The 72,089-nt window shown below is 46.4% G+C and overlaps 1 protein-coding gene across 1 annotated transcript; it reads right to left on the bottom strand.

Moving 5' to 3' along the window:
- Positions 1–29,292: 29,292 nt before the first annotated feature.
- Positions 29,293–51,448, bottom strand: CXCL12 (C-X-C motif chemokine ligand 12). Its single transcript, XM_035138239.2, has 4 exons — positions 51,292–51,448; positions 45,688–45,805; positions 39,716–39,802; positions 29,293–33,013 (listed from the first exon to the last, which is right to left on the bottom strand). The coding sequence occupies exons 1-4, from the start codon at positions 51,353–51,355 to the stop codon at positions 32,998–33,000; spliced, it is 285 nt and encodes a 94-aa protein (XP_034994130.1). The 5' UTR covers positions 51,356–51,448; the 3' UTR covers positions 29,293–32,997.
- Positions 51,449–72,089: the final 20,641 nt, after the last annotated feature.

The following is a 72,089-nucleotide window of genomic DNA, read 5'->3' as shown; positions in this document are numbered from 1 at the left end:
CTGATTCAATGATTTGATGCTGACTGTTTCTTTGTTATGGTTTTATTGTATGCATTGAATTATCTTTTTTTTTAAAAAAAACCACAGCTAAAGAAACAATTTCATGAGGTGTCTCATAAATATAATAATTAAATAATAAAAAAGCAGACCTAGCATGTAATATTCACAGGCCTCCATATCATATGTGGCAAAGAGGACTGTCTACTTACGTTTAAAAATCAAGGGCTTCTAATAACAGTTATTTGGGGACTGTTTAAACTTTTCTAGTACTGATTCCATTCTTAAGGAAATCAGCCCCGAGTGCTCCCTGGAAGGATAGATCCTGAAGCTGAGGCTCCAATACTTTGGCCACTCATGAGAAGAGAAGACTCCCTGGAAAAGACCCTGATGTTGGGAAAAATGGAGGGCACAAGGAGAAGGGGACGACAGAGGACGAGATGTTGGACAGTGTTCTCGAAGCTACAAACATGAGTTTGACCAAACTGCGGGAGGCAATGGAAGACAGGGGTGCCTGGCGTGCTCTGGTCCATGGGGTCACGAAGAGTCGGACACGACTAAACGACTAAACAACAACAAGTACTGATTGTCATAGGAATTAACTAGCTTCAACGTCACAAAATGAAGAAATAAGAGCAAAAATACAGAACACTATCTCACTGCAGTCCTGGCTTGACTTCTTGCCTTACTGCTCTCTTGGTTTTACTACCTCCCTCAGATTTTCCAGACATTTCTTAGAATAGCCGCAAATGGGAGAAAGTTTTGGCAAGTTAAAGAAAAGAACACTGGACAGCACTTTGGTTTGTGTGACATCGCAGCTGCTGTACACTCTAATTGGGGCGTAGGAGAAATGAAGAGCGGAAACAAAGCAACAAGCTTAAATACTAGAATTCAACAATCATAGAACCATAGAATTGTAGAGTTGGAAGGGACCCTAAGTATCATCTACTCCAACCCCCTGCAATTCAGGAAAATACAGCTCTCCCACACAGGGATCAAACCTGCAACCTTGGCATTACAGTATCAGGACCATGCTCTAACCAGTTCAGTGTTTGGAATCAGGCTTCAAAGGCACCCTCTCAGTTAACAATGCATGCTAGTACTGTAACTGCCCCACAGGGCCCTCCTTCTGCACTTTCAACAGGCCCCTGTGACACTGGAAAAAGGAGAAGGGGCGTGCAAAATTGGGCTTGTCCACACTTCCACTTGTCCCCTGCCTAGAAAGTGGTTTTGCCTTTTCTCTGCCACTTTCGCCCAGAAAAACCTGCTCTTTGGGGCTAAATCGGAACAAACAGAAATCTGCAAAAACCCAAATGCTGTTTGTCCCGATTCGGCGCTAAAGCATAGGTTTTCCCAGGAGAAAACGGTGGGGGAACCCTGGTTCCCATGGCCAGGGTTTAGAAGACTTTTATTGAGAACTGAAATGTGTTGGGGAAAGAAATAGAAGCACGGTAGTGGGCTGGAATTAACAAAGGACTCTATAACACACACAGTTTGGGCCTACCTTCTTCCATCTTAGCTTATGTATTTTAAAAAGGGATGGGAAGATAAGAAGAGTCTCAGGAGCAGAATCTAGTAATCTTTCTTAATATGTCGCCCTGTGCGGGGCCACAATTTGATGCCCCCAAATTGATCTTCTCAGTTGTGGGTCTTCTCAGTTGTGGGTCCCCTCAGCTCAGCACCCAGCATCACCCTAAATCTGGCTCTGAGAGGCTGCTGGATCAGTCCAATGGTTCCAGCATCCTATTTCATGGTGGCCTGTGGGAAACCAGCAAGCAGGATTCAAGCACGAGTTCTGTTTTATATACCACTTTCTTCCCGTGTTTAGATATCTATTTCACAACGATGGTTTTCGTTGCGGCCATTTTCATGTTCAAATATTTAGAAAATCAGCCTGTCTTGTGGTCTTTTGCTGCTCGGTAATCGCCCATCTAAAATTACGCTCATCAAGGGGAAAGGGAGCAAGGAATGGCTTTTTTGATGTAGGTGCCAAGCCCAGCTGAACTCCCAGGGCAAATGGCAATACAAAAAAGACTATCTAAAGAAGCTACTGTCGACTTACGGAGTCTTAGTGGGGAGCCTAGGCTTCTAGAGAGGCTTAATTGGTGGTTCCCCTCAGACCCAGGGAGAGGTCAGGATTTCAGATTGCGCCGTGATTTGAAGCAAACCTCCCAGTTCACGTCTGATAGATGGTGCTGAATGCGAAACTCAGACATGCAGATTAGATCACATGTCTACAAACCTTCCCAGAGCATGAGGTGGCCTGAGGGCTTCCCTGCTGTTCTCTCTCTCTTTCCTCTAAAACAAACATTTTCAGCTGCTTTGAGTGAGGAGCTCTGGGAAGAAGCACTACATTATGATGTGGCACCACTTTCAGGGTTGTTTCCCCCCCCCAGATGGTTTAATAAAGTGCGGCAAGCTTTGCCCTTCCTAGTTCACAGAATTGTAGAGTTGGAAGGGATCTCAAGAGTCATTTAATCCAAAACAAACACACACACACACACACACACACACACACACACACACAGCTCAGACATTCTGGTCTACTCAGCAGATCAATACTGTTTCATCCAACATGTGAGAGTTGTTTGTTTTTTGCTCATAGAAAGGGCAGGAGTTGGAAAGTTTCTTCGGAGAAACCTAATGACTTGGGATCTAGACTTCTCTGGAATTCATCTTGCAGGTGCAATTAGGATTTTAAAACTTTCTCCTGCCACTAGTCAGCCTTTTCATTTCCAAACAGAGAACCTCCTACATGCATGTAAAGGTAAAAAGGTAAAGGACCCCTAGACGGTTAAGTCCAGTCAAAGGCTACTATGGGGTTGCGGCGCTCATCTCGCTTTCAGGGCAAAGGAGGTGGCATTTGTCCACAGACAGCTTTCTGGGTCATGTGGCCAGCATGACTAAACCACTTCTGGCGCAATGGGACACCGTGATGGAAGTCAGAGCGCATGGAAACGCCGTTTACCTTCCCGCCACAGCGGCACCTATTATCTACTTGCACTGACATGGTAGGTTGGCAGGAGCTGGGACAGAGCAACAGGAGCTCACCCCATTTGCGGGGATTCGAACCGCCGACCTTCTGATCAGCAGGCCCAAGAGGCTCAGTGGTTTAGACCACAGCGCCATGCATGTACAGTATGCATGAGCACACATGCAAAGTCTCTGAACCCCTGTCTCCCAGAGATCAACCTTTCAGTTGCAGTAGGATATATCCAGCATTCTCTGTCTGCAAGGGCACTTTTGCTAGTGCCGACTGAGTTTTAATGATGCACGCGACAGTGAATGTTGCACCACATTTGCACTAGCAGAAACTTATCGCAACAACTGGGCAATCTGCGGCGCAACAGAGATACCAGCATTCTCTTGTGCAACAATGTTCCACTGGTGCAAAACATTTAATCAGCAGAGCTGTCCTTTTCTAGCTGAAAAAGAAAATCATTCTGACCTGATTTTGGAGCTACATTTCCAGTTTAACGTTCTTTATCCACACTGCGTGTAACTTTGTCTTCTGAATGAGTTGCCTTTTGCCAGATCACGTGAACGAACTCATAAGTAGCTCAGTTAAAGGACTCAAACAAAATTGCAAGGCAGATGTAAATGTACCTATCATGATTTTAAAAATAATTTATGCCTTATGAAAAGTTTCTTTTTCTTGATTATGGCATACAGCCTGAGTCACGATCCCCTCAGTCAGCCTTCAACCCCCAGAAAATCCAATTCAGTTTTGGGGGGAAACCACGGTTACTAAAATCAAGGAGAATTGTTTTTAAAAATCACATACTTTACAGTTATTGAAACAGTTGTGTCAGAATTGGTTGCAGCTTTTTCAGCTTCTTTGTAAACAAAAACAAAAAGTTTCTGAGGCGGCATTTATTTTTTAAATAAGATTATTTCAGAGAAGGGAGAGGGAATACTTTCTGTGCGCTGCCCAGGCACCAAGTTTAAACCCTAGAACTTGATTACAATTGTCGTGTTGCCAGCCTCAAATATCTATCTACCACTTTGTGTACAAGACATCCATTGTTCTGCAAGGTCAAATTTTGCTTCCAACCCTGCTGTCTCTCCCCAAGGACTCCAAGCCAGGGGAAATGATCACAATTTCTGCTCACCTAAACATTTTCCTAGAAATTAAGCAATCCCTGTGAGGTTCTGGGGTTTGAGACCCTCCATATATGCCAAGAACAATTATGTGGCTATATTCCAGGCCCGAGAGACCTTCAAATGGACACCACATTCTCTCGGGTTTTTATGCAGAACGGTTTGTATTATCTCGTGGCCAAGTCACCGCACAGTGCTGAAACATTTGAAGGCTCCCTCCTTCAACAAACTGCAACAGAGATTTCTGGAGGGAGCTTGTGTGTTGCTAACTGCAATCTCCCCCCAAAAAAGAGCTCTTGACTTTAGTTATTACAAGGAACAATGTTTTGCCAGATTTTAGGATAGTATTTTCGCGCAGATGTAACTGTCAGCAAAATGGCAGAGTTTAGCTGGAAAGGCAGGTCAACTGGTCAAGAAAACTGCTTCGGAGGAAGAGGGGAGTCTTCTGGATCAGGCCAAAGGTCCATCTGCTCCAGGATTCTGTTCTCTCAGTGGCCAACCAGATGTGAGGGACACATCTGTCAGGGACTGGCTGCGAGAGGAAGAGTGGTGGGACCACCTAAACATTAGGAAGAACTTCCTGACAGTAAGAGCTGTTCAGTAGTGGAATTTCCTACCAAGGAGTGTGGTGGAGTCTCCTTCTTTGGAGGTCTTTAAGCAGAGGCTTGACAGGCATATGTCAAGAATGCTTTGAGGGTGTTTCCTGCTTGACAGGGGGTTGGACTGGATGGCCCTTGTGGTCTCTTCCAACTCTATGATTCTATGACCTGCCCACCCAAGATTCCCCAAGGGAGGACACAGAAGGAAATGACTTAGATCCTGGCTCCTCCTGGTGGTGGGACACTGAAGACCAGTCTGCAGAAGGGACAAGCCGTGAGGTGCTAGAATCTGGGTAGGGAAACTAAGGCCCGGGGGCCGGATCTGGCCCAATCGCCTTCTAAATCCGGCCCGCAGACAGTCCAGGAATCAGCGTGTTTTTACATGAGTAGAATGTGTCCTTTTATTTAAAATGCATCTCTGGGTTATTTGTGGGGCCTGCCTGGTGTTTTTACATGAGTAGAATGTGTGCTTTTATTTAAAATGCATCTCTGGGTTATTTGTGGGGCATAGGAATTCGTTCACTTCCCCCCAAAAAAATATAGTCCGCCCCCCACAAGTTCTGAGGGACAGTGGACTGGCCCCCTGCTGAAAAACTTTGCTGTGCTAGAAGCATGTTGAGCATGAGGGAGCGTTGAGTGATCAAGGGAGGGCCAGGAGAAGGAGCATCTTCCAGGACAAGGTTAGAGGCTTGGTAGGGATCCAGAGCTTGGTAGGGTTGTGAGCTTTTTTTTAAAGATTGAAGTTGCCTGGTTACAGCAAATGTCCTGGATTTGGGGTTAACAAATAATAATAATTGTGCGGGCGGCTCTGGTTCAGACCCGGGTTCTGGCTATCGAGCGATTTCTCAACAACATTTTGTGTTTGGATTTTTACCTCTTGCAATATGGCAACCCTATACTGTAAGAGTTGTAGTCCAACAAAAGCTATGGCACACATGCCCCATTGGTTTGTGTTGCGGCCACTTCTGGCTCCCACACCAGCAGTGCCCTAAAGCGATCTATAAATTATGCAAATTAAATAAAGCTGCATATAATTTATTGATTTATTGGTCACACACCTGTGGCATGAAGACAGCAAATCTTGTTCCAACCCGATCCTGGTTTCTGAGCAATTCTGGCTACTTCTGGGGGACCATTGTACATTTCTCAGCCATTTCTCGCCTACCTTCCTAATCATGAGGGCTTCGAGTTCATGGTCATAAACCTGCTGGGTGGGGGGGACGAGGATATTTGAGATTCTCCGAAGGCAGGCCGACTTGTGTGCCTGATGCCAAATTCCACACATGGGTCTGTTTTCCATTAATTGTCACACTAATTTCAGCCTTTTTCCCTAGTATTTGAAAGATTATTCAGTAGAGGGATAAAAAATATATTACCAATAACTGACTGTGATGATGAACTGAATACACTTTCATTTACTTGGACTGCATCGCAACCAAAGAATTTAATAGTTTCTTTCGACTGCATCACAGCAGCAAATAATTCAAAACACATTATCCCCAACAAGAGATTGCAGAAACCAGCTAGGACAATCACATTTACAAGGTGTCGCTTTGTGCAGGAGCTGTAGACGCTTAAAACTATGGCAAAAAAGTTTTGACTCTGATGAATGATTAATCAGGCCACTTAACCAATTAACATTTCTGGCATGGCGGGAGAAATATTCCTGTTTTCTTAAGGAGAAGCAAAACAGAAAGTGCTGTCCTCGGGCCACACAGTTTCTTGAGACTGCTCCGGAGTATAGTTGAGCAGATCTGGGAAAAGCTAGCTTCTGCCCTTAATGATGGTGTGAAATAAATTTTAAAAATTAAAAAAAATTGTCCAGTAGCACCTTAGAGGACAACTAAGTTTGTTCTGGGTACAGTATAAGCCAGGCATCCCCAAACTGCGGCCCTCCAGATGTTTTGTCCTACAACTCCCATGATCCCTAGCTAACAGGACCAGTGGTCAGGGAAGATGGGAATTGTAGTCCAAAACATCTGGAGGGCCGAGGTTTGGGGATGCCTGGTATAAGCTTTTGTGTGCATGGACACTTCTTCAGATACACTGAAACAGAAGTCACCAGACCCTTATATATAGTGGGAGAGTGGGGTGGGGTTTTTCTCAGAAGGGTGGTAGGAGATGGGTGATTGGCTCAATGGGTGTGGTGTGAAAATTATACATAGCTGGTTTGAAAATGGTTTGAAAGAGGGAAAGAAAATACCGTCTTCCTTTGTTCATACCAGGGGTCCCCAGACTAAGGCCCGGGGGCCGGATGCGGCCCAATCGCCTTCTCATTCCGGCCCGCAGACGGTCCAGGAATCAGCATGTTTTTACATGAGTAGAATGTGTCCATTTATTTAAAATGCATCTCTGGGTTATTTGTGGGGCATGGGAATTCATATTTTTTTTCAAAATATAGTATAGTCCGCCCCCCCCCCCCACAAGGTCTGAGGGACAGTGGACCGGCCCCCTGCTGAAAAAGTTTGCTGACCCCTGGTTCATACAGTACGTACATGGTTCCCCCCTCCTCATTTTATCCTCACAGGTTTTATCCTCCTCATTTTATCCTCACAGAGAAAGTGAGTGGCCCAATAATAAACGATTCAAATAGTTTGCCAAAATGTTGTCTCCCCTTTGCTAATTGTTGAGCATAATTTATTTTCTCCTCAACTGACAGAGAACGGACACGGGGCATGGTGGGAGGGGGCAGAATAATTTATTGGCACACCGCTCACTTGTATGTACTTTTCATTCCCGCTGCATTCCTGACACACCAGCTGCCTTGGCGCATTAGCGACCAGGCCACACCGATGAGTTGCCCCACTGCAGCCTCTGGTGCTCCTTTGTGAAGAGTTGGTGTGCAAAAAAAGGAGCGAGAATCCAGCTCTAGTCTTTGCAGGTTGATCCTCTAGGCCAGGCATCCCCAAACTGCAGCCCTCCAGATGTTTTGGCCTACAACTCCCATGATCCCTAGCTGACGGGACCAGTGGTCGGGGAAGATGGGAATTGTAGTCCAAAACATCTGGAGGGCCGAGGTTTGGGGATGCCTGCTCTAGGCCATCTATAATAATCATAATTTGCCTACCCTCCCACATTTCTCCGATGAAAATAGGGACATTGTATTCCATACCCTCCAACGTTTCTCCCGTGAAAATAAGGATGTCCTATTCCATACCCTGCAACTTTCATCAGATGATGTTAGGGAGCATCTCCACTCCCATCGTTCAGCCCGGACACTGAGGTCCAGCTCTGAGGGCCTTCTGGCAGTTCCCTCACTATGAGAAGTGAGGTCACAGGGAACCAGACAGAGGGCCTTCTCGGTAGTGGCACCCGCCCTGTGGAACGCCCTTTCATCAGATGTCAAGGAAATAAACAGCTATCTGACTTTTAGAAGACATCTGAAGGCAGCCCTGTTTAGGGAAGTTTTTAATGTTTGATGTTTTATCGCGTTTTTAATATTCTTGTGGGGATATTATTATTATTATAAATTGTTATTAATAATAATATTATAATACATTTTTATTTATACCCCGCCCCCGCCCCCAGCCAAGGCCGGGCTCAGAACGGCTAACACCAAATATAAAACAACTTGTTAAAATACAATTCAACAACAAGATTAAATACATTAAAATTTAAATTAAAAAATTAAAAATGCAGCCTCATACAAAAGGGGAAAAGAAAGGGAAAATGGGGGAATGGATCAGGTTGTTGTTGTTGTTGTTATCATGGGGTATCGTAAGGGAAAGTGGGACATTCCAGGATCAAATCAGAAACCGGGACACTTGGAGGGTCTGTTGATGCAAAGGTGCCTTTAAAGAGGACCTTGTAGAGCAGGGGTGTAATCTGAGGTGATGGCCACTCTGCCCTGAGAGGGCTGGGCTACAAGTTGCGGAGAAGTCCCGTTTCCAGTGCTTCTGATGGGACTGCTATTAATGGGAAGGAGCGGTCTGGGACAACTGCAGCTGTGTAATTTCAGCTCCAGTCTACTGACAACTTCCAGATTTCCTCTGGCAAAATGCTGTTTTAATTACCGCGTGTGTTTATCATTCATCAGCAAAGTGCCCGGGGGGGGGGGGGGGGTAAAGGCTATTTGGCCCCAATAGACTGGAAAGAAGGCTCCATATTCCAGTAATGCGAGGTTCCCTGAAGTCTGGCAACCCTGGATTTTGGGCTCCACTCCAGTAACCACACGAGAGGGTGCAAATGCAGAGGGGGAAACTGAGGCTCCTCGGTGCTCCTCCTCCCCCCGAGAGATATCTCCATCCCAGCCGCATTCCACCCAGTTATCCAGCATGCAATCTGGAATTTGTTCTGGAATTCAAACCCCCTTCAAGCAAGATTATGTCCCCACATGATGTGACATTGTGAGTTGCCGGCACCTGTGTGGGAGGGTGGGTAGGATGGGAAGGGGGGCAGGACTGGGGAACTTTGTGTAAACTTTTGTAACGCATGAACTCTTCTCTTTATGCTTGCTAAACAAATCGTAGGTAAACAACCAATTATGTAATCCAACACACGAGGATATGGGAAGATCTGTGAGGATCTTTCTTGATTCTAAACGTCTTTAAGAGATGAGGGGGAGACTTGCATATTTAGTCTCCGTCCCCCCGCAGATCACAGAATCATGGAGCAGGAAGGGGCCCAAGGGTCATTCCACCCCCCTACAATGCAGGAATGTGCGGCTGTTCCATATGGGGATCGAACCTGCAACCTTGGCGTGATCAGCATCATGCTCTAACCAACTGAGCTATCATAAAAGGAGGTTATAAAAATGCCTGAACCCTCTCCATCAGTTTTAGAAAATGTATTTTCTCCATCCGTCTCCAGAATAAATCTGTCTGGAACCCACTGCTGTTACACAGTTATCCACACCCTGGTAACCTCTGAGATTGACTACTGTAATGGGCTGTATTTGGGGCTGCCTTTGAAGACTGTTCAGAAATTTCACCTGATTCAGAATACTGCTGCTGGGTTATTCACCAGGGCTGTCATTTTGAACATTTTTAATAATAATAATAAGAAGAATAAGAATCTTTTATTTGTATCCCGCCTTCCCCGGCCGAAACCGGGCTCAGGGTGGCTAACATCAAATATATAACATTTCGCCAGCTACCAGTCCATTTCTGGACACAAGGCGCTTACTCGCTAAAGTCCTATGTGGCCTAGGAAGCAAATCCCTTCAGGAACATATGCTCCCATGTGATCTGTGGCAGCATCTTTGGAACTCCCTGCCTATTGATATCAATCAGGCACTTTTGCGGGGCTCTTTCCGGTGCCTGCTAAAACATGCTTGTTTAGGCAGACGCTCAGAAAGTGGGGATAATTTTAATCTGTTTTAGTGTTTCAACTTTTATGTGTTCAAAAGCAGAATTGCAAATCCTTCTTGATTTCATTGTGGTTTTTGTAAACCGCTTTGGGTTTTGTTATTTTGGTGTTGTTTTAAAAAAAAATCAAGTGGTGTATAAATTTTATGGAATAAATAAAATGAAATGAAATCTGCTGCCAGGTGCCCTTGCCATCTGGTTGGCAACTAAAGATAAGGCACCCTATGATGCCAGTCCTTTACCAAGGAAGCTCATCTGTGCCAACGTCACCCACCTTTTCCAGCAAATGGAAACATGTTTATTTACCAGCTGTTTTAATGTGTTAAAATGCCACATTGCTATATTTTTAGCTTGTTTTTTTCCTGTAAATTGCCTGCAAACAGCATGAAGGTGGCATATAACTTCAACAATTTTCTTTTGAAATAAGTTTTATTTGATTTTGCAAATATAAAATTATAACAGTTATATACGTACATCCACATTTATAGATTCCTCCGAATCTCTTCCCAGCTTCCCCTCGGTGGGTTCTATTATTAAACCTTTTCTACTGCATCCTTTCCAATAGTCCATACTTTATATAACTCCATTATCTCCATAGTTCTTGCTACATTACGAGTGCTGTTGCAATCGTGCTAATGTTTTCATCTGCTTACAGTGGTCTCCGAGATAAATTATAAATTCCCCCCATTCTTTGTTAAGGTTTTGGTCTTCTTGGTTCAACAAATTACCGTATTTTTCTGCGTGTAAGATGCCCCCGTGTATAAATTGGGGACTCCAATTTAAGAAAATGGGGGGAGATATCCCAGAGTTGTTGAGCTTTTTTCGGAGGGGAATGCTCCGAAAATCACCCACCCGACGCTGCCAATCGCACGTGTTGCAGAACAAAACAAGCGTCTACCCGCTCGCCACCAACTGCCGCCAATCACACGTACAATTCCCGTAGCAGCAGCCAATTCTAAGTAGCCACCAATCACCCACCCAATCGCCGTTGACAAGCTCCTGCTCGCAGCTGCAACCAATCGCCTGTCCCGCATATGCACTATCCATGTATGACGCCCCCCAATTTTTAACATTATTTTAAAGTTTTTTAAAAAACAACCCTCGTCTTATACACGGAAAAAGTATGGTAATTAAAATTGCATGTAATGTAAATACTCCGCTACTTTTTGTCTACACTGACCTGCTCTACGTGAAATTTCAGATCCTATTTTACCTTGGATTTTATTTTATTTTTAACCTGCCAAATCACACTGCTGCACGCACAGTGGGAGTTTCCTAGAGCTTGCTATCTACACCCCAATCTTTTTGGTCTGTTCTGTGACAGTCTTGGCACACAGCCAGCTTGTCTGCTTTGGCAGAAATACAGGAGATTACAGGTGCTCAAAATACTCGTGGATAACAATGCTCGCTGATTATTTTTTTCCCCTGTTGGAAATCAGGCATTTCATAAATCTGGCACGTGAACGAAGCAGCCTGCACGTTTTAATTCCAGGATTTTGAAACATAATGATTCTTCCGAGGGGTGGCACTTTTATTTTGCTTAAATTGCACATGTGGGTGGCACTGTGGGTTAAACCACTGAGCCTAGGGCTTGCTGATCAGAAGGTCGGCGGTTCGAATCCCTGTGATGGGGTGAGCTCCCGTTGCTCGGTCCCAGCTCCTGCCAACCTAGCAGTTCGAAAGCACGTCAAAGTGCAAGTAGATAAATAGGAACCGCTACAGCAGGAAGGTAAACAGTGTTTCCGTGTGCTGCTCTGGTTTGCCAGAAGTGGCTTTGTCATGCTGGCCACATGACCTGGAAGCTATACGCCGGCTCCCTCGGCCAATAATGCGAGATGAGCACGCAACCCCAGAGTCGGTCACGACTGGACCTAATGGTCAGGGGTCCCTTTACCTTTAATAGAATCAGCAAGGCTTACAGCAGTGGTAAGAGGCCAATCAGACCAAAAACTGATAGAGGAGTGGACTTGCGTGAAGGAATGCATGAAAAAAAACATTGTTCTGGTATAAATTTATCAATATGCAATGAATGAAATTTATAAAGAATTAAGAAATGGGTATAATATTGATAACACAGTGAAAAGAAGGAAATAAATAAAGGAAGCCACACATAGGTGGAGGGAAGTCAAGATTTATGTTTGTATGTTTAGTTTTCGGGTTTTTTTGTAATTTAAGTTGATATTTCTTTTGGTTAAAGGTAAAGGTAAAGGGACCCCTGACCAAACCTGCATTTTGAAAACAAAGTTAAGCAGCCATCATGTTAAACAGCCAAAAGTTAAGCAGCATTGCAAGGCGAAATTGTGCATTCTGCTGCTCATTTCAGCAGCAGAATGGGAGGGGTAGCAATCTCTCAAGTATGCCCAGCTCCACCACAGTTAATTAATAAATGGGCTCTGGCTGCACATGGAAACAGAGATCATTTCTTTGCAAACCCCCACATTATCAAAGCCTTCGGGCAGTGAGCATCACTCAGGCATCCGAACTATGAATCATAATCTTTTAATGAGAGAGGGGGCTGCTCATTTTTAGCCATATATCTAAGCGGTTTTCTCTTGGTTCTCTTGTGGACGTCATCAATGACACCCGTAGCTGTGAAGCCACAGCATCTGGTGAAATGAATGGCTGGAGTTCATTGACAAACTAAAAAGTCCTTTATCAATAAATCAAGCATCCCAGAGAAAAGGTTTTAAGAGAGGAGACAGCAGAGAGTTTGGCGTGCATTGCCAGCTTGAAACGCCGTTAAAACACCAATAGATATAGGACATGATATAGATTTTAATCTTTGGGGGAAACGTTGGAAGAGCGATCTGAAGTTTATGGCTTGTTATTCCTTAAAGGAGAAGTACCTGAAAATGATTTACAGATGGTATCTAACTCCTAGTAGACTTGCTAAGGCTGAATCAGATAAGTGCTGGAGATGCAATGAGGCTGAGGAAACATTCTTTCATATGTGGTGGACCTGTAAAAGGGTAAAGGAGTATTAGGAAATAATTCATAATGAATTGGGGGTGGGGATTTAAGTACTTTAAAAAAAACACACCAGAGTCCTAATTGTTGGGGATAATTCAGATGGAAATTCCCAGGTGTCAAAAAAAGGTTATTTACTACTACTGCGGCCTTTTTGTTGGCCCAAAAATGGAAAACGAGCAAAGTCCCAACTAAAGAAGAATGGCAACTTAAACTGATGGAATATGCGCAGCTTGTGGACTTAACCTATAGAATAAGAGTACAAGTGGAACATACGGTATGTTTAAAGAAGACTGGGAAATGTTTATTGAATATATGGGGGGGGATTGTGTATATTTGAAAACATTGGCAGCATTAAGATGAATTCAATGGTGTAAATAAGTTTTGATGGATGAAATAATGGAATACTGAATGGTTTAGTTTATATAAAATATACTATGTTGTGCAAAATGAACCATGGAAAGAAAAGAAGGGAAGTCGTTGATATTTTAAGGTGGCTTAAAATAATATTCTAAAACGTAAAACAGAAAATTTAATAAAAACTATAGGGGGGGGAGAAACACCATTAAAACACCAAAGGTGATGTGTGTGGTTTTTTGGGGGGGGGGGGAATCCACACAAATGCTGTATTTCCTAAGAAACAACAGGATAGATGTGGCTAATATTGTGTGCACACAGCTTCCAAAAGCAGAGCAGATGGGAATGTGTACGCAGCCTGAAATTCCTACCCCCCCCCCTTTAAATCCTCAGGGTGTGCTCACAATCTCAGCGGCAGTCAGAACGCTTCATCTCCTTCTTTGTCCTTTTCACCTGCCATACATTTCCAAGGTGAGGCTGTTCCCAGGGGGAGCATCAGTCTGTGGGCAGGATGATGGACAAAGCAAACCTGAAGCAGTTCAAATGGTGTGCGGAGGGCAATGCGGGAACAGATGTTTCTCAAAGAGATTCATCTCCCAGGTTACATATTATTCTAGCAGACTGCCCACATGGTATGCTGTGCAAGGCAAGAGGTAAACAGGATAGGACCCCTGCGCTAGCAAAACACCACAAATAGCACTGTGGTGTTCGTTGGTGAAGCATCTCAGAAATATGGCTGTGAGCCAATCGAGATGTCGCATCTCCAAATGTTTGTTTGTTTGTTTGTTTGTTGTTAAGCGGTGGGCTCATTCAACCTAGAGAAGCAATCTATTTTCCACCTTCCCATTCCGACTCTCTGGCACCCTATCTGCCATAACCTAGCAATTCTAAAATATAGACACGCTTTTACTCTCGCAAGATTGAATGTATTGCCCTCGGCTGTCCTTGAGGGATGATTCCAACAGATTCCACACGAAAAAAGCTTATGTCCCTGTGGAGATGGCAGCACCAAATCAGTGGTGCATGCCCTTCTGGCTTGCCCTCTTTATAAAGACCTGAGGAACGAGATTATCACCCCTCTTTTATTGTCTGATGTTTTTAATGTTTGATGGATTTCTGTATTTTAATATTTTGTTGGAAGCCGCCCAGAGTGGCTGGGGGAACCCGGCCAGATGGGCGGGGTATAAATAATATATTATTATTATTATTATTATTATTATTATTATTATTATTATTATTATGTCCATTCCGGGTCGCCAAGCCACTGCCACAGTGTCCTTTCTCTTGGCAGATCAAGATGAGCAGGTGACAGTCGCAAAGGTTGCAAGGTTTTTAGCTGGGGCAATCAGAATACGGTCCACTATTTGACTATTGATTCAAAACCCTACAAGATATTTTATATAATTGCCTTTTTTTATTTCTGTTCTTTGTATATCGTATTGTCGTTTTATTGCTACGGCTGATGCAAATAAAGATTCATTCATTCATTCAACCTGGAGTTGAATGTGGGGCGTAAATAGCTCGATGTAAGTGCCTTTCTATGCAGAATTCTGTTTGGGTTCCTGGGGCTGTTTGGCAGCTTTCTTCCTTGCTGGCAAATGAAGATACTGAATATTTTCAGGGGGCACGGGGGATTCCTGTAGAGAAGTACTTCCTTGTTGGGAAAGGGGACCAAAGTTGGGGCTGGAATGAGAGGTTTCTGTCTTTATCTTCTTCTTCCCACATAAGACGCCTGGTATGTCCCCTCCCCCTGAACATGCAAAGGGGTCTTTGTCCCCTCAGGCCAAATGTAAACTAAGAAGTGTAGGCAGGTGCCATCAGCAGCTTGTGGAGTCTCAGCTTTCAGTAGATTTCCCCCCCTGGATTTTGCAAGTTTGTAATTCTAGATTCAATCAGTTCTAAAACAGTTCAAATAAATCCTTTCCAGCACTAACTGATTCGAAGCCAACACACACAATTAATATGAGACCATCAGATCTGTGGGAGAATCTCAAGAATCATCCACATTCCTCACAAACTGGCTCAGGCCTCAGAACACCAGGACCCATGGCACATATTTCCTGTGGTTTGTGTTTTTGTTTTTTAAAATAATTTTTTTTATAAAGCATTTTATTGAATTTTCCAAATAAACACATTTAAAACAATAAACAAAACAAACATACATTCAGAAACAAATACAACACACACAACTATCTTTTTAGCAATTCTTTCCAAATTTCTCCTTCTCAATGCTCTGCTGAGCTTGACTTCCCTCCCTCCCCTCATTTGGTTTTCTATTTATTCAGTTCTTATCTCGCAGTTCCTTTATTCCATCCATTTAAAATCAATTCGTAGGATTTATTTCAGTCCTGCAAGTGTCTTTAAACTTCTACAGTTCTTTTCCATATAGTCCACAAATTTACTCCAGTCTTTTTGGAACCTTGTTTCCCCCTGGTTCCGGATCCTGCTAGTCAGTCTCACTAGTTCCGCATAGTCTATCATTTTTGTCTGCCACTCCTCAATCGTCGGTAAATCCTGAGTTTTCCATTTTTGGGCTAACAAAGTCCTAGCCGCGGTTGTCGCATACAAAAATATTATATAGTCCTCCTTTGCAATCTCTTGTCCAATAATTCCTAATAAGAATGCCTCTGGTTTTTTGGGGAAAGTATATTTAAAAATCTTTTTCAGTTCATTATATATCATTTTCCAAAATCTTTAAACTTTTTCGCATTTCCACCACATATGATAAAAATCTCCTTCCTTCTTATTACATTTCCAGCACATTTTATTACTCATCCTATACATTTTAGCTAATTTTGCTGGTGTTAAATACCATCTATACATCATCTTCCAGACATTCTCTTTCAGGGCGGTACATGCAGTAAACTTCAATGTTTGATTCCATAGTTTCAACCACGCATCTTTTTTGAAAATAATTTTTATTGATTTTATATATAAACATGTAGATACATATAACATTGGCCAACCCATTTAAAATATCATAGCAAAGCATATACACACACATACACAAAAAAGAAAAATGAAAATGAAAAATTATACTAAAAAATCATTTCTAAACTATAATTTTCATATCATTTTCATAGAAAAAAGGGACTTCCTCGGAGTCCCCCCTTCTGCGGTTCATCATTGAGTCTCTTTAGCAAATTCTAAATCTTAAATCTAAATCATTCACATTTAAAACAAATTTCCCACATATCACACATTATCTAACCTATTCAAAAATCTGCAGATTCTATACACTTGTAAATCTATTTCCTAATTCAATTCTGCTATATATTTTTATATACGTTCTAGATTTTTGCCAGTCTTCTTCCACCGATTCTTCTCCCTGGTATGGCACATATTTCGGGAGCTTCCAGTGTACACATTTTCCTCAGGAAACACACATCGTTGTGGTCAACAAAATGCTAATTGGGACTTATTTCTTCCCAGAGGTGCCACCTTCTGAAGAAGAATGGCGGGACTGGAAGAGGTGTCATTTGAAAAAAAAAACACATGATGGCAATATTATAATGATGGGAGATGACAACGGAGTGATCTCATGTGAACAGGAGAAGACAACTTCTAGGACAAATTACCAGAAGGTAAACTTCCTAAGACCCTTTTTCTTATGGTAAGAAACATGGACTTGCGTGATGCATGGAGGTTTAAATAAAAATGATTTTTTAACAAGACTGGTGCACTGTTTTTCGGGAATCCTTGTGAACTGCGAGACCGGGTTTAGCTTGAAGGGGACTGTATGTGCTTTAGCGATGCTCTTCAGCACATCATTTTCTCTGAGTACTCAAGCGGAGGTAATGGCCAGAAGATTCTTTTACCAGCTTCTCCGCAGCTCCTTGTAGAAAAGACAGAGTCGGTCACAGTTGTTCATGTGTGTGAGGGACAGGGGATATCGCGAAGTCCCTCCCCTCCTGAGTTCAAGCCCGTCCCCGAGCAAAGGGGAAAGCAGGGAGAGTTCCGATTCCAGTGGGGAAGCAGGAAGTCGTGTCCGAGGCTCAGGCAAGGTAGAGGAGCCAGGGTCCCAGGTGGGACAGGAAGGGGCAAGCAAGGGGGGAAGACCCATCCCTCCAACTCCAGAATTACGCAGGAAGAGGAGGGGCAAGAGGATGGGTCTGCCAAAGCTTTTGTGTTGGAGAAAGACGCGCCAAAAGCCATTAGGAGGTTCTGAAACCGACTGACAACATCGCTCCGTGTAAATAGCAATGACTTGAGCACTGTAAATACGCAGCACCAATAAAAGAATAAAATGCAGAGCTGCGTAGCGTCGTTACTCTGAAGTAGTCCACTCCGGCCACTGTGACAGCAACCTCCTAATCCTTTTTGGGCTACTTCGGAGTTGCCGGGATGAGCGTGTCCGAGGCGGAGAAGTGGCGGCAGATCGCTGAGCAAGCCCAGCTAGAACTGCAACAGCTGTCGCTGCAGGCGCAGGGAGAATTGAAGGCAGCTAAAGAGGAGACTAAGAAGGTCCAGGACGACCGGCTACAACTTGCGGAACAGGTGAGAGAGCTCCAGGAAAAAGAGCAGCATTTAAGGGCGGTGGCGGTAGACCTCCAAAACAAGCTGGATGCAGAGAAAAACAAGGCGGGAGGGGCTCCCCAAGTCCAAGTGCTGCCAGGAAGGAGAGCAGGGACCCTTGTAAGCAAGTTCAATGGAGACCCGAAGGAGTTTCAGGGCTTTGAGACTGAGATCGTGTATGCTCTTGAGCTGCACCAGAATGAGTTCCCCGATGATGAGCACAGAGTAGCGTTTATTGTGGAACATCTCACCGGAGCAGCCAGGGAGTGGCTAAGACCATTAATCGCAACCAAGAATCCTTGCATGAAAAATGTCCAACAATTTCTAGAAGGTTTGAGGACGATGTATTCGTCCGATAGTCATTTGGACCAGACTAAGGAGGAACTGCATAATTTACGCCAAGGAAATATGACAGTTCGCGCATATTGGGCGAAATTCACCATGCTGGTGCACAGACTGGGGTGGGTTTTGGATTCGCCTCCCATGCAAGCTGCGTTTTACTTGGGTTTGAGCGAGGAGGTGAAGGATGAACTCTCGAGAGGTCCAAAGCCCAGTACTATGGATCAGCTGAGCAAAGCAGCTCTGGCGGTGGGGGTGAGGCAGGAATCCCGGTGGAACGACAAGCAAGCGACGCGCGCAAAGCGGGCTTGGTTCCCACGGTCGCAGGAGAAGCCACTCCCTCAACAACCCTTTCAAGCCACGCCTGGAGCCAGCCAGGACCAGGAGCCCATGCAGATTGATAGCGCGCGCGCGCGGGCTTTTCAAACCCCAGCGGCGCCAAGACGCAAGGAGGGAAGGGGCGGGAATTGCTTTCTCTGCAACTCACCCCAGCATCTAGTCAGAGACTGCCCACATCGCAGGGAGTGGCAAGGAAAGGCGGGAACGGTGGTGCCCTCCCCCACTGACGCAGCACCACAGCAGGGAAACGGGAAAGCCTGGCTGCAGGAGACAAGGGGCAGCAGCCAGGCACAGTCAGCAGACAACAGCCCCAGCCCGCCCACCCGCACAGAGAGGTGCAGAGCCAGCCCACCCCTCCCAGAGCAGGAGTGGTTCTAGAAGTGACGCTAACGCTCCCAAATGGCTATCCCCTGACGGTCCTCGCCTTAATTGACAGTGGGGCGTCCGCCAACTTCTTCTCGAGAAGCTTTGCAGAAGAGCACCAAATCCAGCTTTTGCAGTTGGATTTTCCTCTGCACGTGGCAACCATTGACGGCAGGGAGCTGCTGGGAGGGGCCATCACACATCAAACCCCCCCCATGAGAATGACGGTTGGAAGGCACTCAGAGACACTGGCGTTCAACGTCACCACCATCTCAGACCCCCCCATCGTCTTGGGCATGAGCTGGCTGGCGCGCCACGACCCCTCCATCAGTTGGCACCAGAGGTGCATCACGTTTGGGTCGGACTTTTGTCTGGAACATTGCATGCAGCACCAACCAGGGGAGGGGCCTCCAATAGCCACGGTGGCCACCATGCATATCAAAGGGGGTGAGGCAATACCCAAGCAGTACTGGGACCTGCAGGAGGTCTTCAGCGAAGCGGAGTCCGACCACCTACCCCCGCACAGGCCTTTTGACTGCCAGATCAACCTGGTGCCAGGGGCGACGATACCCCCAGCCAAGCTGTACGCCATGTCAGACCAGGAGCTGGAGGATCTGCGCGCTTTCATCGACAAGAACCTCAAGCGGGGGTTCATAAGGGAAAGCAAGGCAGCAGGGGGCAGCCCGGTCTTCTGGGTGGACAAGAAAGACACGCAACAGCGCCGTCTTGTGGTGGACTTTAGACGGCTGAATTCGGTGACAGAGCCAGTGGCTTTCCCCATGCCCAGAGTGGATGATCTCCTGACAGCGGCACGCAGGGGCAAGATTTTCACCAAGCTGGACCTAAGGGGGGCGTACAACTTGATCAGGATCCGGGAAGGAGATGAATGGAAAACCACGATGTTCACGCCTCTGGGCTCTTTTGAATATCTGGTGATGCCCTTCGGTTTGCAAGGGGGCTCAGCATGCTTCCAGGCCTTCATGCACCACGTCCTGGGGTCCCTCCTCTTCAGGAAATGCTTGGTCTTCCTAGATGACATCCTTATCTACTCGAATGACCCGGTGCAGCATGTGAAAGATGTCAGAGAGGTGTTGCAACGCCTGAAGGAGAACCACCTGTATGTGAAGCTGGAGAAGTGCAAGTTTCACACCAAAGAGGTGGACTTCCTGGGCTACAAGCTGTCAGACAAGGGGCTGGCGATGGACAAGGACAAGGTGCAGGCCATCCTGGACTGGCACAGCCCCAGGACGCGCAAAGATGCCCAACGCCTACTAGGCTTCGCTAACTTCTACAGGAAGTTCATCAAGAACTTCTCTCGCGTTACGGCTCCCATCACGGACTGCCTGAGAGGCAAGCAGAAGTTCAAGTGGACACCAGAGGCGCAAGCAGCGTTCGAAAGCCTCAAGAGAGTGTTCGCCTCAGACCAAAACCTGTTCCATGTGGTGCAGGACGCGCCCCTACGCATTGAGACAGATGCTTCTGAAAAAGCTGTGGGCGCAATTTTGTTGCAACTGGACGCCAACAGGGAGTGGAGACCCTGTGCCTTCTTCTCCAGGAAGCTGACACAGCCTGAACGCAACTACACAGTGTTTGATAGGGAACTTCTTGCGATCTACGCTGCGTTCCAGCACTGGCGACACTTCCTGGTGGGCGCAAAGCACCCCATCCAGGTGTGCACAGACCACAAGAACCTGGAGTTCTGGAGAACTGCCAGGGTGCTCAACCAGCGGCAGATACGGTGGGCAGAGTTCTTCTCGAACTTCAACTTCTCCATCCACTACATCCCGGGGGAGCAGAATGTCAGGGCGGATGCCCTCTCCCGCAAGCCAGAGTACATGGAGGAGGAGGCGCCACCAGCCCCAAGGCACATTTTCCCCCCGTCGGCATGGTCCTGCGGAGCAGCTGTGGTGAGCGAGGCAGAACTCACAGCACTGACGGCAGCGGATGAATTTGCCAACCGCATCTTCAGAGAACTGAGAGGGGGGAGGGAGCAGGCAAAAGACTTTGCAGAACGCAGAGGGCTGCTTTTCTACAAGGGTGCGCTGTACCTGCCCACCACCCAGCTTCGACGTACGGTCCTCAAGCAGATGCACGACAACCCTACAGCGGGGCATTTTGGAAGGGACAAAACCGCTCACCTAGTCATGAGACACTTCTGGTGGCCAGGGGTGCGGGAAGATGTTCGAGACTATGTAAGGGGCTGTACCACCTGCCAGCGGGCGAAGGTGGTCAGAGCAGCGCCACCAGGGTTGCTGGAGCCCTTAGCCACACCACACAGGCCGTGGGAAGTGGTGTCCATGGACTTCATCACAGATCTGCCTTCGTCCAGGGGTAAGACTGCAGTGTTGGTGGTGGTGGACCTTATGTCCAAAATGTGTCACTTTATACCGTGTGCCAGGGCAGTCTCGGCAGAAGAGACAGCCAAACTGTTTGTTGATCACATTTTCAGACTGCATGGATTACCTTTAAGGGTTATTTCGGATCGTGGCCGCCAATTTGTTTCCAGGTTCTGGCGGCGGCTCATGAACCTCCTGCAGGTGGAGGTCAGCTTGTCGACGGCTAGACACCCGCAGACCAACGGACAAGCGGAGAGGGTCAACGCCATTCTGCAGCAGTACCTGAGATGCTACGTCAGCCAGCGGCAAACGGACTGGGTGGATCGCTTGCCACTAGCAGAATTTGCCTACAACAATGCAGTGCACGTCTCCACAGGGGTGTCGCCCTTTAAGGCCAATTACGGGCGCGACCTCAGATCTTTCCCAGAGAGGGAGAGGGAGGAGGAGGAGGAGGAGGGCCCACAGGCTGAGGATTGGGCAGAGGAACTGGAGACGGTGCACCAGCAGCTCAGAGAACACTTGGAGAGGGCCAAGGAAGCGTACAAAAAGGGGGCAGATCGCCACAGGCGACAAGGGGAGGTCATCAGGGTGGGGGACAAGGTGTGGTTGTCCTCGGAGGGCCTTCCCACCAGAGGGAGGTGCAAAAAGCTGGCACCCAAAAGGCTGGGCCCCTTCACGGTCACGCAACAGGTAAACCCGGTGGCATACAGGCTGGCACTGCCAGAGGACATGAGGGTGCATCCAGTGTTTCATAGATCGCTGCTGTCGCCGTACAGGGAAAGCAGCAGGCTCCGAGACAGCGAACAAACCCCCGAGGGAGGGGGGGAGAGGGAAGGCAGGGAGCAACTCAATGAGGCCACGGCCATCCTGGATTCAAGGTGGGGGGTGGGGGGACTGGAGTACCTCATGGCATGGGAGGACGCTCCACCGTCCCAGAATGAATGGGTCCCAGCCACTCAGATACAGGAGGAATTCTTGGTGGAAGAATTTCACGCCCTCTTTCCCCACAGACCCAAGCCCTGGCACATGGAAAGGGAGGGGGAGGAGGAGGAGGCACGGGAGAGCAGCTCACCATGGCGCTGGGAAGCGGAGTTTGAGGAACCAGAGGATGAGGTATGGGTGTCACCGAGATCCACCCAGTCAGAGGAAGGAGCAGATTGGCAGAACGTTTTTACCCCCACCAGCTCTGACGCCACGGACTTTTTGGGATTCCCGTCCGCCCAGGCGGAAGGGGGGGGCTCGCAGGACTGGGGGGAGGTATTCACACCAACGGGCTCGGAGAGCACTGAGTTCTTAGGCTTCCAGTCGTCACCGACACATGGGGGGGGCCTGGGGAGGGGTGAAGGAGAGCTTGGGAGGGGGGTGGATGTGAGGGACAGGGGATATCGCGAAGTCCCTCCCCTCCTGAGTTCAAGCCCGTCCCCGAGCAAAGGGGAAAGCAGGGAGAGTTCCGATTCCAGTGGGGAAGCAGGAAGTCGTGTCCGAGGCTCAGGCAAGGTAGAGGAGCCAGGGTCCCAGGTGGGACAGGAAGGGGCAAGCAAGGGGGGAAGACCCATCCCTCCAACTCCAGAATTACGCAGGAAGAGGAGGGGCAAGAGGATGGGTCTGCCAAAGCTTTTGTGTTGGAGAAAGACGCGCCAAAAGCCATTAGGAGGTTCTGAAACCGACTGACAACATCGCTCCGTGTAAATAGCAATGACTTGAGCACTGTAAATACGCAGCACCAATAAAAGAATAAAATGCAGAGCTGCGTAGCGTCGTTACTCTGAAGTAGTCCACTCCGGCCACTGTGACAATGTGGGTCTGCCTTCAAAAAACAGGTCAGGAACAATAGCGGGTCCAAAATGTGGCAGCCAGGCTTTTGTCTGCTGCCCATGAAAATAATTCCAATTCTATATCGATTTCATTGGCCACCTGTTTTCATAGAGCCATAGACTTGTCGAGTTGGAAGGGACCCCAGGGTCATCTAGTTCAACCCCCTGCAATGCAAGAATATGCATCTGACCCATATGGGAATTGAACCCACCACCTTGGTGTTATCAGAACCACGGTCTAAACCAGGCACCCCCAAACGTCAGCCCTCCAGATGTTTTGGACTACAATTCCCATCTTCCACAACCACTGGTCGTGTTAGCTAGGGTTCATGGGGGTTGTAGGCCAAAACATCTGGAGGGCCGCAGTTTGGGGGTGCCTGGTCTAAACCAAGTGAGATAACCTGTTTTCTTATGGTCAGCTTTGGCGATCTTAGTATCTATTTCATCATCCTAGGCCATTAGGCAAATCCAGGGCCTTCTCTGTGGCAGCTCCATGACTTTGGAATATTCTCCTAGGGGAGATCAGCCAGACTTTCTGGGCTCTTTTCGCTCTAAACTGGGTTTTTCCCCCTCTTCCAACAGGTTTCCGTTTAAAGTTTTATGCATGTTGAATTGGATACTACATTTCTTCAGTTTACATTTGGTTGAGTGTGGTTTTTTGCTTCATGATTGATATTTTCTGCTTTGCTCCGTTTGGCAGAAGAGCTCAAGAGACATTACTTACTCAGCCAATCTGCCATGAAGGCAAAGCGGGACTTGGGAAAAGAGGACCCATCTTTGGACGATGTGGCTTCATAATGAATTGCGCTTGGTTGCTGAGAAAGGTCAAGCATCCCAGCTGTGTGTTGTTTACAGCACTGGCTAAAGACTCTCCCACTGTCACACCAGCACATGTTTGCTGTCACTTAATGATTTACTGAGTTTCCAATGGGAAGGAATCAAAATTAGAAATTTAGCTTTGGTTGGATTCTGTCTCTCTCCGCCCCCGCCCCCACCCCCCGCCCGCGGAGGTTCTCCCAGTGAGTGGTAGATGCAATTGCTCCTGTAGTTTTAATTAATGGAGTAAATTTGCTGTGACTTGGGTTTTTATATCTTTTATTACTTACTCGTTATTTCCATTCCCTTATTTCTAATGACAGCTATAATGGCTATCTTGTACTTCCAGGTTTGGAGGCAGTCTGTCTCTGAATGCCAGTGGATGAGGAACACGACTGGAAAAGGGTACTATTCTGCTCATGTCCGGCCTGCAAGTTTCCCAGGGGCATCTAGTGGATGGCATTAGTGGATGTGAGAACAGGATGCTGAATTAGATGGCCCTTTGCTCTGATCCAGAAAGGCTCTTCTTACTTTTCGATTGGTTTGGTTTTTTCTACATATATCATAGAATCGTAGACTTTGAAATTGTTGGAAGGGACCACGAGGGGGAAGAAGAAGAAGGAGGAGGAGGAGGAGGAGGAGGAGTAGTAGTCTGGATTTGATATCCCGCCTTTCACTCCCCTTAAAGGTAAAGGGTAAAGGGGGCCCCTGACCATCAGGTCCAGTAGTGTCCGACTCTGGGGTTGCGGCGCTCATCTCGCTCTATAGGCCGAGGGAGCCAGCGTTTGTCCGCAGACAGCTTCCAGGTCATGTGGCCAGAGCAGCGCACAGAACCAGAGCAGCGCACGGAAACGCCGTTTACCTTCCCGCGGTAGCGGTACCTATTTATCTACTTGCACTTTGATGTGCTTTCGAACTGCTAGGTTGGCAGGAGCTGGGACCAAGCAATGGGAGCTCACCCCGTCGCGGGGATTCGAACTGCTGACCTTCTGATCGGCAAGCCCTAGACTCTGTGGTTTAACCCACAGCGCCACCTGGGTCCCCTTAAGGAGTCTCCAAGCAGCTAACAATCTCCTTTCCCTTCCTCCCCCACAACAAACACTCTGTGAGGTGAGTGAGGCTGAGAGACTTCAGGGAAATGTTACTAGCCCAAGGTCACCCAGCAGCTGCATGTGGAGGAGCGGGGAATTGAATGTGCTGAAAACCCAGAAGTAATTGCTCTGGTTTTCGAACAATTTCCAGAAGCCAAACAGCTTCTGGGCCACATTTTTTATTTTTTCCCCACTGACTTTGCAGCCAGCAAACTGATCCTCAGCTTTTGAACTTTTTGGAAGCCGAACTGTCTTCCAGAACGGATTACGTTCAAAAAACTGAGGTTCCTTCCACTGTATTCTTATTTCTCTTTCTTTCTTTCTTTCTCTCCTCTCCCCTTTTTGTGTTTCTGTTTGTATCTATATAAAAGTCTTGGTTTGGTTAAAAAAAGGGGGGGAAGATATCAAGTTTTGTATTTTTCTCTATAATCCTTAATAAAATTTATTTCTTTAAAAAAGAAACAGAACAAGCAGGCCCCTCAGGCACATTCACTGGCTCCAGAAATCATCCTGAATTAGAATGTTTGGGAAGTGATTTTATCTGCATTGCGTTTTGCAAACCTGTCACGCTGGAACTTCAAGAGCTCCTCTGCACCTCCATGAAGACTAAGAGGTGACCAGTTATGTCTCGGTGGTCTTAGCTGTTTTGCTCTGGGTATCTGCTGCATGAACTGCTTCCCCCAACTTTTCGGGAGGTGTTGGCAGGTGAGCCGGGCCTGCACAGATGCTAATTTGTGGGGCTATACAAATTCCACTGCAGCAACACAATTAGGTCCTGGCAGGCTGGCCAAGTCTATTGGATTAGTTCCCCGCAGATTTGTTCCTGAAACAGCAAGCCAACATGCATGGAAGGGGCTCACTTATGGAACAGATGTTTGGTTGTGAGGGGAGGCAGAAAAGCAGAGGAAGTTTAGGAAGAAGGGAGACCTTAGCCCCAAAGGCTGAGAAGCAACAGGCTAAGCTTATCTTGGTTTCCATCCCACTACAAATCAATATTACTTTCTGTTTACATTTACATTGGGAAGCTGAGAAAGGTCTCTCTCTCCACCCCACACGGTCAGTTTGCATTTCTTAGTGCAGCAAGTATTGATGTGATGTGTAGAGATCTTTCCAGCATACCTGAAGGAGCGTCTCCACCCGCATCGTTCTGCCCGGACACTGAGGTCCAGCGCTGAGGGCCTTCTGGCGGTTCCCTCGCTACGTGAAGCCAAGTTACAGGGAACCAGGTAGAGGGCCTTCTCGGTAGTGGCACCCGCCCTGTGGAACGCCCTCCCACCAGAGGTCAAAGAGAATAACAATTACCAGACCTTTAGAAGGCATCTTAAGGCAGCCCTGTTTAGGGAAGCTTTTAATGTTTGATGGATTTCTGTATTTTAATATTTTGTTGGAAGCCGCCCAGAGTGGCTGGGGAAACCCGGCCAGATAGGCGGGATATAAATATATTATTATTATTATTATTATTATTATTATTATTATTATTATTATTATTATTATTTCCTATTCTACTTAATTCAAGAGGGTTCTGGAAGCTTTTCTGTGCGAAAGAAGCAAGCAGAAGGTTCATGGTGTTTGGCAGGGCCGTCTCAAGCATGTCGGGCGCCGGGGCGCCGTGGTGCGGAGATTGCTCCGGCGCCCCCGCCCCGTTTCTTGCCGTGGCTGGTGGGCTGCCGCACAGCGCCCCCCTGCCGGTCCGGCGCCCTCGCACCCCACGCCACCCAGCCTACTCCTAGAGCCGGCCCTAGTGTTTGGGTTATTCCTTCAGAGAAGCTGAGTACAGCTGGTTTAAACGGGTTCTGTTATCTCTTCTTTGAAGGTCATGCTGACTATAATAAGAGACCAGAAGGAGCCTGACTTTCACACCTGCTCTTTGTAGTTCTTTTCCTTCTATTGTGGCGTTTTGCTTAGTGTTAAGATTTTAGACTTGTTATAAGTTAGTGTAAGTTTAAGTCTGCTGCAACTGGATTCCTTATGGACAGTGCCAATCTTGAATGTGACCATTATGCTCATTTGCCTTCGGTAGTAGTAAGGCTCTGCTGGATGAAATATTAATTGCCTCTGGTCGTTGTTGTTTTTTTTGAAATCCTGCAACGTGTTTAAGTTGTTACTCTGCTAACTATACGCTAGAATCTGCTTTGGATCAATACTGAGTAGAATTTCACGACACCAACTTCGCACAATCTTGACTCATGCCCTCCAACATTTCTCCGATGGAAATGGGGGCATCCTATTCCATACATTTATCTGATGAAAGCAGAGGCGTCCCTTCCAATGTTTCTCTGATAAAAATAGGGACATCCTTAGGAAAAGCGGGACACTTCTGTAAATCCAGGACTGTCCCTGGGAAATCAGAACACTTGGAGGGTCTTCAGCGCATGCTCATTATCAACATTGCTCCTTTTGTCCATGTTCCTTTGTGTTCATATGCACAAGCCCCCTTCAGACATGACAGTGTTCACTCCCCATTGAAATCCAGTTAAATAATATTTAGAATGTGGCTCTGTCAGAACCCCTTACTCGCCACAGAACGGTAAGTAAAGGCACTTCAGGGTTAGACATTTTGGGGTGAGGCTTGGCTTCCTTTCCTTACTTTATAAATGAGACAAAAGATACTTTTATTCCACGCGCAAAACAAGAGTCTTTGTGGAGAGGATGCTTGAATTGATAATGCATAAACATATTGCTTGTGCACATGAAAATTATTAAGAATGTACCACTGAATAAGTTACTGTAGTTATATGTTGTTCTTGTATTTACATGAAAACCAATAAAAATTATTTTGGGGGCGGGGAGATGTGATGGTTTTCACCGCATGGCTACACAGCTTTTTTTAATCAGGAGGAAAAAGTCCTGCATGCCAGTCGATGTAGCAAAGTGGGTTAGTTGGACCTACTGAATTTCTGCATTTGTTAAAGGTGCAGAGCCTGTCTCAAGAGCAGTGCTTTTTTCCCTGGGGGGACACAGTGGTACGCAAACCCCTAAACCAGGGGTCCCCAAACTAAGGCCCGGGGGCCGGATGCGGCCAATCGCCTTCTAAATCCGGCCCGCGGACGGTCCGGGAATCGGCATTTTTTTACATGAGTAGAATGTGTCCTTTTCTTTAAAATGCATCTCTGGGTTATTTGTGGGGCATACGAATTCGTTCATATTTTTTCCCAAAATATAGTCCGGCCCCCCACAAGGTCTGAGGGACAGTGGACCGGCCCCCTGCTGAAAAAGTTTGCTGACCCCTGCCCTAAACATTTTGTGAATCTTTGTATTTTTGTCCATCTACTGTATTTATTTTCCCCGATTTGAACTATAATATGGTGGTTTTCTTGAGTCAAAATGAGAGCACCCCTAAACATTTTTTTAGGAAGAAAAAAAAAAGCACTGCTCAGGAGAAAAGGTCGTACCTGTAATTCACTGAACCAGGCTAACAATGGACAGAAAAGGGCTGTGACCTAAATGTGTTGTGCCCGGTTAAATTTCCCACTCCTGTAATAGAACATTCCCTCTCACGGTGCATGTTTTGATACAGAGAGCTGCTCTGCGAGATGTTTCTCCCACCCCAACAGAGAGATGCTTCTTTCCACTACAATCCAGATTCCGGTACATCTGGTGCAAAGTTTTCACAACTAATTATTGGTCCTAAGGAGAGGGATGCTCTGGTGTTACTTAGAATGGCCTCTGCCTGCTGGACCTTGACAGTAAACAGGTTTGGCAAAGACTTGCTGTCCCTCCAGATATCATTGGATTTCAACTCCCGTCAGCACCAGCCAGCATAACCAAGGGTCAGGGCTGATGGGAGTTGTAGTCCAACAACTTCCGAAAGGCACCACGTCGACTACCCTTGGCACAGACAACCCAAGTTCCCTACCTAATGGACCCAAGTTAGCTTCAGCTTGGGTTGTTTGCCTAGATTTTTTGGGTGGAGACAGTAGCCAGGTCTCGGATACCAGAGCTTGAGTTAGTGCAATATGGCGGCCTTTTGCTGAGGTCTGGAGGGGCAAGGAGCTGGGAAGTGAGAGGGGCCGGGTCCACATTTTATAGCCCCTGCATGGCTGAGGGAATCTTATCCAGGTCCCTTAAAATTGTGCCTAGAAGCAGTAACGAGAAGTAATGAATTGTTTAACGAAAGCTGAATGGTTCGTTCACCTCAGAAAAGGCATCTTCGCTGCGTGATGGACTGTTTTGTGCTTACAGGCCTTCTGGGAATAGTCTCTCCCATCCCAAAAACTTCCCATGGAACATACCCAGCCATACAGGCTTGAGAACCACAGTGAGGGAGGGAAAGAAAAAGGAACCGCTCTTCCACATCGTATTTGTTTGCGCCAAAGGAAAAAGAGACGTACACTACTTACTAGGAAAAGAGCTGGAATTTGAATACATATTTTTTTATTATGGAAATTACAAGTGCTATCATAATTTGCAAAGACATATAGAAGTTCTCAAAATATTTCATTATTATTATTAAAAAAGCACTGCATGAAATATTGTTATAAAGCTGCCTTTCGGGAGATAAAAGTCTTTTTCACATTATTTGGGAAGATTTGTGGGCATTTGTGTGCAAATACCACACACACACAGGGAACTCAGTATGAATTGCATCCAAGCCACCCTGAAAAACCAAGAAATATCATTAAACCGCTTCGTGGCGGCTGCTTCCAATCCAGCCTCATTGCAGCTGCTCTGGGTGGAAAAGGTAGTTGTAAGTAGTAGACATTTCTCCATATACCACGTTAAGAGGCATAGTGACAATTGGATTCCATGTGATGGGAGTGCCTTTGTAGTGTTTCTGAAGCCATATTGGCAGGCCCTAAATAGATGCTGCTGGTCAAGGGGAACTGTTTTCTTCTGCTGCCTTTACATCGCCTGGGTTTAAGTTCTCCATGGTGGTATTTCTACATGTCACCATTCAAGAGGATATTGGGAGCTGAGAAGCCGTCATGAAGAGAGTACCCTTCGCTTCTCTGACTCACAGGTTATCAGCTCCAAATGCCCTTCTGAGGCAACCCACCACCACCCGAAGGGGTAAAAAAGTAGGGTAACTATCTGTTTTGAACCATATGGAGAAGCACATACCCCCCCCAACTTTTCTCCGATGAAAATAGAGACGTCCCCTCTTACATTTCTCTGATGAAAATAGGGACATTCTAGGGAGAAACCAGGACCTTTCTGGGATTAAATCAGAAACTGGGACAGCTTCTGTAAAATGGGGACCGTCCCTGGAAAATAGGGACACTTGGAGGGTCCAGAAGTACCTTCAGAGGGTGCTATTTGGAGTAAAAAAGAGAAAATGTTCCGTTTCTCTCAGTCCAACATTTCAGGGCTCTTAATAACAAAGACTACAGGGAGCTGGCCTTTCGCTTTACTCCATGACTACAGAATTTTTCCTGTCATTCAACAGCTTCCCTGAGGAACAGAAAGACTGGTTTTGACAAATGCTAATGGCCAAAGATGGGTTCCTTGAGTCAAAGTACGACTCTCTCTTTCAATGTTCTGCTTCCAGATATATCAATTGCGGGTACCTAGACAAAGGTATGATGAATCTTTGGCCCTCCAGGTGTTACTGAAGAGCAACTCCCATCAGTCCCAGCCAGCATGGCCAACAATCAGGATTGTAGTATTTGTAGTCCAGCAACATATGGAGGGGCAAAGATTCACCACCCCTGGTCGAGACTCCTGGGTCCATTCCTGCAGATTCTGAGGTGTCTTTTGAATTTGTTCCTCCCCTAATAAATGCATTATCAGCAACAGCAAGAAAGGCAAATTAGTGCAGCTAATAACGGGCACAGGCTCCACCTGGACTCGTTATCCATCACTTTCTTATGTTTTAAAGGACTTCTTGAACATTCATTCATTATTTTAAAAACATTTGGACTACAGAGGCACATTTTGCAGAAACATAATTTGTCATTTTGCAGTTCCATAAATACCATGCGTTGCTGCCGTCAGCTAAAACTTCTAGCTAAAGCCCAGTGTAAAAGATTCTCCTGTGATTTCCTCCCCACATTTATGGGAACTTAATCAGTTCAGTGCTACTCTCCATTTGCCAGTGTAGTATTGTTGTTTTCTTTCTCTTCCCTCTGAATTTCATTTTCATCCGTAATTAGCTTCAGTGTGGGAAAGCTTGTCATTTTACTCCTCCTCTCACTTACAGGACAGGCATGTGAGCTAGGGCCTCCATAAGTCATCATAACAGGAGGAGCCCATTTGCGCATTGTTTTGTCACATGGAGGGCATTTCTCCCATGCACCCTGGCAAAGTCAGCTGAACAACTGCGCTCTGTGCTGAAGGGATGGGCTCGAGTGTCAGATGAGGGATTTGACACAGTAAAATTCAGCTTTCAACCTCTGGCTAAACTGGGTCGTGCTCAGATCAATGCAACAATGTGAATGTACTGAGCAAGATTCTCTAAACCAGTCTGTCAGGAGAAAAGTCACAGGCAGATAAAAGAACAGGTTTAAGGATCAGGAACCTTGTACATATGCAGGGGCTTAGCTGGAAACTTTTTGTGCTCATCATCTCTCCCTTTGCCAGTGCATAAATACCAGCCAAACCCCGCTCATCAGTACAGATTCCCCATGTGCAAGAAAGCTTCGAGCATCCATCCGTGCCCCAGTTTCACAAGCAACATCTTTCATGCGGCTTCACCTTTGCTACTTGACTCCAAGTGATGGGCGAGCGGGATAGCTAACAGGCTCCGGGACTAGCCAGAGGTTCTCTTTGGCATTTCACGTTCAATGAAAAAGGGAGACACTTTTTGGCGTATCAGGTAAGTCTCTGGTGCAAATTTAGCTCACATGCTCTGGAGCGATTCACTAAAAGCAAAGACTGCAGCTGAGCCCATGTTGGACTGGGTTCAGAAACCAATGCATCCCAAGAGATTTCAGACTCGCAATCTGTGATCCCAACAAAATATCCAGATAATTTTGACACCTGATTTAACATTCACCAGCACATACGCACTCCAAGGAGTCTCTAAGCCAGGCATCCCCAAACTTCGGCCCTCCAGATGTTTTGGACTACAATTCCCATCTTCCCCGGCCACTGGTACTGTTAGCTAGGGATCATGGGAGTTGTAGGCCAAAACATCTGGAGGGCCGCAGTTTGGGGATGCCTGCTCTAAGCTATATGCAGGAGGACAGAGCATAAAAGATATCCTCTCACAATGCACGTAACTCCACTTTGTATATTCTCTGATATTTTAATACATTTCTTTCTTTCTTTTGGAAATGATCACTTTTCACCACTTTAATTCACAGGGAGGAGTGGCCTACTGTTTGGAGCATCCATGAACCAAAAGCACACAGAAATTTAAACTGCAGCAACTCCTGCAATTGCCACACATGAAACAACCTTGTGGCTCAGGCATTACGGAGCTCGCGAACAAAGACCATTTTCCCCTGCCAAAGAAAGATCCCAAAGTCCGACATGAGCTGGTTCAACATTTCTGAAAGAGGAAATTCCTAGGTGAAGTCACAGTGCCTGTCACTCTTTCGAAACCATCCTATTTAGACCCTTGTGCATTGGGCCCACGTGAATAGGAATTGTTCACCTGCAAATACGTGGAATGCATCAAGCACTTTTTGTGCAAACTCTGGGTGGCTGCAGGATGTCCCATCTTCCACCATAGGTCTGCAGGGAAAAAAGAGTGTTCTCTACAAATGTCAGTAGGACAGACACCCACACAAACCCACACACATACACACCCCTCATTCCTTTCCATACAAATGAACCACAGTAGATTGTTAACCTGCATGGAAACTCCTGATATGTGGCAGGGTTCTGCACAGCAGAAAGGAATCGCCATATACGAAGCAACGTTTTCAATCTGCTGCTGGCGTCAGTGCTACTACGTGATAAACCAAACTTTGCGGAGAGTTCCTGCTACAATCGGCTAGTATTGGCAAAAGGCAAAGGCATTCTGTGCGAACAAGAGGCTCTGGGAAGTGCATGAAGCGCCGCTTTGTGCTGCGTGATAAAAAGAAGATGCCCTCATCGCTCCCTAATAGCGGGACCTCTGCTTTCTGGCTTCTACAGTGAGACATCCTGTGGACAGCTACAATGCTCGCCTCTTACATCTTGAATCTCCTGTTGATAAAGAACAGAGTGAGAGTCTGTTAAGGGAAGGGTCTGAGGGAAGATGGTAGGCCTGTAGGGAAGCAACTGCCGGCTGATCTGGACGCACACGGCCTGCTGAGGACGTGGGCACGCCGCTGCTATTTACAAAACTTGAAGAAGAAGCCTTTTATGGGGAGACTGCTGTTCTTCAGTTCCAGGGCTAGCTGTGCTCATCTAAAGTCACATAATGAAGGGAACAGTAAAAGCAGGGGCTTTTTTCAGCCGGAACTCGCCGGAACACAGCTCCGGGACACCTCTCAGGTGGGCGCCGTTGCCATTATAAGAGAACACGGCGAGTTCCAGCACCTTTTTTTCTGGAAAAACAGCACTGAGTAGAAGGCATACAAAACACACCACCCAAGATATTTCTGTGAGGAGGGAACCATCATTCCGTGGTGTTCTGGAGAGCGTAATTCATCTCGGCATTGGAAGTGGGAACTGCACCTCTATCCCATAAACTAGCGACGTTCGCATGTTGTACTGTTGAGGCAGGAGATATATGGGTGTTTCTGGCTGCAGTACCGTATCTTTCTGCTACCTGCAGCTCTAGATGCCTGCTTTTAAGATGCCCCACCCCCTTCTGAGCATCTTCTAATGCCAGGATCAGATTCGTGTCTCGGTCCACATCAGGAGCAGGTCACAGTTGTGTGCAAAATCTGTGAGTTGCTGTGCAGAAGGGGGCAGCTGCCCAAGGGGCTTGGGTTGAAGCATGAGCTTAGAAAGGGCCCCAAAAGCTGGAGAAAAAAATCAAATGAGCAAAAAATGCTACTGCTAAGCAGGTTCTCGAGGAAGGCGCATCCTTGCCTCTCACCTCCAGCGGTGCAGTAAGGAATGGCTAGGCCTTTGTGACTTACCTGGTCCTTTATGCATGTCTTTCTCTGGGGAGGGGCATCATTCTGAGCAGCAAAACAAGCATCCCTTTGAATCAAGCTGACCACAGCTCTTCTTCTTCATTATATGGGTGCAGAACAAGCCAAACTTTAGGAAGCTGGTGTGATTTACACCGGGGCAAATGAGGCTGGTGTGCCTTGTTGCTGATCAAAACACTGTTAAGGAGCCACGCTATTGCTGGCTGAGCTGCCCGAAGTCTGGCAGAGGGAAAACTTAAGATATAATTTGACGACCCTTTCCGGGAGTCCGTTTGACTTCCGAAATGGTTCGAAAAGCAAGGCGCGGCTTCTGATTGGCCGCAGGAGCTTCCTGCAGCCAATCAGAAGCCGCATCAGACATTCAGCTGCCGGAAAATGTCCGCAAACCAGAACACTCCTTTCCGAGTCTGAGATTTGTTCAGGAGTCGGTTTGTTCGGGAGCCAAGCCATTCGACTACCAAAGTGCCACTGTACAGTATAACTTTCACAGCCTTACTCGGACACATGACTGAGCTGAAAAAAAGGGGTTAGTCTCCTCCTGCCTTGTCCTGTCACCACCATGCTCCCACAAACTGGCACCTTTTGGGGACTTACCGCTATCTTGGCTGAGCCCCATCTGAGCCGAGATGGAAGACTTAGGGCAGCCTATCTCCAGATAGGCTCTGGTCAACCTGGCAGATCTCGGGTGTTAATTGCTCGCTGTTCTCCAAGGATACTCTGCCGTTGCTTCTTATTTAACCAGCTTTGTAAACAGCGATGGACAAGAGAGGTACCTTCTTAGGTGAAATCCTTGCTCATTTTTTCTGCCTTACTTTGAACCCAGGAAAACGCATTCCCAGGACCAAATCAAACTGAATAGGGTAGAAGTATCTTGACAGTTTGGGGGGAGTTTTGTTTTTTACTTCAGTGCATCTACACGGTCTATGAATGTAGGGGCAGGAGGGAGGAAACCTCCTAGGGAATATTATTTTGGGGGAGAAAGCAGCCCATGGGGGAAAGGGTTAAGCTTCCCTCTCCCCCCTGGCTGCCCCTCCCCCAAATCCTCTGGAAAAGCTGGAAGGCTGTTCACGTCTCCCCCATGTCATGTCAAGCTTGGTGGTCCTCAGAATCTGGTTCACGGATCGACTCAGGCAAAACTGAAGCACTTCAGGACAGCACTAGAAACATATGTCGCCTCAAACCCACACCTTTTCTGTGAGACCTCTGGCTTCAACCCAAACAAAGCAATCTCTGGTTACCTTGGGCTCTCTTCCTTAGAATCATAGAGTTGGAAGAGACCACAAGGGCCACCCAGTCCAACCCCCTGCCAAGCAGGAAACACCATCAAAGCATTCCTGACAGATGGCTGTCAAGCCTCTGCTTAAAGACCTCCAAAGAAGGAGACTCCGCCACACTCCTTGGCAGCAAATTCCACTGTCGAACAGCTCTTACTGTCAGGAAGTTCTTCCTAATGTTCAGGTGGAATCTTCTTTCTTGTAGTTTGAATCCATTACTTTTGCAGTCTCACTAATTCTTGAAATTTAGAAGATAGGCTTAGTAGAGGAGCAGGCCACTGTTGGGTTTGGGGGTTAAAGCAGCATGTACATTAATAGTGTAGTAGTAGTGATGATGGTATATTATTATTATTATTATTATTATTATTATTATTATTATTATTTCCATAAAAGGTATCCACAGGTTAGTAAGTTTCAAGAGAGGACCTGATTCCTTATACAGTTGTGCCTTAGAAGTCGAACGGAATCTGTTCCAGAAGTCCGTTCGACTTCCAAAATGTTCGGAAAGCAAAGCAAAGCTTCTGATTGGCTGCAGGAAGCTCCTGCAGCCAATCAGAAGCCACAGAAGCCCCGTAGGATGTTTGGCTTCCAAAAGAACGTTCGAAAACCAGAACAGTCACTTCCGGGTTTCGATCGTTCAGGAGCCAAAAGGTTCAAGAACGAGACTGTTCCACTTCCAAGGTATAATGATTTGCTGTACTGGGATGGAACATAACAGCATAAAAATTGTGCCCAGCAGTCAACCAGAAGCCAACCCCCTGGGTTTTACGTGAAATTTGCTGGGATGATGTTCCACTGTCTTAAATGGCAACAACAACAATAAATAAAACTGCCAAGACAGGCAAGTTAAGACAATTTCCACATGGAAAAGAACTCCTGGCCGGAACAATTCCTTGGTTTGCATACCAAGCATGGCCTAATTTTGTCCTCCATTGTAAATTTAAGTACAGTGGAACCTTGGTTCTCAAACCTAATCCATTCTGGGAGTCCCGAAACCGTTCGAAAACCAAGGCGTGGCTTCTGATTGGCCGCGGGAGCTTCCCGCACTCAACCGGAAGTCGCGTCGGATGTTCGGCTTCCGGAAAACGCTCAAAAACCGGAACACTTACTTCCAGGTTTTTGTCGTTTTTTCGGGAGCCGATTTGTTTGTCAACTAAGCTGTTCGAGAACCAAGTTTCTACTGTACTAGTGAGGAGAACCATGAAACAAGGTGCTCTCTTTGCATGGCTCTGCGTTTGTTTGTTTGTGTTTGTTTGTTTGTTTGTTTGATTGATTGTTTTGGACATTGTCATTGCTGCCTTTCATCCCTAGTAGCGCATGGGAGAGCAGTAAGAAAAAGGTAAGCAGTTAGTGAGCAACAAAAGTTTGTTTCCTGGCAGGACGCTTTCACTTCATATTGTAACCACATGTCCCCAGTTCACCACACGTTCAACAAGCAATCTCGGCCCAAGAGACCTTCAGAGCGACTCTCACACACACACATTCAGACACATACGGACGTGAAATTTAAGCAACTTTACAACAGCCCATCTAAAAAAAGTATTTTATTTCAGAAAAATAAATTTCCAAATACAACTGGGCTTTTGTAATATAAAAAATAGCCACTTTTATTGCTAGAGTGTGTGTATATATAATATATATATTTATATATTTATATATATAGTATGATATGCAATACAATGTTAGTACATGTGAAAAATAGAAACTATCGATAAACCACATTGATATAACTGCAGATATTCATTTGACACTCTTTTACGGGCAAGGCAGCCTTTAAGCTACCCATAGGCTCGTGGCTGCAATTCAGAGACTTATAAACTGATTGACAGGTAACAAGTGTGCTCTGAAATAACCTTCTCTGGAATGCAGTGGAAATTCAGTACTGTGCAGATGGGCAAAATGGGTGTTCGTCAAAAGGGCACGATCCTCCAGGGACATCTTTTGTGCAAGCCCTTTTGAAATGGGAGTTTCTGCAGGGACTCCTGGCGGATTGCACTAAACCAGGGGTCAGCAACCTTTTTCAGCCGTGGGCTGGTCTACCGTCCCTCAGACCATGTGGTGGGCCGGACTATATTTTTTGGGGGGGGGAGATGAACGAATTCCTGTGCCCCACAAATACCCCAGAGATGCATTTTAAATAAAAGGCACATTCTACTCATGTGAAAACATGCTGATTCCCAGCCTGTCCGCGGGCCGGATTGAGAAGGCGATTGGGCCCCATCCGGCCCCTGGGCCTTAGGTTGCCTTACAGGTAAAGGTAAAGGGACCCCTGACCATTAGGTCTAGTCGTGACCGACTCTGGGGTTGTGCGCTCATCTCGCATTATTGGCCGAGGGAGCCGGCGTATAGCTTCCAGGTCATGTGACCAGCATGACAAAGCCACTTCTGGCGAACCAGAGCAGCACACGGAAACGCCGTTTACCTTCCCGCTGTAGCGGTTCCTATTTATCTACTTGCATTTTGACATGCTTTCCAACTGCTAGGTTGGCAGGAGCTGGGACCAAGCAACGGGAGCTCACCCCGTCACAGGGATTCGAACCGCTGACCTTCTGATCAGCAAGCCCTAGGCTCAGTGGTTTAACCCACAGCGCCACCTGGGTCCCGCTAGGTTGCCTTACCCCTGCACTAAACCTTTCCGACAGGCAATATTCACACGAGACAATTTCTCCGGAGCCTGTCTTGCCCACAGGTACGACCTGCCTTGCAGTTAAGACCTGGGCTTTCGGTGCTGCGGCACATCTGGGCCCAAACATTGCTGGTAAAAATGAAAATCTTTCAGGTGTCCCTTAAATCAGAAATCAACAGGAACAGCTGACGGTGGAACCCCAGGAAGCTCAGTTAAAGCTTCCATGCTTAGTCCTGGGGCAAACTGGACAAGAGAATATGCAAAGGGTTCAGAGAAGGCTTGTTTGAGGTTGACAGCAATGCAGCCATGATCTCAAACTCTTAGTTGATGGCTGAAAGCTGCTATAACAATTTATCCCATGGGTAGGCAAACTAAGGCCCGGGGGCCAGATCCCGCCCAATCGCCTTCTACAGTGGTACCTCACAAGACTAATTTAATTCGTTCCATGAGTCAATTCGTTTTGCGAAAATTTCGTCTTGCAAATCTTTTTTGCCCATAGGAACGCATTAATTAAATTTCAATGCATTCCTATGGGAAACCGCGATTCGCAAGACGAATTTTTCGCAAAATGAATTCACCTTGCAAGTCACCATCAGATCGCAAGACGCATTCGTCTTTCGAAAAATTCGTCTTGCAGGGCATTCGTCTTGTGAGGTACCACTGTAAATCCAGCCCACAGACGGTCCAGGAATCAGTGTGTTTTTACATGAGTAGAATGTGTCCTTTTATTTAAAATGCATCTCTGGGTTATTTGTGGGGCCTGCCTGGTGTTTTTACATGAGTAGAATGTGTGCTTTTATTTAAAATGCATCTCTGGGTTATTTGTGGGGCCTGCCTGGTGTTTTTACATGAGTAGAATGTGTGCTTTTATTTAAAACGCATCTCTGGGTTATTTGTGGGGCATAGGAATTAGTTCTTCTTTTTTCACAATATAGTCCATCCGTCCCCAAGGTCTGAGGGACAGTGGACTGGGCCCCCGCTGAGAAAGTTTGCTGACCCCTGGTTTATCCTGACGTTTCAAGGGCATCTGCCAAGAATATAATCCTGATCAATAACTGATAGATCAAATTTGCAGTATGGATTCTAATTCAAATAGACTAGAGCATTCCAGATCTGATTCTAACTGATGATAGTGGTACTTTTCTACGGGGACTCAGTGGCTCAAACATCCCTGCATTATCCGGACCCAATCTCAGAGAAGACAGGAAACGAAAAGAGAAGCAGTGTAACCTCAAGCAGAGCACGATGAGCTTGTGAGTATGGTTTAATGAAAAGCTGTGATGTTAACAATAAAGGGGAGAGCGGGGAAAGATTTAGCTTACCCTGAACCTAGTGGCTGCCTCAAACATTCCCCCTCGATTGACCTCACTTAGCATCTTTGTCAAACGCCAAAGGAGCCCCTTAAAAATCCCTTTTGCCCGTAGGGTTTGGTCTGCAGTGGCAACAAGCAGTTCAGATCTGTTGCAAAGGTGCCGAATGCCACAACACGGGCTTCCGCCAAAGCCCACCGTGGCATCCCTTCTCTTGCAACACATGGCTCATGGATCAGTTTAGAAGTAGTGCTTATCTCATGTGCAATCAATCACCAGCGTTCGGATACCGCAGGCTGGGTCAATCAACGCGTTCAAACCGGGGAGCGAAGGGAGGGAATTAATGTTGATTGTCAGAATGGCCTGAGGAACAAACTCGGCCTCGTTGGGACCCAATCAGCAAGCATCTCTCTGGCCCCAAATACCGAAATCTCTTAAAATGCCCCAAATGAGAGCAAGGCCTGTTTTCAATGAAAACTCGATCCATCTTGGTTAGACCTAGCCATCAGCACATTTGTTTTGTTTTGCTTTTTTTTTGTTGTTTTTACCCAGGGTGCATTTAGCTTTAAGTCCTTTTTTGTTTCTCGGCTTACTTGTGCAGGTATTTCTCCAGATACTCTTGCATCCACCTTAACTTGGGATCGACGCAGATCTGTTTGCTGCTGTTTTTCAGTCTTGCGCTGTTTAAAAAGGGGGAGAGAGGAAGGAATTTCAGAATAAGTAAGAGAATTAAAACCCTGAACAAGAGAAGGCGCTCTTGAATTTTGTTCGGTTCAACTCCTGGATGAGACGCAATGAAGTATTATCCTTTTTACATTACACAGTAGGCAGCTAGTGAAAGAAAATTTCAGTGATGGTGAAATCAGCCAGTAAAATGACCACACACAAAAAAAAAACCACACTGAATATTTCTACAGGACCAAATCACCTTTCAGCATTTTCACAGAACACAAGGGAAAGGTCCTCTGTGCTCATGCTTGTTAGGCCTAGAAGAGAGCTAGAAATCTAAACCGTTCCATCTTTAATCGGGATGGTTTCCTTTCAGAAAGTTGCAGAATCATATTGATTTCCACAGGCTTGATTCCTATAACTGCTTGTTTTGAAGCAATCTCAGTAAGATACAGTCATTATCCGATTGGAGGTTTTTCACTTTTTAGGAGGAAATAAGAGCCGACTTTTATTTCCAAGTAAAAATTTTCTTCACAAAACCGTTGATATAAATAAATGGCCATTTTCTTAAAGAGTTGCTACTAAGGGCCCAGATAATTGCTCTGGGAACCAGAGGAACACGTCCATGATCCAGCTAATATTCTCTCTTGCAAAGCCTTTTTCATATTTTAAATAAAGACTTTTGTGATTTGATTTGCCTTTAGTGCATAGATGTTTCTCATCATTGTACATTGTTATGCAAAATTTGAATTTCAGATTCATACAGATGGTTAAATACCTATCACCACACCGATTGCTGTACATGATGGAGACATCAACCCTCTTTCAAATATTTGTATGCTTTTAACACATGTTTTGTAATAGTATAAAATTACTCCTTTCAAGAAATGTGTAGCTTTTCATCTCTCAATGGGAGACTAAAGTTTTTTTTTAATATTAAGGGTGGAAGATCTGTACATTATTATTCATATATATTTTCATTAAATGTGAAAGGACTGATTAACAGCTGGTTTGACAGCAGCATAAATTTTGGAGTACCAGGTCCTCATTCAGGGGACAGAACTGCTTTTTGATCAATCCACACAAAACTCTGGGACCACTCTTTCAATTCACACGTACCCTGACTCTTTGAAGGTCTGAAGTTTCATCGTTACGCCTTTCAAATGAAGGGATCCCAAGGAGTTATGTATGTATGTATATATATAAAGACATCCTTTGAATCACCGAAATGTGTTTACTTGCACAGTGATTTGGGATGGAGCGTCTTAAAAACGGTTATATGTAAAACTTTAAAAAATGAAAATATGCCCCAAATTCCCCATCCAAGTGTGTGAAGCGCAACGCCATATAGAAGGTCCTATTGTTTTGATTTTCATTAACAAACGGTGCCGAATAGGAGGAAATCTGTACTTGATAAATAAACAGGCGTCAGAATCCATCGCCAGCCTGCTTCAGCTGCCCAGACCACCAACCCACAATGCAATTAGCTGGCTGAAGTAAAACCAATAAATAGTTTCCTTTCATTGGAGATGAGAAACTTCTGTTATGACAAGCTTAATTGGGTGTGTCCCCCTTAAGATGAGGGAAATGGTAGATACACCAAGATAAATAGTGACGGCAACTCTGCTGCAGCAACTATCTCTCTCTCTCAACAGAGGTAATCTCTTAGGCTGACCAGAGCTGTTTTTGGTGTCAAAGTCATGCCTGGGTGTAGCTCAGGGGTCAGGGGGCCGGTCCACTGTCCCTCAGACCTTGTGGAGGGCCGGACTATATTTTGGGGAGGGGGAAAAAGAACGAATTCCTATGCCCCACAAATAACCCAGAGATGCATTTTAAATAAAAAGACACATTCTACTCATGTAAAAACACGCTGATTCCCGGCTAAGGGTTGCCAGACTCAATAGTGGACGGGACATCTGTGCCTTTAATTGCCCTGCTCTCTTTTGAGTCTGGAAACCTTAAAGAGAAATCAGCAGACCCTTTGCTTGGAAATTAAACTGGGAGTGGCCGCCAAGACCACATAACACTGGTCTTGAAAGATCTACATTGGCTCCCAGTACGTTTCCGAGCACAATTCAAAGTGTTGGTGCTGACCTTTAAAGCCCTAAATGGCCTCGGTCCAGTATACCTGCAGGAGCGTCTCCACCTCCATCATTCTGCCCGGACACTGAGGTCCAGCACCAAGGGCCTTCTGGCGGTTCCCTCGTTGCGAGATGCCAAGTTGCAGGGAACTAGGCAGAGGGCCTTCTCGGTGGTGGCGCCTGCCCTGTGGAACGCCCTCCCATCAGATGTCAAAGAGGAAAACAACTACCAGACTTTTAGAAGACATCTGAAGGCAGCCCTGTTCAGGGAGGCTTTTAATGTTTAATAGATTACTGTGTTTTATTTTTCTGTTGGAAGCCGCCTAGAGTGGCTGGGGAAGCCCAGCCAGATGGGCGGGGTATAAATAATAAATTATTATTGTTATTATTATTTCTCTTTAAGGTTTCCAGACTCAAAAGAGAGCAGGGCAATTCAAGACACAGAAGTCCTGTCCACTATTGAGTCTGGCAACCCTATTCCCGGCCCATCCGCGGGCCAGATTTAGAAGGCGGATTGGGCCAGATCCAGCCCCCGGGCCTTAGTTTGCCTACCCATGGTGTAGCTCAAATCATCCCTGACCACATTGACCAAGCTGGCTGGGATTGATGGAAGTTGGGAGTCCAATACTATCTTGAGGGCACCAGATTGTCTACCCCTGGTCTACCTCATCGGTTGTATCCAGCTGCCACTCGCTCGAGCCAGCTGCTGATTTTTGGGAAATTTGTAACTAGACGGGAGTGGTTGTAACACTCTGGTTCCAAATAGGTTTACCCAAGGAGATTCCAGTCTACCACGTCCTACAAGGCAGCAAGGACCAACCCTCTCTCAAAGAGACCTTATTATCTCCCAGAGGATGCAACTAGCCATGATGGGCAAGGGTCACACACGAGAAGCCAGGCAAATCTCTCCAAGCATCTTGTCAACATCCTCAAGCTCCCCAAACGGAAACATCCAAGAAACCTTGGGCACACCTGTACTCTCAAGGATGGAGTGGGTGGAAGCAGGACTTCATCATCTCTCCCGATGGGTTTAAGTGAAGCAGGTCCCAAAATACCTGGAAGAGCTCTGCCGGACAACTTTGAAGATGCAATGGTGGCAAAAAGTGTTGCTTTCTTGCCACCATCACCGCAACAGAGTACACTTAAGCACTTACCTATGTTCGGCTGGTCTCCAGGCACCTAGAAGTGTCTATAACCCCCGGGGGGGGGGGCCTCAAGGAAGTCCAATATTTAGAAAAGGCCCCAGCTGTACTGAATATAAATGTAAAACAACTGGAAGCTCTGCTCCCAAGGCCCAGCAAGTAAGGCAGGCATCCCCAAACTGCGGCCCTCCAGATGTTTTGGCCTACAACTCCCATCATCCCTAGCTAACAGGACCAGTGGTCGGGGAAGATGGGAATTGCAGTCCAAAACATCTGGAGGGCCGAAGTTTGGGGGTGCCTGTTCTTCACTCTTTTCATCTGCTTAAGGCATGGCCAAACTTGGCCCTCCAGCTGTTTTGGGACTACAATTCCCATTATCCCTGACCAGTGGTCCTGTTAGCTAGGGATGATGGGAGTTGTAGTCCCAAAACAGCTGGAGGGCCAAGTTTGGCCATGCCTGGCTAAAGGGGACACACCCAAAATCTAGAAAGAACCACCTTCTACAAGGCTCACAGTTTCTGTTTGAAACTAGCAAAATCCAACCCATGTTTGGTGCCTTGGAGTATCTCCAACACTAGTTAAATTCATCGTTAGTTTGAATAAAATTTAGGCGTTCCTACCTTTACAGGGAATAAATATGCTTAGCAGATAGTACATTGGATGCAATGTACTCCCTTTTATTTTATTTTAATTAAATCGAATTTAATGCAGCTTCCGCCAAAAATCCCCCACACAGCATTAAGGTTATAACGTCATTTTACATAATCTGAGGGTGTTAACGGTCTATATAGGCTTTCCACAGACATGCTTGCAAAACTGGTGGGATAAATTTGCTAACTGCTTCCCTTACGTATGAAAAGAACGGGGGGGACCAGGTTCTATCCCTGCCCTTTCTGGCGATTTTAAGTGGTGAGCACAGTCCTTAAAACCAAAAATAATGAACTTCTATGGTTTGGTGCGTTGCCTGAAGTGGCCACAGGGAGGCAGGCAATCGGAACTTCCCAGCCTCTTCTCTCCCTGGTTGTGTAGATCTCATTTTTGTTAAAAGAAAAGTAGGCAAATGATTGTTCTTTTTTAAAAAGGGGGGGGGCATTTTGAAGTTCTTCCAGATCCCCTCCGCTTCTGTCTCTGCTCACCCCTTCCCAGCTGCCATTCTAGTAGTTTCCTCTTAATTTCCACTTAAGTACAAAGAGCTGCTTAGACCTAAGCCCACTCTCTGGGGCTACTCTAGACAAAGAAGCCAAGAGTCATGTTTCACTGAGAAAGTTTCTCAAATTGAACTCTTTATCATGCAAAACAAGCAATACAATTGGTTTAACATGTTTTCCCTGCTTAAAGTGAGTGGCCAAGATAAATATCTCAGGGAGAGGAATGCAACTAAATAAATTTATTTATTTTCAGCATTTGCATCTAGCCACAACGCAAGTAGCCTACATTATACCAGCTGTGAGGAACCTTTGATTTTCCCTGTCCATTAGCCATGCTTACAGGGGATGCTGGGAGTTGTAGTTCAGCAACACCTAGCGGGACTAAGGTTCCCCACACCTGCAACATACCGAACAGTTTTTCATCCGGTACAAAATTATCTTTCTCATCTGAAAAATGGCAGGATAGGCATATTCTCCCTGTCACATATTAACCCAATTATGAATTAATTAACAATGCTAATAACAAAAAAAACCTATTGTTGCTTCTAACACTTACAAAATATTTTGAGAAGGCACAGCAAGTCTACATTTGCACACAAATCTAACAATACAGTGGTACCTCGGTTTTCGAACGTTATCCGTTCCGGAAGACCGTTCGAGTTCCAAAACGTTCGAAAACCGAGGTGCAAAGGGCGGCTTGCAAATTTAATTGAGAAAATTGAGAAAAATAACATATGCACTCAGCGGACACCATTCGACTTCCGAGGCCTGTTTGAAAACAGAAGCATTTACTCCCCGGTTTACGGCGTTCGAAGACCGAAACGTCAATGGAGACGTTCGAAAACTGAGGTACCACTGTATTTGAACATCGTTTCTATACGTACCCTATTAGATTAAGGTCTGGTTAACCCAGGTGGCGCTGTCGGTTAAACCACAGAGCCTAGGGCTTCCTGATCAGAAGGTCAGCGGTTCGAATACCTGTGACAGGGTGAGCTCTCGTTGCTCGGTCCCAGCTCCTGCCAACCTAGCAGTTCGAAAGCACGTCAAAATGCAAGTAGATAAATAGGAACCGCTAAAGCGGGAAGGTAAACGGCGTTTCCGTGTGCTGCTCTGGTTCGCCAGAAGTGGCTTTGTCATGCTGGCCACATGACCTGGAAGCTATACGCCGGCTCCCTTGGCCAATAATGCGAGATGAGCGCGCAACCCCAGAGTTGGTCACGACTGGACCTAATGGTCAGGGGTCCCTTTACCTTTAACTACAATAATGATCCCCCCCCCTTTTTGTAATGTACACAATATATTTTTATGTTGTCGTTGTTCTGTTTTGTTTTCTACATTGGTACTACTTCTTGTTTCCTATTCTTTTCTGTGTTTTGTCTTACTCTGTGCATTTGTGATTTTGTACTTTTAATTTGTCAATAAAGAATATTAATTTTTTTAAAAAAAGTTTACAAGAGAGAGAGAAAAGAAGGCATTTGTTCCAGAGGCAAAAGCATGCAATAGAAAAAAAGGGGTGCAAACTTACATGATCTGCAGGGAACAGCCAGGGACAGTCAAGATCTTGAGATGCTTCACATGGGATTTAGCTACATTGCTCTCAAAATATCTGCACGGGCAGCGGTAAGTCAGGCTGATGGGTTTCCCTGGAGGGTGGCATAAAGAAAAGGATTTAGATGCGCTGGGCTGATACCAATACCACCTCGCAGTGCAGATTACAAGACTTAAGGGGAGGGGAGGAAGAGAGATTTCTTCCTGGCATTTTTAGCACTTTTGCAAAGCTGCAGGGGAGCCAGCCTCTTCAGTTCTCATTTCAGCTTCTAATCCTGGTGTTTGTGGGTTTTAGAAGGCAAAATGGGGCGAGAAACTGGAACCTCAGAAATGGAGACGGCTTTTCTTTCTTTCTTTCTTTAAAAAAAGGGAGCCAGCTAATTGTCCCAAGTGGCTGGTGGCAATTAAGCAAGATAAAGGCTGCAAATGAAAAGCCCTTGGCCCCTTCAATGTTATTCCTGCCAAGGGATTTGACCTGAGGCCAAATGAAAAGGCAGACAGGAGAATGGAAGCCCTCAGCTCTGCAAAGCCAAACAACACCCCCCACCCCAAAAAAATAACCCCATCTCCTCTGCAAAGGGATTGCAAGCAGAGAGAGGGAGAAGCTAGCCGAGCCCTTTGGGCTACCCAAGGCCTGGCCCAGATTTGGCTCTACCAAATCCAGTTGCTTTTGCAACTGTGGAATAAACTTATGGTAATTATGAGGCGCCAGGTGTCACAGTAAAGCATCATTCAGGTAGTTGATGACCACTCTTCTAGCCAAATGCAAATTCAAGGGTGTAGAGAGAAAGGAGATGATAATTTCTGCAGATCCCCCCACTGAATTTGCTCCAAAGGACCCTCCTGAGCGGTGTATAGGAGTCAGGAGAAGGTGCCCACAAAAACCATCTCTCCCATTTTTAGCAATACATATTCAGCTGTCCCAAATCCCACACAAGAATTCCTAAATGGGTGTGTTTGCGTTCTTTTTATTTATTTCAAAAAAAAAAATTATGCACTGCATGATCATTTAAAAAAAATATATCCTCAAACTGTTCTTTCAAATGAACACACTCAACAGCTCAGGTTTCCTCCAAGTAATTTTCAAAACACGGAAAACTTTTAGGTATTATAAGACTATCAGACAGCTGACAGAATCTTCATGTAAAGCAATAGTCAGCATCTGTGGAAATGCTATTTAAATCCCCTAAGAACAAAACACAATCCCAGCAAATTCACCCATGTTTGCTGCTTCTCAAGGTGTGTGTTACCTTTTCCCTCTATAGCCCTAAGGTGACAGGTGCTCAAAAACCAGGCTAATGCTGTAAAAAAAAAAGTCTGTATTTTATAACTTCCACTTTCCTACAATCAGGTATTTCCACCTCCCCGAGTGATCTTGCAGTAACTGCAATTCCAAACTCTCATTTAGGAACTGAACTCTTTACATTTAGAATCCACTGGGCCTCTTTTCCCCACAAATAAGTGGTCATTCTGCCCATTTATTATCATTATTATTTTCCTAGTTTCCCCCAAGACAAAAAAATCTGTTGATTTACTATCGTGTCTGGGAAAATGTTCAACTACTGGGTCTGCCAGTCAATTTTTTATTTATTTGTTCTGCATTTGTGTTCGCCCACCTACTTCTTAGAAGCTGGTGTGGTTTAAAAAATAATAATCTGCAGTTTACATATACTGTAACAATTTACAAATTCTACCTACGGGTATCACAGGCCGATTGTTGCCTGTTGTAAAGTCCCTAGGGTTATATACCTTTTCCTCCCCACCGCAGGATTATAAAACTCCCAACAATTCCTGCAGGGATAACTGTGCCCTCGGGGGGGGGGGGCAAGAAGGGTGATTTTTCCAGGTTAAGACCTACAACCTATCTGATTTACAACAGTAAAATCAGATTGTACTGGCAGATCTCTGAATGATTTGCAGGCCGGCAAGGCTTCAGATCCCCAATCCTTAGTTAATAGGTTCGAAAGTGACTCCACTGTACTAGCGAAATGTTGAGATAACCAGAAGCAGTTTTGGTTTCTTGTATGGAAGGAAGTAATCAGTGATGTGTACATGGCAAGTCCCTGAGCTCAGAAGCCTTAAAATTCTATTTCTTTTGCACCAAGCCAAGGCTGGAGGATCTTGGGTTAGAAACAAAGCCCCAGATTTGCTCATCTCCACTTCACAGTATGTATTACTGTGTACAAACGGGTTTTTAATGTTCCCAGGCCTTTAGTAAATAAATAACGGTCTGTCCCTGCAGGCTGGTATATCTCTCAATAAATTCCACCGCTGGTTAATCCTCTTCTCCAAAGCAGTAGAGAGGAAACCATGGGGGGGGGGGAGAGATTCATCCTGTGTATGTATTTGTCCCTTCTTCCATGCCCAATACTGTAGCTAGGTGTTGGGGGATTTTTGACCAGAGACAAAGCAGAAAGCATGAGACCCTTTTCTCCCGGTCCTGGACCCCCAGTCCAAATTAAGACACACCACACACCTCTCTTGCATCTGCTGTTAGCAAAAGACATCAGGGGATCCATTCACAAACGTTCTGCATCAGTGATACGGAACTTAGTGCACAATGTGAGGGTTTGGGGAGGGCAAGTATAGAGGGCTACTCCATCATGTGATTCTGAAGTTGCACAGACCAATGAAAGACAGCTAGCTAGAGGAGATATCTTCTATAAAGAGAAGGCTGAAAGTATACTAAAACACAGTACAAAGGGAAATGAAATAGAGACAGATGATGAAGCTGCAAAGAGGTAGAGGGAACAAAATAAAAAAACATTCCTTCCAGTACTGTAGCACCTTGGAGACCAACTAAGTTTGTCATTGGTATGAGCTTTCGTGTGCATGCACACTTTGGGAGCCAATTAATTGTCTCATGGAAATGCACAAGTTTAGAAGAGTAAATAGATTTTGTGCGTAAATGAAGAAGAAGAAATGATGTATATCTGTCAATTTTAAAATGCAATTAAAATCAATTTTTAAAAATGAAGCTGCACAGACCAAACAAATGTTTATAGTTGCCTCTCTATTGAGCCGTTCACCTGAGGATGCAAAAAAAGGGGGAGCTGCTCTGGCTGGCCCTGCCTGCAACACCCTCTCCCCGCATTCGTGCAGACTCAGACTTTGGCACTTCTCTGCAGGTTTGAAGGAGTATATCCTTTGCACATGCTCAGCTGAATCTTGCCTGTGTTCGAGAACCAGGATGCCAGGGGGATCCTAACCATCTTCAGGTTAAATGCCGGAAACTACCCCCCACCCCACCCCCGTCCTTTAAATTGCATGGCTGCAAATTTCTAAGCTGGTTTTTTTAGTATTGCATTTTTGCATTGTTGTAAGCTGCCCTGGGGGAGAACTCCAATAAGGATAATCCTGAACAAGACTTTTTAAAGCCTTGGGTCCGCAATCTCGGTTTGTCCCCCTAACTTTTCCAAGCAAGGATATTGTGGCTTCAAGTGACAAAAGAATGAGGGACTACTCAGTGAGGGTTCTGCACCTCCTGCCCAGCTCTGCCTACACTGACTCTTCCTGAGTTTTGAATCCTAGAATTGGATTCTATGAATAGAGCTGGAAGGGGCCCAAGGGTCATCCAATCCAACCCCCTGCAATGCAGCTTGGCTGAAAGCAAAGCAAGGAGACTCTCCAGCTGACTGTCCCTTGCTGGAGGGGATCCCTCTTTCCCCAAGAGCTGGCCAGGTACGCAAGAACAAAGGCAAAGGAAGAAGGCAAAAGCAGCTATTGCCAGAGCAAAGGATGGCTCTGGAGCCTTAGCTTGGCAGGGGAGGAGAAGGAGCATCTCCAAAAGGAAATCATGGCAAGCTCCTCAGTCCCTGGGTAGCAGCAGGTGAGGGCACCAGTGGGTGATCTGTCCCCCAAGAAGCTGCAAGAAGCTACTGAATATAAATTAACCCATAAAATGTGGGTATTTCTCAAACCAAAAGAGCAGCGGGAACAGTCAAGAAGAGCAAGAGATTTAACATCAACCCTGCCAGTTACAAAAGACCTGTAGGCTGGGCTGCTACGTCATTCGGAGCAGAAACCAGGATGCTCAAGAGATGCTGAGCCGTCCATCACCTCTGAATTTCGTTGATTCCAAGGATTTTGAGCACCGTAGTTTACCCTTCACAGAACTACCATTGCCGGCAGCTCTTAACGGTGCCCAGAATTCTTCGAGGGGGAGAAATGAGCTTGCATTGAGCTCAGAAGCTTGTAAGCAGCCTCAGATTGCAGAAGGGAGCGTGGAAGGAATTTATAGCATAAGCTGCAAACGGGTGTGCTCCCGCCCCCCCCCTCCACGTGGGTGCAAGTGTCCAAACTTGGCATCAGTGGGGCTGCTGTTGAGCAGCCACTGCCTGGACTGGGCTGCGGGTCTCATAGGCGACTGTGCAGCCCGGGAGGGGAGAACAGCTTCGGGTGGAGAGAGGCAAGGGTCGTGCCGCCGCTTACCCCGTCGGTTCCCCGGCTTTGCAGGATGAAGGCGCAGGTGCGCAGGGCTTGGCCTTTCCACCTCCCGGAGAAAAAGGGCCTCCTCTTTGCGCGGGAGGAAAGGGAAGGGGGCTTCGCGCAGCAGCCCCACCGTCAAGGTGCCTGAGATTCCCAGGCAACCGGTCCGCTGGCGGTGTGGCGTCGAAATCCAGAGAGGGGCTACCAGGGTGCGGGAGAAAGCGGGGGCGCAGAGGAAAGAAAACCCACCTCTCTCCAACTTGAGCCTTTGCGCACAAGAAAGGAAGGGGCCCACAAGCAAGAGAAGCGCCCGAGGGCGAGGATGAAGCCCTTCGACGGCGGGGAAAGCGGCGCTCGGCGCTCCCGCTACGCCGGAGAGAAGGCGGCGGGCGAGGAACTAGGCTGGACCTACAAGTCCTGCATCCTCTTTAGGAAGCGCTCCGTGGGTTTCCGAGGGTTGTTTTGGTGTTTTTTTACTCGGGAACAAGTGGGTTTGCTTTTTTTGTGGGCGGGGGAGAGTCGTGCATACCCTGTAGTAACTTTCCCGCGGGACTCCCCTTTCAGTTTCCTTCGCATTCCTGATTCTGGACTGACAAGCCGTCTCCAGCATCTATAGGGAAAGTTCGACAGTCCCGCCGCGTTTGCTACTTTCAAGGGGAAAGGGTCGCAAAAACGGGTTCAGGAGCTGCCGCCCATCGGACCTCGCTCTGGCTTGGGCTGCAAAACGGGGGGATATAGAGAAAGCCCGCTTTTGACTGCAGAGCCACTGACGGCTACTAAATACAGTAAGCAAATCCCAGGCCTTATTTAACATTGGGAGCGATCGCAAAATGGATCATGCCGCTCGCTGCTCTGGAACAGGAATCCAGCCACCGACACCCTCCCTCCCTCCCGCTTCTCTTCGCTAGGCAAGGGTGCACTTCTCCGGTGGCTCCCGACGGAGCAGCACCAGAAACACCTGCGAGGAGCCCCGACAGCCCTGGGCTCGGGATCCAGCCTCCTCCGCTCCTCTCCCCTGCTTTTGTCTGCCGCCGACTCCGGGCGCCCTCGGCCGGGACTGGCCTCCCCGCGAAGGCGCTGGAGTTCAAGCGGAGGGCGCGCGCTCCCGTCGGCCCCCGACGGGGCGGAGGGCGGCGAGCCGTCGAGCACTTACCGTCGGCGGCGCGGAGGGTCCCGAGGAGCAGCAGCAAGGCGAGGAAGGCGGCTTTGCTGTCCATGGCGACGGCTGGTCTCTGGACTCGGAGCTGGGTCGTCGGAGCTGCAGCTGCTTGCCGTCGCTGCCGTCTGCCCGGATCGTTCCTCCCTCCCTCCCATCTATAGGGGCTGGCGGGGCCGGGGAAGGGGAGGGGGCTCCTGGAGGAGTGGGGGTGGGGGGAGGAGGAGGAGGAAAGGGGGCCGGTCGCTCGGATGGACCGCCTGAAGCGCGTTGTGATATCCGCCCGCCCTCCGAACAGGGCTGGAAAGGAGCCCAGAGACTTCCTCGCCCGCTTGCCCCCACTCCGAGTCGGGAGACGCGGCAGAGAGATCCCGAGGGGGCTGCGAGCCCCGAAGCGTCGCTCCCCCCACCTTGAGAAACGGACTTCCGATTTTGCTTTTGCTGCTGCTGTCCAGCGCCCTTCTCTCCCCCCCCCGAGTGCCATACCAGGTCTCTTTCCCAGGAGAGAGACCCCTTTTGGCTCGCAGCCTCTCTTGGCAAGTTCTGTGCCCCGGAGAGCAACCCCGGAGGGACGGCGTGGGGGGGCGGGGCTGGGCAAGATTCCTGCTTCTCCTTCGCATCTGCCACCAACGCGGGGCTAAGTGAGCGGAGATGTGCTGTTGTGAGTGTCGCTGCCGGGATGTTGCGCAGACCTGGGGGTCGCTCCTACCCCCATTTCTGGTGGCGGTGGTGGTCGTAGCACCCGGCGTGGATCGCCCTGCCCGCCGTCTATCAGCTCAGAGCGCGAAGCAGATCGAGCTGCAGGGATTCTTGCAGCCTATCCGAGCCTCCGGGTGCCTTCGGGGATCTGGGGAGGACAGGGAGCCAAAGGGAGGGCGGTCCAAAGGCCGAAGAGAAAACCTCTTGATTTCTATTTCTGGAATCATGCACTCCATACCAAGTCCCCCCCTCCCAAATAATAGGATCGTAGAGTTGAAAGGGACCACGAGGGTCCAACGCCCTGCAAAGCCGGAATCTTTCACCTAAGATGGGACTCGAACTCACGTCCCTCATATTAGGAGTCATATGCTCCACCGACTGAGTTATTTCAGGAGCGCCTTCCCGCAGCTGTGAATGAGTTGACCTGTCACCCTTCAACTGGCCATAAGCGAAAAAGCACGCCAAAGTGCAAGTAGATAAATAGGTACCGCTCCGGCGGGAAGGTAAATGGCGTTTCCGTGCGCTGCTCTGGTTCGCCAGAAGCGGCTTTGTCATGCTGGCCACATGACCCGGAAGCTGTATGCTGGATCCCTCGGCCAGTAAAGCGAGATGAGTGCTGCAACCCCAGAGTCAGTCACGACTGGGCCTAATGGTCAGGGGTCCCTTAACCTTTACCTTTATGAGCTGCCCTGAGTTATCACTGAAAGGACAGATCCTGAAGCTGAGGCTCTAATACTTTGCCCACCTCATGAGAAGAGAAGACCCCCTGGAAAAGACCCTGGTGTTGGGAAAGATTGAGGGCACAAGGCAGGGCCGGCCCTACGGCCAGGCTGGGTGGTGCAGGGCACCATGGCGCCGGCCCGCCGGGGGGGGGCGCAGCTGCGGCTGCCCACCCACCCACCGGCTGCTCCGCCGCGCAGCAGTGCCCTCAGCAGCTGCACCGCACACTGAGCCCGCCTGCCTGTTGTGCAGCAGCGCCCTTGGCAGCCGCACCGCGCCCGCCCACCCGCCCGCCGTGCTGGGAAACGGGGCGGGGGGGACGCCGGAGGGATCCGTCGCACCACGGCGCCAGAGGTGCTTAAGATGGCCCTAGCACAAGGAGAAGGGGATGACAGAGGATGAGATGCTTGGACAGTGTTCTCGAAGCTACTAAGATGAGTTTGACCAAACTGTGGAAGGCAGTGGAAGACAGGAGTGCCTGGCGTGCTCTGGTCTATGGGGTCACGAAGAGTCGGACATGACTAAATGACTAAACAACAACAACAACAACAACAACTTGAGCTGCTAGTGTCACAGCCTTTGTCCCCAGATGTCGTCGGGCTACAACTCCCATCATCGCTGACCACTGCTCCTGCTAGCTAGGGATGATGGGAGTTGTAGTCCAACGCATCTGGGGACCTAAGGGTGACAAAGGACGAGCTAAAGGTCTTTGGAGGACTCTGCTGCTCTTCTTCAACTTTAAGGGTGCAGGGAAGGGTTGGGGGGTCTGTGACCCTCCAAATATTGATGGAGTCAGACACGACTAAACAACAACGTCTTGTAACCTAAGCTTGCACCCTCTGTGCTTTCTGTTCTAACACTTTCTGAGCTCTCCGTGTTCTTGGAGAAGGGGGAATGCTGTCCAGAGACTGTTAACTCTCTCTCTTCTAGTGTAGTTTCTGCTAACTGTTCCCTATCCAGTATTTCCCAGCTTCTGCCTTCTGAACTATGCCCCTCTGCAAGCCACTGTTCCAAATCTATACTGCCCTAACCATTATCCCTAACCTGGGGTTGACTGGCTTCCTTTTCTCACGCAGTTTTGAGCTGATTCGTCTATGGCAGGAAAGGGGTTTCCACCCCAAGTCAACTGCATCATGTAACATTTGATGGGCATTTGCCAAAGGAGTTTGGTTGTGCCCATAGTGATAGACATAGGCTTGGGTGTACATCACTTCAAATCTCCATTCAGCCTCTTTTTATCATATGTGGTGGTCTTGTAGTAAGGTTAAAGCTTACTGGGAAATGATATATAATGAATTGAAAAGGATGTTTAAAATAACTTCTACAAAGAAAAAACCAGAAGCTTTTCTTTTAGGAATTACAGCCACTGAACTACCTAAATCGTATACAGTCGTACCTCGGGTTACGACCACCTCGGTTTGCGAACAGTTTGGGTTACGAACTGCGCAAACCGTGAAGTGTTTTCGTCGCGCGTGCGTGCGCAGAAGCAGCGCGCGCGCAATCGCGCAATCTGCGCATGCGCAAAATGGCAGCGCCCATCGTGTTCGGGTTACGAACTATTCGGGTTACGAACTGCGATCCAGAACGGATCGCGTTCATAACCCGAGGTATTACTGTATTTATTTATTTATTTATGCTACTACTGCAGCAAGAATGTTATTTACCCAAAAATAGAAAGAGAGAGGAGTCCTAGTAAAGGAAGAATGGATACAAAAACTTATGGAATATGCAGAAATGGCGAAACTTACTGGAAGAATAAGAAATCAAGACAACAAACTTTTAATAAAAGAATGGAAATGGTTTATTGAATATTTACAGATAAATTGTAAACAGATAAAAACATTAACAGGATTAGTGTAATAACCTATGGTTTCGTAAGAGTATATATTTATAGTAGCAAGTTAAATGAATTTGGATATGCAGAAGATAGTAAAAAATAAATATAAGGAACCGCAGAAAGAAAGGGAAGGTCAAATTTTGAAATGATAAATGGATTGTAAAACTAATGAAATGTATAAATTTGAAAAGTATAAATTATTTTAAACTATTTCTTAAAACTCCATTCAGCCATGAAGCTCATTAGACACCCACCCAAAGCCAAACTCTCACACACAAACACACTGAGTTTGTTGCTGATTTCCACCTCACCTGCATGCACTGCATGCCATCCTTTCTTGGAGGAAGAGCAGAATGCAAATGGGGTTCAGGAATAAAATGTAGTAAACACACACACACACACTGCCCCATGAGCCTATGTTTGGGGAAATTTTCTGGCCATTTCTTCACCATCATTTTTTTAGACAAGCCAGTAGCTTCCCAGAGGCTGCAGAAAAGATGGTTCTGATTAATTGACTTATACCCCACTTTCTTTCTTTCTCAAGGCACCTATCGAAAATGCCAGTACCGTAAAAGGATATGGTTGGTGGGTTCAGGTTTGTTTTAAGTACTGGAATGTACGTTCCTCTGGCAGCTGAAATAACTAGATTCTCCAAAGACGTCCAGTGAAGATTCTATAACTGAAAGTAATTGAATAAGGTACCTAATGGCAAGTGGGAGTGGGGATGTGAACCGCACAGCATGCTGGACCCTTTCAGACAATTGCACTGATTCTACCACTTGGAAAAGAAAATGGTTGCAAAGTGTTATTCTACTCCCCTGATTGTGCCCATGGTATCGTCAAGATGAAATATGGTGTTCAGTGCAATACCATTTCTACCGTGTTTCTCCTAAAATAGGACAGGCCTTAAAAATAAGCCATGGCAGGCTTTTCATGAGTAGAATAAATATAAGACATACCCCGAAAATAAGCCATACCGGGTAGTGTTGGGAGCAGGTCTGGATGGCACTTCCGTTACGGTAGAAAGAGGAAAAGGACGATGCCTGTCGGTGCAGCGCGAAGCCCCGACCCAGCAGGACCCAGAGAGAGGTGAAGCCCTGGGACCCGGCAAGAGCCTCAACGCGCGCCATGCGAAGCCCCAGCAGGAGCTTTGGCGCGTGCTGTGCGAAGCCTCAGGACCCGGGAGGACCTGGCAGCAGGCTCAGCGGGCGGCGCGCAAAGCCGCAGGACCTGGCAGGAGCCGGCAGCAGCTTCAGCTGCGCCGCATCGCATGAAGCCCCAGGACCCGGCAGCGGGCGGCGCACGAAGCCACAGGACCCGGCAGCAGCCTCAGCCGGCTGCGTGAAGCCCGGGACCCAGCGGCGGGCGGCGCGCGAAGCCGCAGGAGCCGGCAGGAGCTTCAGCCGCGCCGCGTCGCATCGCGCGAAGCCGCAGCAGCTGGCAGCAGCCTCAGCCGGCTGTGTGAAGCCCGGGACCCGCGCAAAGCCCTGGGACCCGGCAGCAGGCTCAGCGGGTGGCGCAAGAAAGCCCTGTACCATACTTAATAATGCTGTACCCTACTTAGGTAATAAAAAAATAAGACATCCCCTGAAAATAAGCCGTGGTGTGTTTTTTTGGAGGAAAAATTAATATAAGATGTGTCTTATTTTAGGAGAAACGCGGTATGATAACAGTGTTGTCCTGAAGGTCAATGTACAGTGGTACCTTGGTTCTCAAACTTAATCCATTCCGGAAGTCTTTTCCAAAAACCAAAAACCAAAGCGCCCTTTCCCATAGAAAGTAATGCAAAATGGATTAATCCGTTCCAGACTTTTAAAAACAACCCCTAAAACAGCAATTTAACATGACTTTTACTATCTAACAAGACCATTAGAAAACGTTCGCACACCGGAACACTTACTTCCGGGTTCCCCCTGTTTGGGTTCCAAGTTGTTTGAGTACCAAGGCGTTTGAGAACCGAGGTACCACTGTATATGATAAGGCAGGCTTCCTCAACCTCGGCCCTCCAGATGTTTTGAGACTACAATTCCCATCATCCCTGACCACTGGTCCAGCTAGCTAGGGATCATGGGAGTTGTAGTCCAAAAACATCTGGAGGGCCGAGGTTGAGGAAACCTGTGATAAGGCATCACCCCCCCTCCCCTCAAAATGGGGTCTATTTGTTTTAAGGGACAGCTGCTTTTTCCTCTTGGCAATGCAAATGGCAGCCACGGGGGTCTAGATTGGGACCACTGTGAGGGCCCGAGGGTTAAAACCCTTCTACCCATGCTAGGATCTCAAATTGAATCAGGGCCCCAGCGCCTACAATTTGGTGACTTTCCCACTCTCTCCACATCCAGCACTGCTGTCGTGGAGGAAGGGGTGGGGCTGAGAAGGAGAGTCCCCGTGGGCCAAGTGGAATGGTCTTGAGGGCCACATGTAGTCCATGACCTAAGGCTTCCCCATCCCCGTCTGAGGTCGATGGGCTTGCATCTAGAGCAGGCATCCCCAAACTGCGCCCCCCCCCAGATGTTTTGGCCTACAACTCCCATGCTCCCCAGCTAACAGGACCAGTGGTCGGGGAAGATGGGAATTGTAGTCCAAAACATCTGGAGGGCCGAAGTTTGGGGGTGCCTGATCTAGAGCAGTGTTTTCCAAACTTGGGTCTCCAGCTGTTTGGGGGACTACAGCTCCCATCATCCCTAGCTAGCAGGACCAGTGGTCAGGGACGATGGGAATTGTAGTCCAAAAAAACAGCTGGAGAGCCAAGTTTGAGAAACCCTGCTCTTGAGCCTTTGGAGGGGTTGCATTCAGAAAGTCCAAGCCTTGAAAGGTTTATGTATGACTTAGCTAGCAGACATGGCTCTCATTTGAGCTTATTGGAGCCATTCCTTTGTTTTTCTGCCCCCCCCCCCACCTTAATGGGGCCAGATTGCCTTCATAAACTGTAATAAGCACAGTAGTATGCATTTATCTGTAAAGAGGTGAGCAGTAACATGAAATTGCTCTGTTAGCCGGCATCACAGACTCCTGACTTTTCAGATGCTGTTCTAAACAGTTTGCTGCTTTTCCATAAAATGCTCTGCAGTGACTAGTTTCCATGTCTGCCTGGATGCAAAAAGCACAGAGCTTCTCTCTAAGGATTCCTCGGGAAGCAGAAGAGGAGATCAAGCAGAGGTCACATGAATAACTGTTTATAGATGGTTAACTAGAGCGACAGGAGATGTTAGTGAGAACCCTTCCAAAAAAAATGTATAGCGATTTCAGAAGTTGAATTTTGCTTGCTAGGAAATTTAATCCGGCCTCAATTGCATCTCGAGGCTGATCTTTTAGTACAGAATTGTTGACGTCCATGTCAGAATTTGAAATGCTCTGTGGTGCTCTGCAGAGATCCTCCCCTGGTTGTCCCCACCAGGCATATCACAGAATTGTAGAGTTGATTTCACTGCCCATACAGAGAGCACCTGAAAGGCCCCCCCCCTTATTAGCCCAATACACTCATATACTTTTCAATAACCTAATATATTCTGCTCAGGAGAATACCTGAAAGTTGCTGGAAGTCTCTGCGTGCACTAAAGACTTTTTGTTGTTGTTGTTGACTTATTTTTAGGAACACTATATTTTTTTTTGTTGACTTATTTTTAGGAACACTATTTTTCACCACTATTTGTAGTATTCTCAAAAACAGTGTCACGTTGTAAGCATCATGGTTCCAAGGGCAGACCACTGGCGAGGACCTTTTAAAATGGGAAATGATATATAATGAATTGAAAAAGATGTTTCAGATAACTTTTGTTTCAAAAAAAACCAGAAGATTTTTTAGTAATTAGTAATTGTAGGTACCAATATTCTGAAGGAGCAGAAAAGACTTTTTATGTATGCGACAACAGCCGCACGGATGTTACTAGCCCAGAGATGGAAATAATTTAAAGTCCCTACCATAGAAGAAGGGACCCAGGTGGCGCTGTGGTTAAACCACTGAGCCTAGGGCTTGCTGATCAGAAGGTCGGCGGTTCGAATCCCTGTGACGGGGTGAGCTCCCATTGCTCGATCCCAGCTCCTGCCAACATAGCAGTTCGAAAGCACGTCAAAATGCAAGTAGATAAATAGGAACCGCTACAGCGGGAAAGTAAACGGCGTTTCCATGAGCTGCTCTGGTTTGCCAGAAGCAGATATATATATATATATATACCCTGTTTCTCATATTTTAAGACATACCCATAAAATAAGACATAGCAGGATTTTTAAGCATTCAAGGAATATAAGCCATACCCTGAAAATAAGACATAGTGATAGGCGCAGCAGCAATGCTGGCCGCAGCAGGAGGAGGAGGAAAAAAATAAGACATCCCTTGAAAATAAGCCATAGTGTGTTTTTTTGAGGAAAAAATAAATATAAGACATGTCTTATAATATGAGAAACACGGTATATATATTATCTTTATTGAATTGCACTTTAAAAATACATTCACAATCACATCAAAAACAAATACAAAAAACAAAAAACAAACATGAAAAAACAAAAAAACAAAAAGAATTCACACAAAATCACACATTTACACACACACACACACACACACAAAATCGTCGTAAACGGGGTTCCGGTTTCCGCCTGCAGGAATGGCGGACCTGTTTTCCATCTCTCTGACCTTTGTAAGGAATTTGGCGGTTGCTAGGGGAGTAAATGGCAACCCCCTACCCTCTCCGGGGGTTACGGAGAGGGGCCGCTGGCCCGCGATGCCCCCAGACCCACTCCGACTGTTTTTGGAGTGGGGGGAGCTTGGGCTGAGCACTTACGAGGGCCAGGACTCCCGGACGCTAATCTGCATGGCGGGGATTTCCATGGTTAAAGAAGATAATTAGGCTTAAATCTATGGACATACTTCAGAAGGAGGGGAAGAAGCGCTGTTTACTGCTGAGAAATTTATGCTGCTGAAAGGAGAGGAGTCAAAGATTGTACTGCATCTGGAAGAAGGATTGATGGGGACGGAGCGATAAGGGGAGTGAGTTTTTATTTTTATTTTCCTTCATATTGTTGCCTCGTACCTTCCCGGACGCGATGTCCTGGCTTGTTTGGAGTGAAAGAGAAGCAAAAGACTGTGTGAGTTGAACTTTATAACTGTTGTTACTGAGCATATTTTTTTAAAGATGTGGAGTTGCCGATGAGAAAAGCCTCCCCCTAGTCGGGCGGAAGGAGTTCTGGACGCGCTCGGAGGATTTATGAGTTGTGACGCACTTTAAATTGGAGCAGCGACCTGAAGCTAAGTTCAGCTATAGGGCAAGGAGATCCATTAATTTACCAAGAGTTTATGGTTTGATGTTTGGGTCTCCTGCCTGAAAAAGCTGTAAATTCTATAATGATCGTGAATCTTCATGGCTATGAGAGAAAGCGAAAGTGATTTGAGCTTTTTGAGATGGCGCTGCTTCGGGCTGCTTCGACGCAACAAGGAGCTCCATTAAGAAGATTTATGGGGAGGCTGGACTGATTAACTCACACAGGAGAAAGAACATCTGTGAAACTTTGTTTGATATTTATCTCAGCGGCTGGGAAACAATCGGATGAAAGTGGAAAACATCTATGTGACTGTAAGGGGAAGATCTGGATTATTATGAACTTGGAGGACGATTTGAACTTTAGAAAAAAGACGGCAGTGGACAGTTGCGAGGAATTCCCAATTTCTTGAAGCATGGGAACCCAAATAAAAAATTCTTTAGATGATTTGGCATAACATTCGGTTTGATTGATATATATTTGTGTATAATTTGAAATATTGAATGTGATATAATTGGTTTTAATTGGAAAATTAATAAAAATATTTAAAAAACAAAACAAAATCGTCGTAAACATAATCATGAATTAATTCATAATGTACATAAAAAAACTAAACATAACCTTAAATTAGATCCTTAAGAGAAAAATAGAAATTCGTAATAAACTCTTACATTCATTCTTTCATACCCATTAGATCTTCTACCCTCTACCCCCCCTTTCTTACTTCCAGTCTTTCCTGTATATTGAGTTATTTCATTCTTGATTAATGCATGCTTATTTCTAATTCCTCTTTTTCTTTAATTTCTTCACCCTTCATAAATCTGCCACAAGATTCGCTTTCTCTACCTTATTTTTTAGATATATCTCAAAGGACTCCCAATTTTTCCCTACTTTCTCTTTCCCTATTCCTTTGGAGATTCCGTATTTTATAGCCAAATTTTTATACCCCGTTAATTTCATTTGCCAATCTTCTATCATCGGAATTTTTTTGCTTTTCCAATTTTGCGCAATTAGGATTCTAGCGGCCACTGTTGCATATAATAACACACATCTGTCTTTTTCATTGATTTCTTCATTTAACATACTTAAGAGAAAAATTTCGGGTTCTTTTCTAAATGATATTCTAACTATCTTTTTTAACTCTCTATAAATTCCATCCCAAAAAGTTCTCTTTTTTTTGCACCTCCACCAAATGTGCATAAACGTTCCAACTTGCCAGAAGCAGCTTTGTCATGCTGGCCACATGACCTGGAAGCTATACGCCGGCTCCCTCGGCCAATAATGCGAGATGAGCGCGCAACCCCAGAGTTGGTCAGGATTAGGGGCCCCGAAGCTGAAGCTTCATTAGTTTCTTAGTAGATCCACCCCAGGGTGTGGCTCCTCCCATCTATGGACCTGTAGGTCCTGAGCCTACCAGCTACAGCTGTGATGGAGGACCCAGGTCTTGGAAGGGTGAACTTTCTTGTGATGCACACATAACAAAACCCTGACCCACACTTCCATATGGAGGTCGGCTAACATGGGGGTGCCTGGGCTGTAGTGGGAGGTCAAGGTGGTATGTAATTGTAATAATAAATACTAAATAAAATCAAAATGAGGGGGAAGCAACTGTAGGAGGGAGAAATTATTGTACCATTTTTAAATTTGATTTTAAGAAGTATAAACATACAACAACAAAACAATTTCGAATCCAAATATCGAGATTATTCTGAATCTCCTTACTTCCCCCCCATCCCTTCCATGGGTCCTGATGATCTTTTTTACAACCGCATATTTATCCAAAAATTTTATCCTTCTAAATTATTCATACTTTCCATTACTTTACAAGTGTGGTTAAAATCCTGCTAATGTTTTAACCTGGGCTCGTAAATGAATTATAAACTTTCCTCATGCCTCATTAAAGTTCTTGTCATCTTGATTTCTGAGCTTCCCAGTTTATTTTGCCATTTCGCCATAGTCCATCAACTTGGTTTGCCATTCTTCTCTGGTTCAGGCTAAGTTTATTCCTTCCATCTCTGGGCTAATAGCATCCGTGTAGTCACATAAAGGTAAAGGTAAAGGGACCCCTGACCATTAGGTCCAGTCGTGACCGACTCTGGGGTTCCGCGCTCATCTTGCATTATTGGCCGAGGGAGCCGGCGTATAGCTTCCAGGTCATGTGGCCAGCATGACAAAGCCACTTCTGGCAAACCAGAGCAGCACATGGAAACGCCGTTTACCTTCCTGCTGTAGTGGTTCCTATTTATCTACTTGCATTTTGACGTGCTTTCGAACTGCTAGGTTGGCAGGAGCTGGGACCAAGCAACGGGAGCTCACCCCGTCACAGGGATTCGAACCGCCGACCTTCTGATCAGCAAGCCCTAGGCTCAGTGGTTTAACCCACAGCGCCACCTGGTTTATTCCTTCCATCTCTGGGCTAATAGCATCCGTGCAGTCACATAAGAAGGAGAAATTCTGGTCATGGAAGCTGGGGCTGGGAGGACGGGAGGGGAGGGGAGAGGAGAGGGGCTTAACCTCCCCCCCTCCCCGCCCACCACTTTCCCAGGGCAGCTCTGTCTGTATGTCTGCAAGAATAAACACTCCAGGTGTGTGTGAAAGTAGCTGAAGAGAAGGGGCATTAGAGGGGAGGGAGGAGGGTTAAGCACCCTGTTTCCTCTTCCCCTCTGGGACTTTCCTGGTTCTGATCATGTTCCAAAGCTGCTTTTCCCTAATGGAAGCATCTGTCCGGGGTTTCGTTACATGCATTTGCACATCACGTCTATCCCGACTTTCGGAGTCTGAACAACAAATCCCGAAACGTTTTTGTTTAAACAAGAATACGGGATAAACACAGAGGTTATGGCGAGGAAAATGTACGAGCTCCTAACAGATAGTTTATCTGGCTGCAAGCAACGCATCGCTACGGCAGCTCTCAGATTGCAGCTCACAATTTCGAGCACTCCCTTTGTCGTCCTCCAATGCGGGTTCATTAAAACAGAAAACGAAAAAAGCACTCAGAAGGGTTCTCTCCTTGTTCCCGGCAGAAACAGGATAAGGCTGTTCATTACAAATTTACTTGGGAATAAATCCCACTGACTTTAATGGAACATATTCCTGGGTAAACATACTTAGGAGCAGGCTATAAAGCTGGAATTAAGGGACAAGTATAGATTACACACTGTGTGTGTAACACAGCCCCAGAATTTAATTTAATTTTTTAAGCAACTTGAAGATGCTCAAATTTTGAGCAGAGGCAAGGCAGAGGGAAAGGATGCTTTACCCTCCCCCACCCAGACATTTACCCACCTCCCTACCTCAATGTTCCAGATGTGAATTTGTTTGCAAACACTCTGCAGGGACACAGTCCTAGGAGGGCTGAACAATGCCCTTCTTTTTAAGCATCTGAGTAAAATCTAATGTGTTCTTTCTCCACTGCAGAGTGATAGATAGCACCCAAAATGGGGAGAACTACTCACGAGAGGCATTAAAACTCTGTCTTGCCCAGCCTGTATTGGTAAAACAATCCACTGTGCCATCGCTCGATTCCTGTCCTGCTCCTTTCCTTTCCCTATCTCATACCCTCCAACATTTCTCCAATGAAAATAGGGACACCCTATTCAATGATAATGATAATATTTATATTTATACCCTGCCCATCTGACTGGGTTGCCCCAGCCACTATGGGCAGCTTCTAAAATACAGTGGTACCTCTGTTTTCAAACGTCTCCGTTGACAAACATTTCGGAACTCGAACGCCATAAACCTGGAAGTAAATACGTCTGTTTTTGAACGCGCCTCAGAAGTCGAACGGCTTCTGCTGAGCATATATGTTATTTTTCTCCATTTTCTCTATTAAATTTGCAGGCCGCCCTTTGCGCCTTGGTTTTCGAACATTTCAGAACACAAACGGACTTCCAGAACGGATTACTGTATGTTTGAAAACCGAGGTTCCACTGTACATTAGAAAAACATTTTTTTAATTAAACATTTTTTTAAAATTCCTAAACAGGGCTGCCTTCAGATACCTTCTAGGGGTTGTATAGTTCCTTATCCCCTTGGCTCAGGGATCACATAACTCTATACCCTTCAACATTTCTCTGATGAAAATAAGGACATCCTAAGGAAAAGCGGGACATTCCAGGATCAAATCCGAAACCAGGACGGCTTCTGTAAATCTGGGACTGTCCCTGGAAAATAGGGACCCTTGGAGGGTCTGCTATTTGGCAAATGACTCCTACCGCCACCCAATTTTGAACCTTTAGGTGTGTGTGGAGAAGCTAATAATTCTCTCTGCAGGCCTTCATTCAAGAAAGCCAAGAAACTATTTTGTTCTACCGTAGGCAGAGTCAACTCCTGGTTTCTGGTTATCCTGCAAATTTCATTTCTGCGCTGCAGTTAGACACGCCTCACTTCTGAAGAAGACTGCACCATTCTCTCATTCTCTCACCAGCTAAATAACAGAGCCAAAAGATGCTTGATAAATGTATCAAGTACACATACCGTACTAAGCATCTTGTGCCTAGTTCTGTTTCACCCTCTGAATTTTAGGACAGGTCTGTAGACCGATCAAGGCATAAATAGGAGGCATGTCTGCCCTCTGCTGGAAATTTATTGCCACTGGCACTACGAACATCTCTCGTTACCAGAGAGAGAGCGTGGTGTTAAAACAGTTCGTGACCAAATCTGCCCCAGGCTTCAAGCAGCTCAAGAGCTTACAAACAGTTCTCCATAGGTTTATTTAGATTTACAAAGCCACCCCACCTTGAGGGATCGGGGCAGGTAACAAAAGCGAAACGGCAAAGAATCTGCGGAAAGGAATAAGAATGCAATTAATTAAATGGCATCTACCCTACTTAATCTGGAGACAAGCTCCTAAACAGCTTTTATAGTGCTACCAAGTGGCACTTAAACTTTGGAGAGTTAGCCACTGGAGGTTGTGCCATAACTGGGGGAAAGTCACTGGAAATAGTTATCTGTTTGTCCATGCTGACCGAGAGCACACCTGCACTCCATTTATTCCAGATGAGGGTCTATAGGCAAGGTCCCTCCAGTCTGAAGGCCTATTTTGGCCCAGCAGGCCATTTTGGCTCAAACACACCCACCTGTATGACACCAGCTGTAAAGACACAGCTCTGCGCAAAGCAGCGATTGCAGGCACCACTGACCTACTGATAACTGTCACTTGCAAAGCACCATATCCCTGCGAGCACCACCATGACCCAGTGGCATAGCATGGGTTGCTAGTGCCCGGCGCCATGCGGGAAAAAATAAGGAGAAGGGAGGGGAACGGGCAGACTATGCATGCGCATTCAACTGCCTAACAGCGTCCACGTCACCCCGGAAATCGCAGCCGCAGAGATGAGAAATGAAGAGTCGTTCCATTGTCTGGAGAGGTCCCTTCCTGGTTCGCACGGAGAAGCCGTTTTTAACGGAGCCCAGCTGCTGTGTGGCAGGACCGGGTGTTGAAATTTTCTCCTCTCCTGTGTCATCTATGGCCAACCCACAATTCCACCCTCTTTGGTAATTTTGCTGGCTTGTCCTGGTAATTCTACTGATGCATCTCTCCCCCACCCCTTTACTTTCCTTTTTTTTAGAGTAAAGCAAAATAGATACACAGCTGGATATTATCCTGCAATTTATCACCCCAGGACATCACACATGAAGCCCATCTTTAAAAAATAAATTTATTTGACTTTTGTTCTCTACTCGTTATTCTATAATATGTTAATTTAGATAACATAGCTATGTTCCATTTTCTGTTCCAATCTGATAAAAATTGAGCTAAAAATGGAGCTGTACTCTTTTTCCTGTTAGCCACTATATAAATCTTAGCAATAGTAAGATGATTAATAACCATTTCCAAGTCAGCAGCAAGAATCAAGTCCTTTAGGTAGTCCAGCAATAGTATCTTTGGATTTGGGGGTAGTAAATAACCAGTCGTTTTCCTAGCTAATTTTTGATTTTTTCATCCAGAAAGTTTGAATTATACGGCATTTCCAAAATAAGTGCAAAAACCTGCCTGTTCTTCTTTACACTTCCAGCAATTGCTCTGTACTGGCAAGTAAATCTTACTTGAACTATTATATGGTGTTAAATATCATGGTTACTGGCTTTTAAAGCTTTCATGGTTATTTCTATTTCTGCTAGATCAGCTGTTAACCAGCTTCCAATGTTATTTTAATGATTTTCATGTCCATCTCTTAGCCTAACGCACCTCACAGGGTTGTTGTGTGAAGATGAAACGGGGAGAAGGGAAACCACGAACCCCACCTTGAGAATCTTGGAAGGTAACGGTGGTTTATAAATGTAATAAATGAATAAAAATAAATTTGTTATCTCTGCAAGCTTCTCCTTAGTTTCTGTCAGAAGGTTAGGGTCAATCCCTTCTGGATTGTTTTACAAGTAATCTTGTAATGCAATAGGGTCCCATATTTAGACAATACTTGAACAGTCCCTTCCAAAAACACTAAAGATGAATCAATACTAACAGAACGTCATCTGCATATAGTCATATATATTTTTAATTTAATGGATCTAATTGCACCCCATGAATTTTAAATGTTTCCCTTGCTGCTAAGATTAGGGGTTCCACTGCCAATGCAAAAAAAAGAAAAGAAGTGGAGGTAAAATATTTGCCAGCAAAAGAACAAAAAGGAAAAAAAGGAAAGGGAAAAAAAGATTCCCCCTATTGTGTATAATAACGAATTGGCAATGACTACTAAAGAGATTTCTGAACAATTAAAATCTTATTATGAACAGCTGCATGGATCAGAAAACCTAGTTAAACAGGATATTACAAGATTCTTACAAAAACCAAATATTCCTACATTTGCACAGACTGATCTGGAAATGCTGGAGGCTCAAGTCACAGTGCCTGAACTCAGGGCAACAATTACAAATCTCTAAAAGACAGTAAGTCGCCAGGACCAGACGAACTCCCAGCAGAACCTCTACATTTCCCCCCCCTGAACTTAAACCATCTTTGGTGCAAACTGCAGTGAAACTACACCATCAAAAGCGCCTCTTAACTCTTGGAATGAAGTCAAAGTAATAATTTTACCAAAGGATCCTAGCAAGGATTTGTCGTAACCAAGCATGGCCGATTTCTCTCCTCCTGCTGCTTCCTCTTCTAATTTCTCTTTTAAATCAGGATGTTAAAACGTTGACCTGATATTTCACAATATCACTGACTGTTTCTCCCCCCACCCAGGTCTTTCCATAGCCATTTGCCAATCCAGACAGGGCAGGAGACAAACACTGTCACTGCGCTCCGCATACCCTCCAATATGAAAATAGGGACATCCTATTCTATTATTCTGTAAATCCGGGACTGTCCCTGGAAAACAGGGACACTTGGAGGGTCTGCACTCACAGCCAGAAGAGGCACCACTACTAGGTACGGTACTGAAATAGATGGGAAGACAATATGGGAAAGGATGGGATGAAATGGTTGGCAGCACTCCTGTCTTGGTTCCCTGTAACAAATGAATGGACCGGTGCCAATTCTCAAGGAAACAGCTGCTGCCGAGGCAGCCAGAGTTGGCAAGTCTCACAGCTTCACCCAGAATTGCAGGTTCCAGTCTCCTTCTCATTGTCTCTGAGGAAGAGTTCATACAAACTCAGGGCGAGGAACCAGAAGAAAAGCAAGAGTCCTTTTCCACGGTCCTTATCACCTGCCTTTTCTCACATTCTGTTTCCATGTATTCTTCAGGCAGCAACGCAGGCCTGAAGAACGCAGTCCCTGTGTCAGTTTCAGTTTATTGGTTAGTTTTTCTAATAAAGGCTGTTTCCCATACTATTTGATACCATTGGTCTATGCTTACTCCTGACAGGTCTCTCCAGTGTCTGGCTATGATGCTTCTGGCGGCTGAGAGTAGGTGGGGTATGAGCTCTTTATGATCTGAGTGGGCATTATTATCTTGGAAGATGTTTAGTAGGGCCAGTTCTGTGGTGACTTCTAATACTATTTCTCCAACCAGTTTCACACCAGTTGGAGCATTGTGGTATGCACAAGGGAAGGAGGGGGTGGACTGGACAAAAACTAGGTGAGCACACTCTGGGTCTCAGGAGACTTGGCTAGCTGACCAGATTGATGAGATCTCCAGAGGAGGGGTGTGTCAGTATCTCAAAAACCATCAAGGGCGTTGTTGTGTAGTGGGTCTTCAGTGATTTCAGCTCAGTGCAAATAAGAAACAGGAGGCGAGGATCTGGTACAACATCTCTTTACTTCAAAGAACAAGTAAGAGCAAGAACACAGGGAATGGGAGAAACTGGGGCGTATATAGTAACAGAGAACTAGCAGGGAAAAGATACATTTTGGCGGGAACCAATGGCAAGGATTCCCTCCAGCGTAAACCAATCCAGCAGCGGATCCAAATCCTGCACACTGAACCAGCAAATGATATACGTTCCCGCTGGAACTTATACATTCAAATAAACTCTGTAATACAATACAATAACTCTATATTACAATACATACTTGGCTGTGCTATTACCTTAATACACAACAGGCATTTTTTGGCCCTGCTTGCCCTCTTCTCCTTCCCAACATATGCCAGCAAAATGGCCGTACTTTTATTTTCCCCAAAAGATCTGGATCTGCAGGATGTGTTTGTACTGGCATATTCCACACATCCAGTACAGCAATAAATGCCACCAGAAGCTCTTCATTTAAATGATTTACAACCTGGCTGGTCGCAAAGGGAATACTGTCTTCTTCCTACTTCAATGTCTCTCTGGGATGTGCCATGTGCATGTTGTCAAACCGATCTTAACTGGAGGCAATTAAATTTGATCCCCTTTGATTCTTCTTCTTGAAGGAGATGTTCCCTGCTAACTGCGGACGCCACAACCAGGTGGGCTTAGCCTGCAGCTGAGATGCGAGAAGAGGGCAGTGCAATAGTTATTGTTGTTTTAAGCTATAAAAGGCCAAGCGCTTTGTCTTCACTTGCCGAGTCAAGCAGGTGCAAGATGCTCTCCTGCCACAGGGCTATTCCCAGAGGGACTTCCTTACACTACCCAGACCCCCACATGGTGCGAGGAAGCAGCCTGAGATCAGAGGGATTAGCCACAGCAAAGTGGATAATCTTGCCTTTTCAATGGCAGAGAAGGACTGATTGCATTGCCATTGAATCTATTGCTCTCACATCACCGTTGCTCATTTGGGAATCCATGTTCAGCAGGAAACAGTGGATTAAGGCGAGAGCTCATTGGTTCTAACTCACAGTTTTCTGACTCTTAAACTGCTACCCATCCAGCCAGCTGCAGAGTTAAATCAAGTCCTGAACCCGTTTTTCCTGCTCCAGCAATGTTAGTCTTCTAACAGTGGAACTTCATGCATGTTTACTCCGAAATAAGCTTACTCACTAGCATATTTAGGACTGCAGCCTGACTGAAGCATCGTAGGCTCGCGTCCAAGCAAACTGTTGCCTGCCAGTGTCTGACAAAAAAAAGACTATCTTGGATCAAAACGCTTATTTTGCTTAAGATTGATACTATGCATGTCTGGCCTTGAGGCTTGGCAGTCTCTCTAATCTACCTTCCACATGGTGGCGGAAGGGAGCCGGAAAGTTGAGTCCCGGCTATATCCCGTTATGCTCAGCCCACAGATGTGGACAGAACATAACAGGATGTGTGCGGAGATAGTGTGAAAAGTCAATAGCAATGACTAGATAGTGCTAGGAGACACCCATCTGTAAGCATCTTACATCGCTCCCATTTAAGAATCTGGCAATCTGATTTAGGAAGGCCTTGCTTGGTGCGGTGGTCTGTAGCAGATGCCCACACTGCTGCCAGTCTGTGTAGGCAACAACAACAACAACAACAACAATTTTTATACCCTGCCCATCTGACGGGGTTTCCCCAGCCACTCTGGACAGCTCCCAACAGAATATTTAAAACACGATAAAACATCAAACATTAAAAACTTCCCTAAACAGGGCTGCCTTCAGGTGTCTTCTAAAAATCAGATAGTTGTTTCTTTCCTGATGGAAAGAAGGTGTTGTTCCTGATGGAAGGGTGTTACTCAGTGCAAGGCAGTTTCCTACGTCCATAACCCCCGCGGCAGAGTCCACTTCGCTCAAATTAATGGCCATCTCAGGAAGGTCAAAGTCCTCATTAAAGAAACCGTGAAGCTTCCTAAGGCAGGGCCTTTTGCACCCTGGCATATGGGGCATTTTCATCGGTCTTGGCCTGGTATAGAGAAACATCAGTGAGGCAGATATCTTGTTCCAAGGCTGTCTGTACGCACTCAAAGAAGCCAGTTCATACTTTGTGACCTCAGCCTGACACTTCTGTATAGCAAAGAGACAGAAAACACAGGGCCTCTTCTTCTCATGAAAGCTTTTGTGCGCCAGTTACGGGGTAGGGCAAACCAAGCACTGCGGACTCGGTGGAAGGGGGAAGCTCATAGCCTAGAATTACAACTCACCAGTGAAGAAGGAGTAACAAGAATGTGGCTAAACAGCCTCATAATCAATGTTAGACCATCTGCAGCTTCCTTGGCCAATGTAAGCTGCTTCCTTGAAATGATCGATGGGAGAATATGAAGCTCCTTTGAGCAGCCGGACAACATTCTGCAGATACTGTACAGACTCATCTATAAAAAACCACAAAAGTTGGTTCTGCAGACTCTTGCTGACACTTCAAAGTGGGAAACAAATTTATTTAACCCAAATTGACTTCTTAGATTTTGATCAGCCTGGCCTTTAAACACACCAACTGTCCTTTTCTCTAAAGCAGCAGGGGGCTAATGTTTTCTGGCTTCGGGGCCACGTTGTGAGTTGGCCACCCCCTCCAAGGGCATCACACCATAGTTTCTAGCAAGGTGTTCAGGGAAGGAGGAGGATGAAAGACTGGGATCCATCTTGGGCAGGCTGGCTGAAGGCTGGTTGGGAAAGATGCCTTGGACCCCAGGGCTGCACTGGTGTGGGCGACAAGCCCTTATTGAAATGGCCATGCTGTAAGAACTGGACTCCCTGCATGCAGCCTGAAGGTGTAAATAGGTGAAGAAGATGTAAATAGGCGTCTCAATTCTCCAAAGGAGCACACCTGGAACACCATGGGCTTTTGCGACTGCTCAGCAGAGATGGAGGAGGCACCCAACTTTCGTAACAATATATTGGGCACAGACTCAGCGGTTGCAATGGGGAGGAATGCTGTTTCAAAACCGGACACTTCTCCTTACCTTCGAAAAGCATCACTTCTTCCTCTGATGCAATGCCGTTCTTAGAAGGACTTAGAGATTGGGTGCAGACAGGAAGGGGGGCTCCTTCCTGTTCCAGAGCCTCCCTTTCTGACAATGGGCACACACACCCCACTATGCTTGCCCTGCTGCTTTCCCCCTGGAAAATCTGCTGAATGTCGATCAGGTTTTCTCTGGATTGATGCTTGCTCTGAATTAGTGCTCAAGAGCTACATCAGGACAAAGCAGAGGGGCAGAGACTAAATAATAATAATAATAATAATAATAATAATAATAATAATAATAATAAAATTTATTTATACCCTGCCTTCCCCGGCCAAGACCGGGCTCAGGGACGGCTAATATCAGGTATAAAAACAATTGATTAAAATACAACTCAAAAACAGGATTAAAATGCAACTTAAAATGCAGCCTCATTTCAGTGGAGGCCCAGAATGAAAACTGTTTGGGGGGAGAAAACGTCAAATCTTCACCAAGGTCAACTATCCAGACTGGTCTTACATGGGCCTGAAAAAAGCCAGGGAAGTCCCCAAATAGGGGATCCATCACAGAAGGAAAAGGAAAGGGGGGGGAGGGAGGGATCAGGCTGATTCCGAGCCAAAGGCCAGGTGGAACAACTCTGTCTTATAGGCCCTGCGGAAAGAAATCAGATCTCGCAGGGCCCTGGTCTCTCCACCAGGCCGGAGCCAGTGTTGAAAAGGCCCTGGCCCTGGTTGAGGCTAATCTGACTTCGTTAGGGCCTGGGACCTCTAGAGTGTTGCTTAAGGTCCTCCGTGGGGCAGACCAGGAGAGGTGGTCCCGCAGGTACGAGGGTCCTAGGCCGCAAAGGGCCTTAAAGGTCAAAACCAGCACCTTAAACCTGACACTGTACTCCACCCGTACCTGCCAAGTCTCCCGCAGAAAAATACCGGATCAGCAGCAGCAGTGGCACCGGAAGTTGTCTGGTGGCCATCTTAGGAGTGGCCATGCGGCCACCTCCAAGATGGCCGCCGCCATATGGCCACCCCTAAGATGGCTGCTGGGCATGCGTAGAAGCTATTTCCGGGGTCAGCGGCGGCCATTTTCTGGTGCCCATAGATGGGCAAACCGGCAGCAGAAAAATGGCTG

The sequence above is a fragment of the Zootoca vivipara genome, chromosome 5 (assembly GCF_963506605.1).
Source record: "Zootoca vivipara chromosome 5, rZooViv1.1, whole genome shotgun sequence".
Classification (NCBI taxonomy): Eukaryota; Metazoa; Chordata; class Lepidosauria; order Squamata; family Lacertidae; genus Zootoca; species Zootoca vivipara.
This window is presented reverse-complemented; position numbering and strand designations above follow the sequence as displayed.

What these genes read in the sequence shown, in the direction of transcription:
- CXCL12 (XM_035138239.2), bottom strand. Translation starts at nt 51,355, where the DNA reads ATGGACAGCAAAGCCGCCTTCCTCGCCTTGCTGCTGCTCCTCGGGACC. An exon ending in GACCCTCCGCGCCGCCGACG is followed by an intron (nt 45,806 to 51,291) that starts GTAAGTGCTCGA and finishes GCCACCCTCCAG; the next exon opens with GGAAACCCATCAGCCTGACT. An exon ending in GGCTGTTCCCTGCAGATCAT is followed by an intron (nt 39,803 to 45,687) that starts GTAAGTTTGCAC and finishes CTTTTTAAACAG; the next exon opens with CGCAAGACTGAAAAACAGCA.